At 30.6% G+C, this 54,780-nt stretch overlaps 1 protein-coding gene across 1 annotated transcript; it reads right to left on the bottom strand.

Annotated features, from left to right (window-relative positions):
* Nucleotides 1–668: 668 nt before the first annotated feature.
* LOC113392251 (uncharacterized) lies at nt 669–52,791 on the bottom strand. The gene is made up of 2 exons (XM_026628574.2): nt 52,464–52,791; nt 669–6,525 (listed from the first exon to the last, which is right to left on the bottom strand). The coding sequence occupies exon 2, from the start codon at nt 6,075–6,077 to the stop codon at nt 4,335–4,337; it is 1,743 nt and encodes a 580-aa protein (XP_026484359.1). The 5' UTR covers nt 6,078–6,525; nt 52,464–52,791; the 3' UTR covers nt 669–4,334.
* Nucleotides 52,792–54,780: the final 1,989 nt, after the last annotated feature.

The following is a 54,780-nucleotide window of genomic DNA, read 5'->3' as shown; positions in this document are numbered from 1 at the left end:
ACAAAGTAAAAAAAAAAGCATAGAAACCAAATAAATTAAGAATTCCAAATCATTTTGACGGAATTATAATTGTAGTGTTAAAATTTGTTCAAAATGCATAGTAAAAATGATCAAGATAGTGCATCTACTTTTTAAATAAGTCGGACTGCGAGTCTTTGTTATTCTAGCATTCATGTAATAATTAAGAATTATGAAGTCGGCTGAGAACTTGTGCGGTTCTTAGTTATACGTCTTTATGTGGTTTATAGCAGAGGTCTCTCGATAAATATTGTAGTTCCGTATAGCTTAAATGTCAACGTAAATCGACAATTATTCTTAGTTATTTTTACGATATATCGTTTTAATGCTGCATTTAATTCAGTTTTATTTACTTTAAAATTATTGTTTTTATTGGACTGTAAAATGTCCTACTTATATTATTATTTTACTGCTTAAAATATTTAAAAAAGGATTACTAAGAAAGTTCTTCCCGGTGAGATTTTTTTTACTGGTTTTTGAATAGAAATTGTTCTGGTGGTTTACATGCACAAGCTTTGTTTATACTTCTTGCAGTATCAGTGTCTATGTGTGAAGGTGACCAGATAATGGAGGCGAATTTGATCCTTTGGCTTCCTAAATTTTTAAAAATAGGAGGTATTGTTATTATTAAATTAAAATAAAAGATGAAGTTTATTTATATTATAAAAACATTTTATTAGCAAACTTAAGTAGGAAAGTAAAAAATATAAGAAATTTAATACAAAACTGTAAATGTGTAAAAATTATGGTAGCTACAAATTTGTTTACGTTACATATAGAGCTTATATTGATACTGATATGGATGACCAGATTTAAGCGAACAATCAAATAGACAAATGCTTTAATTTCACGTGAAACTTTTGCATTCTTTACTAGTTTAAAATATGTCATTAATCTTTTATATATAATATATGTAATAATTCGTAAAAACTGACATTCCTTATAAATAATCAATACATAAAAAATCAAACTGGATGTGTGAGATAGACGCTGAATGCAAAAGATAGACACGTACAATTAAATAAGCATTGGAAGACCATAATAATTTTGTCCAGCTTCAACTTTTAAAGCTGTATCACATCCGCTGTTGGTGGCAGCCGACCCAATGACATCTCGTTTTGTATGGAAGTACCCTAGACTGTCTCTTAAGCCAACTGTGATACGGCCAAGAGCCTTAACTTGGCGACTGTACTATTTTCACTGCATTACCTTGCAACTGACATTGTATCAATAGATATACATTAGTAAAAATCACAGCTCGGGTTAATCGAAATAAAATTAACTTTTGTATTCCCATTTTCGTCTTAACCGTAATTCTATAAATAAATAATAAAATTATTGTACAGGACGGCTTCAGTTTAACGATGAAGTGAAACGTCATAATTTAGCAATCCACGTATTGAGCAACAATGAAAATTCCAAATAAATAATAATATATTTACAAGGTGTCGGCAACTTCCTTAACAATCACTCCATTACACTTCCACGACGTCCTCGAATTTAAGTTTCTATATTAAAATTAAATTACTCTTATTTCGATCAATAATAATAGAAATCTTATGAACAAAGAATTATTAATAAAATATAATAATCAACTCAGGAACAAATGCAATAATAATCGATTAAATTGAAAAAATCCTTTTCGAATAAGTATTCAAAAACCAACATAAATTAATATATTACATGAATATATTAACAACCATTTATGCAATCGCATATTATATTAAGGTAGCCATAGTTTCTTATATCTAATTGGTAAATCTCTCAAATGTTTCTTAATTCTTATAATATAATATCTATAAATTCGCTAACATTTCAAATATCGTCTAATGAGATACAAGAGAATAATTTTTTACGTCACAAATTAGTTCCCCACTTTTTAACCTCTTGGTTAAACGTACATATATACAAATAATGAGTATTGTTAAAGGAATTCTCTAAAGTTCTTAAAACTATTTTACAATATAAAACAGACAATATATATCATGCACTAATTTCTTTTAAATTTAAATATATCCAGTGAAATATGAAAATATATAAGTATTTAGAGATTAAGTCGTATCAAGAGTATTTATTTTACACATGTTCGAAAACTTCAAGTATCTTAATTGTTTTACAAATCAACCAGTCCCATCGAACATGCTTACAAAGGCAACATTTTAGTCATCACAAACGTTCACATAAACATTACACTTCAATACAAGTCATGTAAACGACTGAGCAATAATTATAATGCTTGTGGTAAAATAGTCTTTAAGTTACATAGAAACTTTTAAAGGCAGTGTTCCGTTACTTATAAAATAAGATCATATAACTTTATCGGAATTTACTTGGCAAGAAAATAGACTGAAGTAATTACGTCTACTAATAGTAAACTATTATTTCAATAAACCATATTCTATTTTTTTTTAATATACACATGAAAAACGAGTGAGAATGTAATGAGTATTCAAAGGTTTATTTTTGTGATATAATTTTAATTAAACGTTACTTGTGCGGTCATCACTTAACATAATACTGAAATTGTGACTCTGTATCGATACAAAAGGATAAAAAATATTTATAAGCTGCACAATTTGACCACCCGGACGTCGAGTTTCTTCCGCGTCGCCACATAAAGTCTGATTATCTTAAATGTAGCCCGTGACTGGTAGTAAAACTAATATAAGTTTATGTAACAAAAAAAAAAAAAAAACAAAAACGGTACGAATAATCGACTTAGGAGTATGATTAGTTTATATTTTATTGATTTTGACATTAGAGGATTAGAAATTATTTGGATATATAAATATCCAGAACAATACCGGGAACAATGAGTTTTATGTACTATTATAGTTATTTTTTATACCATACAAATATTTAGAACAATAATAATTGAATAACATATCTAGGTAATACGATAAGGCTAGCAGTTTGACGCCGCTGCGATACACAATTACTGCAGTGTCACGACACGATAGATACCTATTATAAGAGACCCACGTTTCCTGTTAAAGAGGTCGTTCAGATTTTTATTTAATTTTTCTACATAATATGCTTCGTAATCTCTTAATAAACGAGGTGGATTATTATTTATAAAATATTCATATTTGTGATTGAGAAAGTTGTATTCTATAAAATTTGTTCGGTCAATTAAAAAGTATTTAATAAAGTTGAAATTATAAGAAGTTTATGAATTAAAGATTGTTTTAAAGAAATAAAAAACATAAACTAAATTTCTTGTTATTTATAATAGGTACTCTTATAAATAGTAGGGCGCGGTGCTGCACGAAAGGAACAAAGAAAGACCAATTTGTTAGACGAGAAAGGGAGCACCATTTTAAAGACAGCGATTGAATCACTCGTATTTGAAATTTATAGCAATCTGGGTGCAATCAGGCCTCTCTCAATATCGGGCGAGAGATTTAATTTCAGGAATGAGTTACCCTTCACCGTACTTTCCGATGTATTGTATAGCCATGTAATCGATATTTAATTTACAACAAAAGAAGATTACCGAATTGATAAATGTTGTGAATAACGCTTTATAAAATCATATAATTCATTGTAAATAAACTATGATATAAATTGGTATAAAAAATAATGTCTAGTGTAATGATAAAGAGCTACAATTCACGAGTCAGTATGAGGAAAAAATGACTAAACTGAGAGCAAGGTGGTATAGAGATACGATAGTCGAGCGGTGAAAGATAGTTGGTACTGAATGTTCGTTCTTTTACTTTGTTTTTTTTTATTATTATTTTTTAGAAAGTTTGGTCGGTCGCGCCGTCGGAGAAATTATAGTGCGGGCAGTCTATTGGTAATCCTAAATTTGCTCATCATTGTTGGTTATTTATTTGATTACTTTAAAGTATTATCAATGAAAAAAAGTACATTATAAATATATATAATCATAAACAGTTCATGGATAGTTTTATGATATCAGGAACCGAACGAGTATTGAGTGCATATAGATAGCCTATAATGTGATGATTTGCAATCTATATAATATGACTTATTTAAATGGAATGTAAAGTTTAAACAATATTGTATTTAAAAACACTTACTTGTACATGTATATAGCTAAAACTAGCTAAAGCTAAGAGTAATCGGTAACGGGCGGAATTACATACAAATTAACAAGCATGATAACGGCTGAGAATCTTTACGTAATATTCTTGCCTTAAATGTTTAAATTATTAATTTATTTAGCACCTTACCAAATTCATCTGTGATATTTCAGCCTTTACGTGTTTGATTTAAAAATACACTCGCTATCAGTCATTTAGTTCAATTGACTATAAATGTGAACGGAAACATTAATACGGGATGAGCGGTTACCGCTGTTTGGTGGGTTTGGAGGCGCCATTAGCAGCGGCGTTTTTCTGTGCAATATGAGTCTGATAATGTTTTGCGAGATGCGCCTTTTGTCGAAAGCTTTTTCCACAGAGAGAACATGTGAAAGGTTTTTCGCCTGTATGTGTCCTTACATGAACATTGACAGAGTACTTATCCTTAAAGCCTTTCGAACAAATGGAACAATAATGTAAAGATCTCTCCTTTCTGACTCCGTTCGATGTAGAGGTTGCAGGTTGAACAGCTGTCCCTGACTGCACTTGAGTCGATGGTGGAGAGGTCTTGTTTGGAGGTCTTTTACTGTATTTTTTGCCAAGAGGTTTCGTGCTCGAGACCGTTGGCGAAGCTGTAACTATTTGTAAGCGTTGAGGTAACTGGACTTCTCCCGCTGGAATCATAGTTACTAATTCGCCGTTAACGTGGTGAATGTTGTACACGCTGCGCGTCGGGTCAATTGGTTCTACAGTACAGAATGGCTGAACTGATTCACCCAGTTCTGTTGCTATCCGTTTTAACTTCTCGTAATCGTCTGGATAACTGGTATCCAATTGTGAAAGAATAATGTCGTCAACACTTTGTGTTGAAGTAGGATTCTCTCCATTAGCAACCACAGTTGCGGTTGGTTCTTCTAGCAGTATAGATATATTGACATTGCTTGGTGGACCCATTGCCATTAATAATTCTGCTTCCGTGTCTTTATTATCTTGATACATTGATGGTACATCAGCTTTATTGTTATTGTTTATAATAACCCTTTTTAGTTCTGTTTCTGCGTCAAGTTTGGTAACAGTATTTTTTTGTATTGTACTATATCTTATAAAAGCTTTTCCTTGCAAGGCACTTCGCAATAAAGATTCATTTGATTCAGTATTTTGATCAGTCAATTTCCAATCATTATTATTGTTATTGTATTCTACTTCTAACAAAGTTGGCGCACCAATAATAGTGCTGTGTGATGAATCATCTTTTTTATCATTACTTCGAAATTCACTCTCATCATAACTGAAGGGTTCCACTTTTACTAAATTCCTTGTACTTAATTCTACGTTTGGATGTTCCGAGTCACCATCTTCATAGTTAAAACTTTCTACTTTTGGTAGAATATTTGAGTTAAGTGCGTCTTGACTGAAATCGTTAGGAAATCCATTCATATTCAATATCGTTTCAAGGTCTAATGAAGAGTTTTGTTCCAAATCTGTTGGACTTGACATTGAAACGTCTTCTTCTTTTCCCCAATTATATGTACGATTCGTACTGGTTTCGTTGATGTCTTGATTAAGGACAGTTAGTGTATATATTTGCCCGTCAGTATTATTACTAATTAATTTATTTGAAATAGCTGTATCGGTGCATGTGTGTGTCCCATTCATTTCGTTATCTTGATTCCAATAAAATTTGTTGAGATCTTCCAGCATAGCAGTCTCTAAGCGATCTCTGTCTCGGTCGACATTCCATATAGAATCAAAACTTTGAAGTGGATTAGAGCTAGTTGCAGCTGTCATGCTGTTGGTTGGCGATGATTGTACGTTCGTTACACTCAACAGATTATTGTTATTTTGTTCCTTAGGCTCTTCCGACAACAAAGGGTTTGATCTTGAATCTGGTGATTCCATGAATACATTAACTGATCGCATTTGTTGCTTATATTGCGCGTCAGTTATTTCATTCGATGTCACAAAATCAAAAAAATCTGATTTTGACAATTCTGGTGCAGTGGCCGTCATGACTACCGTTTCAATAGTTTAACCGAGAGCGATGACTCGGTATAGGTTTTTATCCAATACAATTACATTAAGCAATCACTTGCTGTGTTTCTTTTATTTTTGTACTAAAATAAGTAAATCTAAGTTTAAATAAGTGAGTTATATTTAACCCGATATGACTTGTACTTTTATTGGCAGCGCTAGCGCGTCGGTAACTAACAGTGTTTATAGACTCGGCTTGGGGTGCTACTCAAAAGTGCCCAGTGGACCCAAATTAACAGGCGGACCAATGGAATGTGCAAACTTAATCCGAACGTTCCTTTTTCCCATTATTCACCCCAAACCCGTACACTGCTCGTGAAAGATTTAATTCATCACATTCACAGAACGGGTAGTAACATAATTAACAATATCCATTATCATCAGTTGATGGTGAAATCCAGCGAAGATATCCGAGATGTTTATGTATCTGAAAAGAGAGAAAATAATAAATTAGTTTATTATCAATACCAAAATTCGGATATCACGATTAAAAAATTACTTGAGTTTATGTTGACAATATTAAAATAATAATAAATCGTATCTAAATGTTTAATTAATAAACTAGTCGGTTCGTGTGTTTAGATCCTGTATGAAACCAGGGCGAGCGAGTCACGCGCGGTGCCTACCAGGCATCACGTAACGCCTTCGCCCGCGCCGCGGCTCTCGGCAAGCACTATTATGAATAAAAGAAACAAAAATATTGACCATGTGTACATATAAAGATATGTTTTGAAGTGAGAATTTTTGCGGTCCGTTATTCTGATTGTTGGCTAAGCGATTGCTACATTCTATATTTTACTTGACTTTTCCTTATTTTGAGTCGATTGATCAAATAATTTTGTAGCTTCAATAGACAATGTTTTTTCTTTTATTATTGTAAACGTGTACGTGTGTAACTATTTCTTTAACTAATTTGCCTTATAAAAATCATTTTAAGTTATATCTTTTAATTCATTAATTTTATCAAAAAATTTTGCGCATTAAAATTATAAGCGCATACATTATTACACGTAAAATGAGAAAGGTCTGTCAAACGACACGATGAATTGGAGCAAGCCCGCGAACCGAAACACGTCGTATAATATTACATCTGTTAACTGATCCAATTATACGTCGTAATTTATATATATGCGAAATATTGTAAATTTATTATTAAATCTATATGAAGCGATGCCTCACGGACTGAGTTATTCAAACGATATATACAATTACGTTTGTATAAAGAAAAAACGAATAAAGAGGAGAGCAGGCGTTAGCCCGGCCATGGGATATTAACATGTTCTACACTTACATTTAGGTACGTTAAAATAATGATACAAATATTCTTAAAATTTAGTAGCTGCCGTTCTTATATGATTAATTATAAATTAAACTTTAGATGTTATTGTAATAATAATGATCTATTGTTTGAATAGCTAATAAAGTTTAAACACATTTTAACAAGGAAGAGATATTTAAAAGACGTTTTCATATAATATCATATCGTAAGATGCCTCAACATCGTACGCCGGTGCTGAGCTTATGTTCCTATGTTATTATTTATCATTTGACCCCATGCTCTTTACTAGATGAAATTACTATCCACGGTTAATTATCACTCGTTGTCGCAACTTCAATTTACCACAAATAGTGGTTAATATATTTTTGTTATCCACTAACATTGCTACATAGTAAGAGAAGTAAATTTATATAATGAGGATCGTAAATTAATCTATATACTCGTTTACATTACATTGGGTTGAAGCTCGTAAAATTCTGAATTCAATCAGTAGTTTACGTCATTGCATCACAAAGGTATTTAAAACTAAATTGTGTACCGCGTTAGCGCGTTACGACTCTCAAGGAGCTCAGATATTTGCTCATACGAGAAATGTCATATAAAATGTATTCAGTATTAATATTATTGGCTTAAATTCATAAACAATATTAAATAAATATGGCAATACTATGAGAAAATACGATTAATACTTTAAAATATTTTTTTTGTTAAAAACTTAATATCAGTAGATATATTACATAATTTTTTATGAAGTGAATTGCGTCGCAACCTTTGACAAACATTAAACAACAAGTAAACAAAATTATTACATTCATATATGTAGTAAGTTTTATCTCGTAATCATTGTCGGTTGGGATTCTGTTCTAACAGTTATAGTTTAATGTTTAAATTAATCGACATACTAACTTTAATAGTAAAGTAGTAATTATTCCGTGACTAAAACATATTTCATTTAGTTAATGTTATAAATAAAACCATAAATAGAATCGTATACATATACTTAAATTACAAACCATGTATTGGAGGGAAAATACATTAATCTGTTTATTGAACATAAAGCTACTTTTAAGTACAGTGTACATTCATAGTCCGAGTAATATTCGTTTTACTACGATTAACAAAGGCTGTAAATGGTTAAATATATTCGATTTTACTATAATTATATCTTCTTCTTTTCGTGCATCAGGCTTATTGGTAACTAATCCGACCTGAACCAGTATTATGGATACAGTGGAGTCATTTACTCATCACAAAAGCATTATCGGGGTTTTAGTTAATTTTTTTGTGATCATTTTATTAAAGAATTATCTTGTTCTAGTATTTTTACAGTAGCAAGGGATGAGAGTTTGATGTCTACTTCAGCGCATACGGGTTAACGAGCATTGCGCCACCACTCCGCAGTCGCCACGCTGCGCCTCAAACACAAGCAATTGGATCACGACACAATCGTTTTGTTATGCCACAATCGATATGAAAATATCACCATAACGATAATGCTTCTCGTTTCCATTTTACGATTTTCGTTGATGATGATGTTAATTATTTTGTACGTTGCGAAACGGAATTAATAAAACGACTTTGTTGTGTGTCAACGGCCAACACAATATCTATATTTTTTAAAAGTGAAACTTCGCTGTATGCTTTGACCAAACCAATTCTAAGGCGATTTTGAATGCATCGGTTCTGTGTAACGACTGAAAGAAACTATTCTGGTGCGAAAGGGATTTTACTTCTGTCATTTGTAATGAGAAGCACGCGTTTAAATATAATTGTCACATATTGTAAAAAAAAAATACAACAACGTTATTACACAAAAAAAAATGTGAAAAAGTCACGACCATTATGAGTCGATACTGATTTATAAAACCAAATTGTTGAAAATATACATTATACTATCAAATGTTTTCAATATCAGTTACATAATATATCAAATGTTCAACGCACAATATTCAGAACCCATTGGTTAAAATAAAATCAAAATGCTAATAGGTAATAAAAAAACAATGTAAGGTATGCTATTGCTAATGCTATTGGTCGAAATATTGACTATTTCTATCCCAAGGAAAAATCATTGGTTAACATAGGATAATCAAAACAGTTTTATATCCAACGTTCACGCAACCATCCACGACACTTCTGATCGTTTATATTTAAATTTAAGCACCGATTATATTTTAATAGATTCGATTTAATTATATAATTTTGTGCTTTGAAAAGTTTTTACAACGACAAATATACTTCCTATTCTTCTAATCAACACAAGTAAAATTACTGATAGCAAAACAATGGAACATAGTTTACCACAAAATGTCCTCTATTTGACCTATTCAATATTACAAAAACTCAGGTATATTGACACTGACATTAAAACAAGTCAGTAATAAAAAATATAATATCGAAAGCAAATATTCAGGTCCAAATTATTAATTTAATAGCAAGTGAAATAATATTTACATTATTTTATTCATTATATGTACATGCTGTATACATTAATTGAAATTATTATTTAAGACCGATAAATTCATGATACGGTATCATTTTATCAAACATAACTTCTCAAGTGTAATCAAATCCGCAAACCAGTAACATGACTCCAATGAGCTTGTACGTAAATTTAACTATAATTTTAACAATCTAGTTTGTAATAAGTTATCTCGCAATCTCACTATAAACAAAATACTGGGCTAACTATTGGTAAATTAGGAACGCGGGGTATCTCTTATCTTAATTAACATTGAGCTGCGACCTCAATCGTAACTACAATACTCCAATTTATCTTCAAAAGTGATCGAATGATGTCTACAAATTGTATTGTATATATTTACTGCAAAAATAAGCAACAATTAATGGTATAATCTCGATGGAAGCGATAGTGTCGCCTGCGCGGCTGTGGGCTCGCTGCGGACGATGATTTCCAGCCACGATACGCTCTCAACGACAATGCGACGGTTTTAATTGGCGCTCTTACATAGACATGTCTTACATCGACTTGAGAAGCTGTTCATTTTCGAAAACGGGACATCGAAATACACGCGCAGGTGCGCCACGAAGAGCGTGATTGGCAAGTAAATTTTCAGTTGTCACTGTGATTTATGTAAGAGTCACAGTTTATCAGTATTTATTTGAGTTATTAAGCACTTATTGCGCTATAATAAATGCAATATCGTACTGAATATTTAAATGAGCGATCTCGATTAATAACATAAACTATACGTTTATTACAGATAAAATAAAGTTGGTTATTTATAAACTTAAAAAATGTGATTAATAACATAAATAGTTCCAGTGATCCATGAATAACAAGCGAGTGGAGTACTAAAATGGAACGCTGGCGCATACCAGAACGTCATCACGTCAGTCGAGATCGGCCGCACTTGAGCGTGCTGCTCACCTCTGACATTTCAATGAAGATGACCGTTTGCTTGCTAAACTTTGATCTTTCTTATACACGTGTTTCTTACGATTTTATGTCAATTGTTATGTTTTAAAGTTCAATAGCAGTAAAAGTGAAACGGTGATGATGATTTCCTTATGCGTCATTTCGATAAATGTATGACGATTTAGTATTTCGAAAGAATTTTATTTTATTTGTCATTATCTTAAATTGGCGCGAAACCCAAATAAAACTCGCATAAGAAGTTGTAAAAGCCCCATGTATAAAAACATAGCTTCTTCAAATCTTGCTGATAACCAAACAAGTTACAATGTAAATTACAATTAATGTCCTTATTGAAATGAAAATTAATTTATGCATTCAAAATACGATTTAGAAGACAATCTAGAACCAATATTCATATCGTAATGTAGGTAAAATATTATTTAGTAATTTGTATCAGTTTGTTTATCAAAGTGCGACGTAGCAATTTAAGAAACGTGATAGCATTTAAGGATTCGAATATATGGTATAATTAATTAATACAGCTAACACGGTAAATTTTAATGCTTCCACAAATATAAGAGCAGGACAGTTGGGTACGACTATGCAAGGATGTATAATCCATTTCGGTCCTTAATGTTTGTGGATTACTTATGCGATCGTTCGGTAATTGGAGTGCGTCGAATTCTGACGTAAAATATGGTTGAGTACATTTAACAGTATCGGTGCTCGAGTTTCCCACGCGGCTAGCGGCTTGTCTGCTACTGGCATTCAATGACTACACTCCTATGTATGTATCTACATAAATGAATATCATACTATGACTCGTTATATGTACTTCCTTTGATATTTACGACATTACATTATTACAAGTTATAACTTAATTTACTTAAGCTGTTTATTTCATAGTAGTTCTAAGTAATTGTTTCATATTTCTTCTAGGCATTTGTTTTATATTATATCTAAGTATTTATTGATAATACATTTGTACCTAATATATTTCTACACACAGGTTGCCAAACGTATTTTTTATTATTAAAAATTCTATAAATTTTCCTATAAATTAATGTTATTTTATAGTATTTAAGACTTCGATTTCAAACAATTTCAAACTGTGATCGGTCGCTTGTTGTTACAAGTCAGAAACGGTTCAGCTTCTTACGAAATATCTATATAGTACGATTAGACCGATAAGGATCAATCACGATGCTGTGTCGAAAAGTTAAGATTGTCCTACATTGCAGGTGCACTTACAAAAAAGAGAAACTTGCGGTGTTGGAAAGAAAATCTTATTATCGACATAAGGGGCGATATTCGAGACGGCTGCCTGCTCCAGTTACAGAAAACGCTCCCCCGATTTGGATCCGGTTTGCTCTTGTTTCGTGCGAACCTACCTTCACTCTTAGTATTTAATCACTGTTATTTGGTACCCTTACACTTATAAAATATCGATATGTAATTGGATATTGAGAGGTCATTTTATAATATTTTTGAACTTCACCAGTTACTTTATGTTTGGTTAAAGGACTATCAACAGTACGTATTATAATTTATAACGAAGTTAATCGAGAATAAAATTGTTGAGAGTTTTTTAGATCTTTCGTTTTAATTTAAATGTGTTTTAAATATTATTAACAATAATTGAGATTATTTAAAACAAGTGAAGTATTGTACTAAGCGATGAGAGGTTCGGAACTTGTATAAAACCCTACCAACAAATAACTAAGATCATAACTATCAATCAGAACATAAAAGCAGACTTGTTGGCCATAATTCCGTATGTCACTTTTGTAAAAGGTCATTTATTTAGAAATTTTATACTTATTTCTTTATCTGTTACATTGTTTTTATAGGGTCATTTTCATTTGTATTAGGGTCAGTAAGAAGTAAAAAAGTTGCACATTTTATTACAGTTTTACATGAAACATTACCTGTTGCATCAAGGACATTAGTACTTTCAACAAAAAACTCGACTCGTTTACAACTACGGCTTCTCAAAACTTCCGCGTTAATGTAACATTAATTTAAAATGCACACATGGTTCCAAAGTTATTTTTTTAATATCTGCACACCATCAAAAGCGTAGTAAGAGCAAAAACTAAGCTTGGGATTCAATTATATAAACAATTTCTTAAAAGTGATTTCTAAAATATTTTTTTCCTTATACATTTATCAGGTGAAATTTAATCGGTAATACACACATTTTAATCATGTTTAAATTCATCGAGTCAAAATATACGGATAATAAGCATTTCGACGCCGAAAAAGTTGGCAAGTAATTCTATTCAATCATACGTTTAAAAGTATTCACTATAGAAATTCACTTAACCGGTCAATTACAATCGAATGGACAAAGCGATGTAAAGACCAATCAGCACCAAAAAAAAATTATTTTCAACACATTATTTATGACTCGGCATAAATGAGCTAGGAATACGAGGCTATGACACGAACGTCAATTTATTGTGAAGATAAAAGTATTTCTAATTGCTAATTAACTTGTAATTGTGATGAGTTGTTGAGCAAATTATAAATACAGAAGCAAATTGGCATCAAGCATTGACAGGTGAGAAGATCAATCGAGGAATGCATAATGATGCGGTTAAAGATAAAACAAAAATGAAAGTATTAACGTGCAATGTGTACAACTATCTGACAAATTTTTAATTACTTCAGTTATCTTAAAGATGATTACGTTACTTAAAATTTCATAGCTGGTAACCGTTTCTTGTTTTAATGAGACGATAACGATTTAAATTTAATTATTGAATTTTTAAGCGGAATGACCATTTAGGAATTAATATGAATTTAACAGTGTATTTTGTTATTTTAATACACTTAATATGCTCCTTTATTGAAACCAATGAATGTATAATCCTACTAAAATCATTTTGTGTCTTGCTTTTATCCGATTTCAAACACTAAGAATTGGATTCATGACGGACATGTTAAGTAAGTATAAAATATTAAACATATAAACTTTAAGTAATAATTACAGATACAAATCTAAAGATTTAACTTTACAGATGTTTAGCATGGCATATTACAAGTATCCATTTGACACGCTGTATTTTAGAATAATATATATTTACTAAAACAATAAATATCTGAACATGTTGAACGTTTTATATGAAGACACTCATTTAATATGCACATCTTCAACACGACCCTGTATGATTATCGCAAATAAAAATTAAAAGTGGTTCTTGTATATTCGAAATTTTACTGTTTTATACCTGTATATATGTTTGCGATGAGATTTTATTAATCTGATACCTTCAAATCGGCTTATTCAGATTATCCAGATTAATGTTAATATGCAAAGTGTGTAATCTATGCGCAGATAATAATGGATAATATTATGTTTTCAAAGTCTAGTTTCATTATTATTTAATGTGTTTTGTTTCGTTATATGAGTAATTGTATTCAAATTGTTTTTATTTAATATTATTTTAAAGCTATTTGTGTTAACATTGTCCTTTTGTAATAGAAAACGGATGTACAGTCAAATTACGTTGCTAGTTCAAAATCATATGATAGATATTTATTTAATTTAATGAATAAGAATTAGATTATTTTAGTAATATGCAAAAAATATTGTTAATATGCTAAAAATATCTCCACACTCTTATAGCTCTATAAGAAACGTTTTTCTATAATCCAGATTTTACTTATCAAGATTAACTTAAAGAAAGATCGAGATAAGCTAAAAAATAAATTATAATGACAGACGATGTATTTGAAAAATATTTTAAAATATAGAAACTTCATTACATGCATACTCTGTAAATGAGGAATACAGAAGATAAACATAAACTACTTACAATAAAAAAACATTTCAAAACAAAGATATTAAATAGACATACCAAGACATACACGTATTAAGTTTATATTTCCAAACGGTAAAATTCGCATGAAACAGTTTATTATTTCTAATTATTATCTGATATTAGCATATTTATTGTTAATTAATTATATAGCGGGTTAATTATAACGTTGTAATGTAAATGTATTAATAGTCACACAAGTCAAACGAATCAACAAACCCACTGAAATAAGTGATACCGACTATGACTTATTTTAAAAACTGTCGAAGTATTTAGACAATTCAACTTCAAGGTAATAGTTTATTTTAATACAAAACATGTTATTATTCATCATCAGTATTTGTGAATAATTCTAAGTTTACACAAAGGCAAGCTTTATTATTATATACGACCATAATAACTAATCAAATACAGTACTTTTGTTAAGAAAATTGCTTCGCCTAATAATTTTCAAGTCGTGATCTCACACCATCAGCTTATTTCGCCATTAAGAGTTTGTCCTTATTTATAGGTATTATCTCGTCTATCGGTCGGTGATATTTCGTAACACAGCAGTTTAGTACCATTTGCATATTCCGTGATGGTGTCGATGTTGTGCCGGCCTTATAGGAACTTACTGTATACCCCATCAACAAATTGAAGTTTTAATGCTGCAATAGATTGCAAGTGACACCCACAGAATGTTTAAATCGAAACTATTAAATAAATTGTGTTACTTTGTTCAGATGTAACATAAAACACAGTTAAGTAAATATTATTGAAAGTATAGCTATTTTTGAACACGTAAAATGAAGAAACTTAACATACGTTTAACTTTTAACAACTTTTTGCAATAATAATATGGACATTTGAAGATTGCGTTCGATTTTGCGATTCAATAATTTTCATAGCTTTGGATGCTGGGATGATCCAGATTCATGTATCCTTTCACTGAGAACCTTGAGATGGCAAACAGCTCGACGGCTGACCATTACCGATGCACCGCTTTTAATGTCTCAGCAAACGATTAACATAGATCGGTACCGAAAGATATACTGCATTCAGCCGCTAACATCTCGTGTTCTAATTGTATTTTATTCGCTTATGTTTACATTCTATTTCTAAATAACGGTAAATGTTATAATTCGTTCCATTTACGTAAATGTAATAATAAACTATAGCAGAGTCCATTGTTCCCTAAACATACTACTACTCTTGTACGTAATGAATTATGTGGCATATTTACGGATTACATTAATTAAGATTTGTGCGCGCTTGGATATTCGTACCTAAATATTCCATTTTATACATACATTTATCAAAATTGGAACCTATTAAATATTAAAAATGGATTACATTCAGTTTATCGTGAAGTGGAAACATAGCAATGTAAGTTTAAATTGCAAATATAATACGCATAAAATGAGAGGGTTATGATTTTTTAATGTTTAATCTTATCATGTAATGCAACGGCTGTAAGAACGGTAAATCATTGTAGTGTTTTTTTTTTTTAAACCTTTGGTTTGCATGTTAAAAAGTTTTAAAACTATAAGTATGTTCTGTAGGTTTAATTAACCTAACACTATTTATGTTTCCTTGATCTTCATAATATATCGGTATACCCATTGAAAATTAATAATGTCTTAAGGCACTTTCCATAGGGAAATCTATAGAACCATTAAGTTCAGTTATTCATAATTCATCCTTGGAAAATCCAACGTCCGTCAGTTTGACTCTTTCTTTATTTATTTTTTAATGCGGGTTTTTCGAGTCTGTGATAAAATCCCCAACCATTATTCGTAGTGCCATTAAAATATTAAAAAAAAAAAAATTATTATAATTTAGGAAAGGTATCTGAAAACAATGTATCACATGTAATTAGTAGATACATTACAATTAATTCTTTGTGCTCTTATTAAATACTCTTTCGAAACATTTCCGGTTAAAAACATATAAACCTCTTACCGAGAGCATGTTATATGGATAATTATTTGGTTATGTCCTTGTTTATTAACTTCAAGATAAAACAAATATAAGCTAAGAGATTATAAACATTTTTTGTGCACGTCTAACCGTGATTTTCGTAACTATTAAGTACTTATAAAAAAAACATATATTTAACGTGCATATATTATTTAACGATATTCGGTTTGAAGTTTCATGCTCTAGGGCAATATAAAATGACAGATCATCGCCACGTTGAGCAATGAATTCTGTAGTAACGATGCGCCTACCAAATCCGGTATTACCCAGCGCCTGTTCGCAATTTAAATCAATAAACAAGATCATTATTCTCATCGACAATGGTCCTTTTAATTGCCTTCTGTTTTTCTCATACAGATTAATAAGTAGGTTGTAACGAATGATAATAATAAATATTCTCTTTATATGCACTAAAGCAATTTGTTGACCTCTGACGTAAAACAATTCTCATTTTTTTGTGAATCAAGTAGAGAGCATTTAATCTTTTTGTAACAAGCTACTTATAAAAGTTTTCTTTTAAATTATAACAAAGAATTATTAAAAAGAATAGGCTTATTAGCGTTCAAAATAACTAATAACCAAAAATTATATTATAACAAACTTTTTAAATATATGAAATATATTTTTTCTTTAATTAGATTTTCTCGAAGACAATACTATTATTATACCAATATAGATTTAATATATAAATACGTCTTATATTATATATTAAAATCGCAATGTTTATATAATATATACGTATTGATAAAAAAAAAATTAATGTCTATTTAAAACACATATTTATCAATTTCAAAATGAATTAACATTGTACGATATAGTTAAATATAATGAGATATAAATTACCATAACATTATATATTTTGTTTGAATTTAATGCTAAAAGTGATTATCTTAAAATAGTGTATTTAAATAAATTAACATACTAGTTCAGATTAAAAATCATATTACAATAAGCAAAGAGGTCGAAGAGAATGAGATCTAGAATGGAATATTATTATTATTACAAATGTAACAAATTTTTAATATTATAGGTAAATTAAATGAATATTATATTTTTTTTTTATAATAAACTAAAATATTATGTAATTAATGTAATAAATATTCAAGCAATAATTAAAATTAATGTAGATTATCAGATATAAAATAATTTAATGGTGCTAAAATCAAAATTCCGTCACCTAAGACATAATATATTTTGATCAGAGTAATAATAAAATAAAAAAGTAGATTCGTAATTCGAATTATATACCGTACCGTGTATTTACATAATAATGCAACACATATCTGGCTTTATCGAAACAGGAGAGCATATAAGCATATGCAGCATAGATATAATTTAAATATATATTACAGATGGAAACAACGTTTAACTTTTTTTGTAAATATATATAACAAATGCACAATATCTAACTGCTACTAACTTTTTTAATATTAATTAAATCTTATGTTTAAGAGCTCCCGTTTATTGCAGGACAGAATGTCAATTGTCATTTGTCTGTAACACTTAAAATCGTGTTCAGTAATATAGTCAAATTACAATTAATACAAGACCGTTGGTATTGAGAAACCGGTATGTCATATAAATCGAAGGTTTAAAACTTTTTTGAAGGTAATTACACCAAGCATAAAGTGAAAACATTGTATTTATAAACTTTCCTTTGAGTGCTCCAAATATTGATATTTAATTTTAACTGGTGCAAACCGAGACCGACGGCTCAGTATTAAGTGTTTCGAACGATCAAGATTATACGTGAAAACTATATGAGTGGGTGAACTTAATATGCTTGTCAGGCAACGTGTAAGATCGCGCTCGGTAGCTGTCTGTTTGTTTGTTATTCGTTAAAAGTAAACGTAGGCTAAATATTCACATACACGTTAGCGGTGTATGATGGTTTAAGGTGACCAGGAAGGTCATTCGTGACATTTGAAACTAAACACCGATATTGCATTATTAAATTGGTTATACAACGTTGTAAAGCTTTTTATTGACTATAATACTGGCAAAATCGTAAAATGTTTCTTTTTCACCTTTATAAGCATGACTTTGATTAATTTATCACTTTCGTCTTTAGCCTAGTTCTCATATTTTCATGCATTTTTAGTTTTAATTTCACAACCAAACGAATACTGCACTAGCCTCATATCATGTTTGTTTTTTTTTTTAATTACATTTACTTCTTTCAATGTGGTATAATTTAACACGACGAGAAATTATTCTTGAAATAATGAATTTCTAATGCATCTTTAAGCGTTTTAGCAACACCGTAGATTATGATAATTCCGTGTATAATAACGATGCTTTCCCTGGAAATCAAGTTGATACGATGCGTGCGAGGTCGAAGCGTTGTGTACGACACGTCCATTACTAACGCTTCGATATTAACATTTGCAACCTCGAGTTAATATATCTCATGATTTATGGTATCCTAGTAATATAATTGCTGGAGCTGCGTTGTTTAATAACGAACACTAATAAATAGATAAATTCACCATGAAATTATCTATATGAGAGTTACTGTACGCTATTAAAAGTTTATGATCAAAGGGCGGTAGATTGAAAGTTAATTCTTTGGAAATAATTCGTTTCATTTGAATTTATACTCTGTTAATATGTTCGTTATACTAAAAAAAAATATTATAATGACAGATAATTCGTTGTTGCATTTACGTTTAAAACATACGTGAAGTTTATCTCAAAAGAAATGTAGGTTTAACATAAACTTCACGTCGGTTCACAAATAATTTTGAACGGGCACACAGTTCAGTCATAGTTACGTTGATGCATTACGATAAATTAGATACGGCTGGAACCAATCTCGACCCATAATCGGTTTTACGAAACACATCGCGTCTCCCCGAGTCGTTACAACGTCAGACTGCGCCAAATATGTTTGCACGGCCCCACATCAATGTTGCCGTCGTGTTAGTTATGTGAAAGTTATAATCACATGCTTAAACAGTAAATTGCTTTGGTGTAATTAGTCGGGCACTGATTTCGTTTCTCCAAAGATTCTTCCAATAACAAACTACATAAAAGTGATTATATAAATGGATCCGTAATAGTCGTGTTTTAGTGAGAATACAGAGGGCCCTTACTTTCATATTTTAACTGTCAATAACGATCAACATTGAGATACAAGTTGCTCTTTATTTGAAAAGCTCGTTATTTCGCCAATTATATGTTATTTGGTACAAGCTCTTAGATATATTTTTTATAATCATTTTATATTCAATTAGCACTGATAGTCGAATTTCAACGTACATATAATAAAAATTATTCGTTATTTTGTTCTTCAACACCTTTTCTTTATCTGCCATTGAGTCCCTTCTTAAGTTGGTACCATTACTTATAAACTTTGAGTAATGATTCCAACTTAGGAATCCATTTCTCGATATTCATTCAGTAATTTCCTTAATAGAAGGGTTCCGGCCAATACCACTTGAGTTCCATGATTTGGTTGACATTATATGACCATTCGTTCCTGTTTGAATCAATTCGCCGTTTCCTAGTGGGTCACAAAATTTAATTTATAAATTGATTACAAATGATATCCTTGTAGTAAATAGTAATAAGTAGTAGACAACGTGCGAATTAGATACATATGTTAAGTACGTTGTTAAAACACGTGAATCTTTACTTTGGTACTTTATTCCATGCTCGACAATGTGTCAACATGTGTCGTATGAAATTCTGCTGCTTTTGGAAAAAGCTCTAATTTTTCGCCGCAAGAGGAGAGAAAGCTCCTGACTTCAGCAGTGGGATATTTACAGGCAGTTACTAAATATATCCTAAAGTAAATCAGCTTCATTTAGCGATCGCTCCGTCTTTTAGTATGAAGTGTTATTTTATACCACAGACAGATATTTTTTAATATATTATTCCTATTTTTATACTTAAACATACACAGTCAAATTTACTTTAAATAGATATTATATATCTATTTACATAAAAGATATTTCGATGGTAAAAATATGTTAAAAATGTTTTAGGTACTGTGTTCTTTTGTTTTTATTCGACTATTCGTTTTTATTAGGGCTTAAATTTAACTATGAGTTCTTCGAGAAGACTAAAAAGGTAGTTGTTTTTTTTACCAGTACCTCAAATAAAAAATGGGTACTCCTTATAATGTTATTATTAATTATTAAAATAGAAACACGTGAAAATAAACCGAATATACATTACATCTAAAGGCATCAAGAAAAAATAATATAATTTTAAATCCTTAAAAAGTGCCACTTCGAAAACAGTTACTAGGTATATTTAAAAAATATTTAGAAGCTAATTAGGTAATATGTTAACAAATACAGTATTGACAATTCTATTCATTTACGTAAGTAATATTTACATTTAGACAAACGCATACTTGCCAAAATTTCACACGGTCATTATTTAAACAGTAGCTATTCTTAATATTGATCTATATATATTTAATTAAGTTTTAAATAGTTAAACCTTACGCAAAAAAGCGAATAAGCGATTTGTTTTTTTCTTCATACACATACAAGCCCATACTTATACAGACTCCACGATAAGTAAGTTGTGGTTAGTGATCGACGACCAACAAATGATAGATTGCGAGACATGACAAGATCTCTTATCTGAGTTTAAGTGAACCTCGTAAAAATAAGTTCCCTGCCGGTATTTCACTTATGATTTATTTTTAAGACCAATACGAAGATTGAACGTTGTGTTACCGACTATGATATATCTCTTATAGCTCTCTGTTATTATAAAGTTCAACATCTGGTTAGATATTAGTTACGGTAATTATTGAACTCTTTCAGCGACCAACTCGAAATTCGTAATGTTATCTTATAAATACTTATCGACCAACTTTAAGACTAAGATATTATATTAAGTACTTTTATAGTTTTTATTTAGTTGTAATTTTATTTTTATAATAACCGTCGTTTTTGGTGTATATGCCGATACACAAAAAACGACAATGTTAGGCTACAACAGTGTAGTAAACCAATATATACAAAAACACAATTAACAATGACACAACATTGAAACTAAATTAATTAAGGTAGAAAGAAAAAAGACAAGTCAAATATAACACACAAAACAATAAAAATGACGTATGATTGAAATGTGTATTTATATTCAACGGGAGAGAAGAAAATATAATCAATAATAAATAATTGCTAATAGCATTGATTTTATTTGACTGTATTATTGATTTTTTTGTCGCGTTCAGGAATAGATAGATAACAAATATGCAAAAATTACTCACAACATTAATAAAATCACTAATGAAGCTAGTTTTTGAATGACTCAAAGGTCATATAGTCTCATATAAATATTTATATTCCATCGAGCGTTTTATTAAAATGTTAGCTATAAATATTCGATTAACATTATCACGACATTTCATATTAAAATAATGTTTAGTTGATTTTGGGGGCTATCGAAATGAATTCTATTGACTCGAGCACGCGTGGGGGAATCCGTATTCCGTAAGCCGATCGCTTAACTGGAAAATCGATCTCAATCGCTTTTTCAACGTTACACGAAATCGGTTGTCATAAAAACTTTTAAGGTCACTTAATCGGTATATATGTAGTTTGTGCAAAAAGTTGAACAGGATTTCATAGTAAATCCGCATAACAAAGACATAGAGACGTGGTTCAAAGTCAAATCGGCTTGCAAAAAAATGTCGTGTCGTTGTCATTGACATCTCGCTGGCTCGTCCGGTGTAAAGGTGATATGATAACTTAAACAGATCAACCTTGCTATAATATATTATTTTGAATACTAATAAGGAACGATTTAATATCCGTTACTTTCTTGTACAGATTACTTTAAAATAACTAGAATGTTTTCTATGCTCACAAAAAGAAACGAACGAAACCAGGGCTTGAGTTGATCAATGACCTACATATTTTAGTTTTTTTTTTCTTTCAAAGTTCAATATTTTTTTACCAATAGCTCTTATACAATGTTTAATGTTCCAATTAAGAAAGAAAGTAAACTTGAGATAATTTTGAGTTTATATGACGCGGATTTGGACACAATATGCTAAACTTAATTATTTATAAACAAAAAACAATAATAGAAAATTATGTTTATAACAAAATAAAAGTTGTAAATATACACCGTTGTTGCATTCATTCAAAAAATATGAAGGCGATTCGGCTACATATCGTGATCCAGTGCAGTACGCGGAAACCTCTGTATTAACAATGGAACCGGGCAGCGCGTTGAAGTCTTTGTGTTCTTGAAGCACGACGTCGATACGATAAGAAATTTTACAACATTAAGCACAAAGGTTGTATTGCTACAAACATGTGCAAAATGTCTTCTATTGAATACTTTAGGTACTATAGAATTTCAAACGATATCTTTAGGTTAAAATAAAAAAAAATACTTAATTTAAATAGTCAAACTGCAAACAAACCAAATAAACCATTATCATTGGTGCTCCAGTTAAGTGATCGAACAAATTAATTATACTGATAATACCTGGAAACACGCATGAATCGAAGGTAGTTCCGTGTCGGTTGACGTCCGGCAAACCTTCGATATTTCCGAGCAAAACAGTTGAATCTAGCGGTCGCGGGGTAAGGGGACGAGAGGTGGCCAGAGGGGAGTAGGGGGGAGGTCCGCAGCGTGCTCGCACGCCGCGAGGTCGCTGTCTTTTTACTCGCATTACCTCCTGACATTCGATCTTAATGGAGTTGCCTTATTGAAATTTAAGCGCAACAAGTACCGACGTAATGGAATAAAATTAGGTTATCGTACCAAGAAAACGGTCCTCGAGTGGCCATCTTTAAACTCACGACGGCCCAATAAGAATCCGAAACATTCCACGTTTAGTCGGCGCTTTGAAAAATATATTCGTCTCGCTCGCGGCGTCAAGTATTTCAGCTGCGAGAGAGAAGTAGATATAGGAATGTACACCTATCGACGAATAGTCATTGTTCTTGGTCGTAATGGAACAAAATAAAGACAGAGCAGCGGTATTCGTGATTGCGAGACAAAACTATCGATATAGAGGTGTATGAACGAGACAGAAACTAAGGTTTTTGGGTCGATGTCCGGACGAAGGAACTTAAAATTGGATTTTCTGAAGAATAACGTTTTATTTAACACATGTCAATCATAATTGACCGATGTTTTGGTAGCTCTTTGTGGAAAGATAAGCGGAATTACCTTTATATAATTCTCTACATTCCATATATATGCTATAAGGTTGCAGGTATTAATTTAATAACGCAATTTTATAAAAGTAAGAATACTAATTCAATTACCGTACTTGCTGTGTAATAAAGTTTCTCATCAACTTATATATTATATATATCCTTGTAAATTATTATAAGGTAATTCAAGTTATAAATGTTTAAACCTAGGGCAACATTGTTTTTCTAATATAATTTATACGTACATAGAGCTTAAGTTAACATTTACCAGTATACATATGAATATTTATTATTTTATATACATAAACATTTAATTACTGTCGTTGTCTGTAGGTTTTATAATATTCAATGTTTTGTGAAATGTACAAACGATTATGATGATGTTTTTGTTGAAAGGGTCAACGTTCTTAAGGACTTTTTTTTTTCGTTCCGAATTTTGAACCTCGATTCCCGTAATAAAGCTGAGTCCACACTTTATCAACGATCGTTTAATATTCATTTATGCTTGCGATTCTAGATTGTTTTTTCTAATAATTAACGTTTTATGGCAGTGGAAAAAAATATATAATAAAACAGATATTAACTACTGGTTAGTGACTCATGTTAAAGGTTATGGTTGAACAAGATAAATGTATAAATATTATTATTACACAAATGTTTGAGATATATAAAGTATTTTTCATTTCAATATGTTTATAATCCAGGATATGGTTTATAGTCGAGAATTTATTTTAACAATTATTATTTTATTATTATGCATGATTATGATCTCAGCTAAAAGGTTTAACTATTTTAGATACAATTTATTTTTCTCTAAATAATGTATCCTTAATTAAATGTATTTATTAATGATTTTGAACATTCTATTATTGTCATAAACACTATATAATATTCTTTATATACAAAAAGCTTAAAAAATGTTTGTACATACGTATGAGTGAGGCCTAATGTCCACTAATTGCCACTAATGTAGCGGGACGTCTTCCTCCCAGAAGGCGCGTCCCGTTACGCGGGCGTCCTTGGCTGAGTTCTCTCGGCTTGCCGCAGCAGGTCGCTCTCAACCCGTTCTGTGCTATTGTTGCACTGTACACGTGTGTAGTACTAATACATAACAGGGTTGGGTATTCCGCCTGTTTATATTTACTAATATATATCCGTTTACTATGTTTACTGATGTAATAGTACTCCCTCTTTTCCTGGAAGGTAGGTGACCCGTTACGCGTCCTTGGCTGAGTTCTTTCTCAGCTGGCGGCAGGTTCTCAACCCGTTTTGCGCTGTTACCGCCTCCGTACACGTGTGTTAAGGTATTGGTGATATATGTTAGGGCTGACTATTAATAGAGGCGTCATTTAATTCATATTTTGGTCCGTTTGTTTCATTGATAAATAATATTGGAGAATTTTGTTATATGAATACTAATAAAGATGTCTTTTTACTCATTTAAAAATGCAGTTTTAAAGTACTTTTCATTTGTTTGTCATCTTTTCCCAATTGTACAAAAACGTACAGTTAATTTTTTTTTTAATACCTTACAATATCACGTCAGAGAAATGTTTTGATAACCCTACCTATGTGTTTATGTGTGCGTCACACTCACGCCATCGCAAGCCTCGTGTGCGTGCATTGAATTAGTCCTAACGGATATTACGGAATTTTGTTAGATAAATGCCGCAAATATAGACTAGCGTGAAATACACCGGCCGTGTATTGAATATCTTACTCTTTACTTTGCTTACCAGCTGCTATGATGCTATTAACTTTTGATCGTATAAACTCTTTTTTATTTGTATTTTAAATACAGAATATCGTGTAGTTTATCCATGTGTATAGTGTACACACAACACATTACTGATTTGTAACTGACATAGCTACAGGTAATCAATATTCGTTAGTATCAAGATATCTTGTTTCGCATATACCGTGTTTGAATTAACAAATGTGATAATTATCATAAAATGCAAATTGTATAGAAATATTAATTAAATATTATTAAAACCATTCAAATAAAATGATGAAATTCTTTCTTTCCATGTCGAAGACATTTATATAATTCTATTATTGCACCCATTAATTGAAATCTTGAAAAAAGTTATACTAATTTGTACGTGAAAGTTTAATAAGTACATTATATATATCGTTATTGTATTACGTATGTTTATTTTAAATAACACATAAAATAGTTAATTATTCACAATCATAACAAGCCAACTATAAATTAAACAACTATGTAAAGTAACACAAATTAATATAAATATCACATTATAATAAATTGTAGAAGAAATCATATATTTTTTTAATTGAATTTCAAAGCAAGAACGAAGGAATTTCGGATGAATTATTATCTCAATAACATTTTGTTATTGAATTCGCTTATTACACTTTATTGAGGCTGTAATGACATTTGTTACAATACTCGACCTTGTGACTTAGATCTTTGTTAACAATTGGTTCACGTGTTCAACGTATAGCAATTACGAAATTGTATCATTGAGGTCAGGCAAAAAATCAGCGCCACAGATAATGAAAAAAATGTATCCTTAATTATTTGACAACCGATACGGTAGACTAAAATACAAAGACTGATATCTAATATTAGTGTTTAAAGTTTGTTTTGTAAACGATACTATCGGTGAAGAAAAACATCGTACGGAAATCTGCATAGGAAGCCATTCTGTTCTACGCATAGTCTCTACCTAACAGTAGGACATTAACAGTTCGCTACTTTCACTTTTTAACGAGTTGTCGTACTTTTTGGTTGTTTTTATTATTTTAAAGCTCTTAATACGATGCGTATTAGCGGTGCATTATCGGTTTCGCAAGCGGCAAGGACGTCGATCGACTCGTGATTGCAGCAATCGCTCGAATAGGAGCTTATTTTACTAGCGGTCTATTCGACTCTGTCCACGACATAAATAAAAAATACTCGAACTTGTTACGATAAGTTTTCAATAATATGTTAGATTCTAGTGTCTAGTATATATTTTATTTATCGTCATTTAATAGTTTACTATTATTTTTAATGATTTAATAATAATTTTATCTGTAACCTGCCGACTAATAAAATATTATAAAATACTCGCAGAACTTGTAAAGCAAGGATAGAGAACACAATTTGTAATCAAGTTAACAACGCACGTGTTAAACGCATTATAATATGAGTCGTATTAATTAATAACATATTTTTTATAAAGTGATAAAAGATAATATATGTATAAAATGTATTCAATCCCAAATATCTTGCCTAACCCAAAGAACGTGTATACAAGCCGTGAATCAGATTAATCTACCTCAGTAGTAATAGGCTTGCTTGTGTTGTGTACGTAGACAGGGACAGCGATGTGGACAAGGGTACGAGTGTTAGTGCGGATCGTAGTGTGCGTTTACACACACCTTGCTACGAGGTTCAACGTACCAGTTGCCACTCCACGAGTTCCTTGTTCCACTTTACAAACACTGTGTTATTAACAAAGTTTCCGAATTAGAAAAAAAATCCAGTAATGATCCCTTAGTACTCATAGATAATTAATCATTGCAATATTTTAAAATAAACCAATATTATTGTATGATTTCACCCTAGCTGGGTGTTACGGGAATAAGCATCAATAATTTTAATTACAATGCTTTGTCTAATTTGGCAAAACGTAAAATAGAAGATAAATACAAAATAAAGGTTGTCAGTTATCATATTTAATTTCATGGCTGTTCTATTATCATATTATAAGTAATATTTAATTAGTTATTCTTTGTAATTTATTATTGGATATATAAAAGCGCTAGCTAAACTCTTAGTGTGTGTTCGAAATTTTATGAAATAACAATTTACAAGATGTAAATATAGTTAATAGAAATAATTTCGGACTAATTCGTTATTCCTCACATATTATCACAGATTAAATACGATTAAACAACATTACGTACTATTATTATTGGAGGTTTAATTTTATGCGATTTCATAAAACACAGACACTAAAAAATATATTATTTATATAAAATATTAGTATTAAATAAATTGGTACAGTGTCAGAGTTAATTTAAATAGCGTTAAAAATAGTATTATTTCGACATGAATGTCAATCGTTGCCTTCACAGTACAAAAGACATCAACGAGCCGACTTTATTTCATATTCACCGATATAATACTGATCACACGTGATAGTAGGTGCTATGGCATAATTAACCAATTGCATTATGTATGCTATAAATATTTTTAACAAATTTTTTACAATTTTTTTTTTAATTTAACTAAACTTCTCATCAAAAAGTATCACGAAAAAAAAAACAGAATTGTTAACTGCAACAACTATAGCTAATCTGTCATTTATTTAATTTCAATATAAAGTATACGTCGAAATAAAAATAAAACAAGAAAATACTAAATTAAATTTGATTTAAAAGTAATTTAATTATTTTAAATCAAATTGCATTTTAAACATTCTTTTCTCATTAGCAAATGTACACAATTGTGATTCAATTGAACGATGGCCTCGTTACAAATGTAGTAGTAAATTGATTTTATAATCTGTAATTATATCTTATAGTATTAATTAACAGTACTTCCTTTATTAAAAAAAGCTGATATGACATTTTAAGTATAAAAAAAAACATAAAATAATACAGATGTTTTCACAACATTTAGTTCTTTAGGTTCTTAAAATATCATTTTCAAAATTACGATATTGTGTATTTTTTGCTAAACGCTATATAAATAAATTTCCAATTAGAACGTTAAGAAAAATATTTGATAGAAATAAGATAATTAACGTTGAAGACATTTTAATGTTATAAATAAAAAAAAACTGAAATAATATTTAAATTACCGTTAAACGTACATGATTCTTTGACATAGTATTAATCAATATCATCCTATAATTCTTTTTTTCAACATTTGTATCACAACGTCATTAAATATTAAAATAAAGACTGTTTACATAACATAGGGAATGTTGATACATCATATTTTTGCTTTAAACATAGGTCGAAATTATATTTTAAAATCAATTCATATTTAACAAATGTATTACTAGCTTAAAAGATTAGGATTTAGGACTGAACCTGCCGCTCAGGTCGCCATTTAAATTGTATATTGTTTCGCTACTGAATATTTTTCTGATAATGATTATTAAATATTACAAATTATTCTTCGTATTACCAAATGTAGATTTCACAAAACTGAACTCGATATTAGTTGGCAATTTTTTTTCGGATCGAAGTTATATTTAACCTAAGCTGGCATATATTTTGAATAGTATACGATATATTCCTCTTCTCTTGTAAGAAAGTCTTCATGGGTAACTGTAATTAATCATAAATACAAATAATACGGAGTCATTAAAAATAAACATACAGTACAAAAAAGGAAACTCAAAATTACTCGGATATGTGAGTTTGTGGAGATTCATATAAACAAACACATTGAAATAGAAAAAAAAAATGTACAACAATATTCGTTGTTCAATTGTATTTATTATATAAATAATATTTAGAAAATTAGTAAAAATAAATTAAATATTAATAAAAAATATATTCTACATAATATGAGAGATCAATTAATTGATAGTTGAACTCTAACGTTAATTATAATATTTCACACTTTTACCGATAATTGCATTCATAATTTACAACTTGCCCTTAAACGGATAGAAATGCAATAAATGCTGCCGTTCATTTATCGTTATTATATATTATCACTTAAATTGATACAACATTACGGATCATCATTGCGGAAATCACAATGAAATTGACTTTCTATTTATTACTCAATCATTTTACTAATACGCATTACGCCGACTGTCAAAATCTCACGCTTTAATGCCGGATGTCCTACAACTGTCATGTATGATTATTTATTAAGGGCTTTACTAGTTTTTAAATATTTGTTGTCAGAATGATGTGCCGATAAAAGTTGTATACCTAATGAAGCCATTTTTAAGTTTGTCAATTGTTGTAATAAAAAATGTATTTTATTATCAATGGCGATTTTACCGGTTTGATTAATTGTATGACCTATCATTGACCAGTATTTTAAATTTTATCTTTTTTTAGTACAATCCGCTATTAATTGTTCCGTTATTTACCCTTTAAATGATTAAATATTTATTAATTAAATAAAGATAAGGTGATTTGATGTATTTCTCTGTATTATTGGGAGCAAACCGATAAAAATCAAATAAAGTCTTTCCAATGTGGTTAAGTCGTGACCCCCCCAGCTTGACACGGAATTTCGGCGCCAATAATGCACATTAAAAAACCAACATCTTATTCAGAACATCGTGGGTGTCAATGCAGTAAAAACGCATTTCACAAATTTTGAAGAAATAATAAAATGCAAAAATTTAAAAAATACATTTCGAACACAGATCTGTGTTTTTGAAACAACATAAATACTGTCTGTAAGTTATGACATAAAAGTGCAATTAAATGACTTGTCACATAAAATAAACATGTTAGACATGTCGGGTTTTATTTTATAACCTCTTAACTAGTGTGTGCAAGGCCTAAAAGTTAGTGGGTGTAGTGCAATGTGACACGGAAGTGTTGCGAACCAGTTTCTCAGCAGAATTCGACTGGTAATTTATGAATACAAAGAACTATCGATGAATATATATTTTTAAACATTTATTTTTTAAACATAATTAGCACAAAAATATGTATTAATTCGACATTTATCAAATTAATGATATCACTATTAACACAAAATAAGCGAAACTAAACTTAATAACTAGTTTATCGACATCGGTGTCATAGGCGTATCGTATGAATATCGAATATTTACTTAGAGTATCTACCATAATTATTATTACATCTGAGTTTATTCGTTATATTACATTTATCATTATTAATAAAAATCCATTTAAAATTATGCAAGCAATTCGGTATCGATTAAATTTATTATAATAATACAAAAGGAAACAGCGTGCCATGCGAATATTTCGATATCGATGTAATTGCTAACTAAACTTGATCTAACCTTTCCAACTATTAGATAGACGTTGATGACTATAGCAAACCGCTAGATGCCCTTGGCTTCCAAGTATCCAAGATTGGAATCACGGTCGGTGCATAGCTTAAATATTAAAATTATAAAAATAACTTCATACTTTTTGTAGCCTAGCTCTATGACATTAATACGACTTGTGCATTTTTTTCTCTTATAAATATGTTTGTAATAAGATCACTGCCTTAATTTATTAAATACATTATATATTTTAAAATTTGGAAACAATTTCCATACTTAAAAACTTCTAAAACTGGTGGTTTCAATTTAGATAAGCCAAAAGTTATATAAAGAAAAAAATATTGATATCAATAAGCCTTTAGAAAAGCAATTAGTACCAATGTGCCTAGATTTCGAACGGCTTATTAGAAATTTATTCTAATAAGCCATTCGAAATTGGAGACAACCAGCCTAAAAATCAAATTATCCCACTTTAAAAGCTATGATTGAAAATCGTCATTTTTCATAATTGTTTTTTTGAGAATGTAAACATTAATAGAATGTATAGTGCAAATTCATAAAATGCAAAAAAACATGTGAATCACGATATATAAATAAAAAGAAAAGAAAATAATTCAAATTATTTTTAGAAAGCGTTAATGGACGTCTACTTCAAATGGTATACTTTTTTTACATAAGCAGATGATTTGATTCTATTCGTGTAGTCTATACAGCCATGGGTGGCCTACACGCCTTGTCGACGTGTCAATCAAGAAAAGCAACGAAACGGTCAAGTTACTTTATCTGTTTGTTTATATAACATGTTATTTGCTTGATTCATCTAAATGAACTTTCAACACACATATATCGTAACAAATTGTTATTTTTTAGTTTTAGTCTCCGATTTATTTGCAGCTGTTGTAAATATACAATTTACGATAGAAGTTAGTAGAGTCAATTTATTTCTTATTTAATGTTGATTCATACTAAACAAAATATTTGATTTATTAACAATATTCACTTCCTTTTACTATTTCTAGTTAGCTGTATACCTAATGTCAGAAACAAATATACATTTTGAGTCTAATCACAAAAGGATGTACATTACTTACGTATGTTTAACGTTTAATAATTTTCTACGTACGGATACGGTATGTATAAATGTAAACTACATATTCGATAATTAAGGATAACTTCCAACATTGCAAGCAGAAATTTTAATGATCACTTTCGTACATGGACGTGATCGCCACGATGCGGACGAAGCGACGTCAGTTCACGGATAATGACTACAAATAGTAGACGCAGCATTGCAGGTGATGCATTCGCTAATCCATTAACATAGGGAAATGAAGAACAGCAGGAAGATATTTTAATTGATTTTATTAGAATTACGATACTCATTTCACATACATTCAGAGCATATCGTATGTAGATGATTTATTACTAAATAGTTAACTTAAAATTGTTAATATGTACTTTACAGATTACACGGCTACCGTTTAACTTGCAAATTTATGTGTTGGGTAAATATCTAAATGTTAAGAAGGCTATTCGCGCACTTGATGGAAACTGGTGCAAAGCGAAGTGGTGCAAACCGCAGAACCAGTCCTGCGACAGGAAGCGGCCTCGACACCCGCCGCCCTCCGCGCACCTACCGCCTCACTTGCACTACTCTCCCCACTCCACTCGGCCCCTCGGCCCCCTCGCCCCTCTACTACCAGCCGCCGCGGGGCCACCTGATCCAGACAAAGCGTGTCCTTCGTGTCATTCTCGTGACGCATACAAGTGCATTGCACTAATAATAAGTCCGTTCCATGTCCGGTAACAAATATAGTACTATTCTGTTAAAAGTAAAGACAAATTTCTCAAAGACAATTCAGATTTGTATCGCAGTAATGCTACATCCATTACCAGTTATATGGGCTATCCGTATGCACGTTAATCAAGTTCTGAGGCCGTATCATCATCAATCAGCACTCCATAAGGAACTAATGCTTAGACATTTACAACTTTGCTTATTTACTGTGGTCATTTATATTGCAGGTTAAATTTTATTCGATTTAGACCTTTTCGACTTTATTTTTAACGATTAAATGCCAATTAGCAATGTTGGCGTATATATCTTAACTATAAAGATATATGGGAGAAATAATACTTTAGTATTGATAAGCTTATATCTTATACAGTTCCGTAATAAAACCTATTTGCAAGCTTAAGTCTACAGTTAGTACGATTAGTGTGTATCAACCTTTATTAAATGGTATTTCTTACAATAAAATCGTGACTAAACAATATCTAGATAGAAACGTAAAGCGAATTGTTATATAGAGAGTAAAAGAACAATGTTGGCAAAGAGCACGCGGTCGGGAAGCACGATAGCGAACGACAATCGAACAAAGCAGGACTGCGTCACAGGCGAGCTTGCGAGTCTCATCGGGCCGCCCAAAGAAACGATATCATAGAAAGTAGAGCAACTCATTTATTTATTCAGTGCAGCAACGGGTGCGAGCGAGACGGAGTCGCGAAACTGGCTCATTAAAATAAAAATCCGATTTAAGAGTGCAACTCGCGCGGAGCGAAATAAAAGTTTCCGACGAAATTTGCTCGAGTTATTCCAAAAAAGGTGCACGAAACGCCTCCGCTACGAGATGTCGAGATACAAGTGCGAAGAGAAACCGACCGCAATAGCCTCAACTACATGCGCAGCCTCACGACCGAGTGCTTTCGGTCGTGGACATGTTACACTATAATGCTTTACGGCTATAATTACCGATCCTACGCGCAAGCGCATTGGCGCATATGTCGATAATTTCTAGAGACGCACTCTCGTATCAGAAAACACTAACGCCTCTAATGTTAGAGCAGGTTCTTTCTTTTCCGCATTAATCTCTACTTCTGTTTTCACTGTACGAAGCGAGCCATTGTCTGAACATTACGCAGCCACAGCATTGCATTATCGGCACGATAAAAGGCAACTCTATAATCATCGTCGCGAGTCACGAGATCCGCACGCGCATTTGCTATGTAAATAACACCACACAACATTCCACAGTCACCGTTGTCTATTTTAATGGAAGTCGTTTAGAAAAATAACATTCAATAAACTATTATTTAAAGAGAATTAACTATAAATAAAAAAAATGATTAATCGTTAGTTGCTGTCTTGATTCTTGTTACATATTATGTATTGTCCTTCATTACTTGTGGGTTTTTAGTACGTAGCTATTAATTACAAAATGTAATGACCGCGCGCTCGATATTTTCAGAGTAATACACGTCAATTATTTAACTCGTGAAATTAACCAAAATCAAAAAGCGTCGCTGCCTTTCACCTCGCGGGTCCTTTCTAGCGTTTAATGTCTGAATAAATTTTATGATTTACCGACTTACGAGAGCAATACAACGTAATGGTCCATAAAAATGATTTCCAACAGAAATTTATTCACCTCAATTATATTTGGGAATTACTTTTTATTTATAATTTTATAGTAGGCCGTAAACTGTTGTATTTAAAACAATCAATGATACTCTTATTTGCCATTCACATGACCTAGATTAAGGTGATCAACAATTTGAATTAATTGTGTATACACAATTACGGGTCACTGATTTTAATCTAAAATCGTCTGTATCTCCTTATAATTACTAATATTATTTTTATTATTCCATCGTATAATTTTTGTTGATTGTATAACATCATTATAAATGTAGCTATTTATAATATTATAGTTTTATATAATCACAATCGATAAAATCATGATTATTGTTAAAGAGGATATAATTTAAGTATTACACAATTTTAAATTGAAAAGATGCAGAACGGATTCTTTTGAAGATAATATCTAGAATTGAGTTCACACAGATTGGAACGATAAGAACGTTCTAATTTGGATATAAAAGAAGTGCAATTGAGTATTAGAAAGTGATAATGAATCGTGACCCCACTATACGGTAAAACAATAATGCTGTCTCGTTGGTAAAGTGGATAACGTATTATGATTCAAACGCCGAGGTCTAGGGTTCAAAACCCAGATCAGTCAATGAGCGAATACTGTGTTAGGAAGTTGGCAGTGTTACACTTTCGTGCCTTGGAAAACACAGAAACAATTAATGCCTTTCTTCCATTCATTTTTGTCAACTCCTTATTAACAAAAGCTCATCAGAAATGAGTTACAGTTGTATTTCTTTACATTTTGTTAAGAAAATAATCCATTAATATTTATCTAACTAGCTTAGCGGTTAAAGTCAAAGACTAGTGAAAAGTTAAATCGAGTCGTCATGTTCATCATGTAGAGAAACGATGCACTGACCATTGAGATCACTTTTTATTTATTAATTTGTATAAGAAAGTGATACATAAATAAAGTTTCAACCCACACTTGTGTAGACACTACAGTATAATAAGAAGCAAGAGCGTTCTCATCATCGTCTATATAAACACAATAAATAATAAATGTTATTTTCAAAAAATAAAAATAGTTACAGTACCCAATTAAGAGAAAAATATTTACTTCTCTGTATGAAATTATACAATTATACCCAAGGATAACAAAGGAAAATATTTAAAATAAAGACTAGCTATTCCGCTATATGTTTATAATTATAAAAAAATCCAATCGTATTTTGTCATGGATCCAATTTAACCCGTTTAGAAGATTGCGAACTTAAATGCGGGAATGCTTAGTTTGTGGTTTTAACATGTATCGGATAAAACTTTACTAGGTGTATATCCACAAAGTCGCGCTGGATATGCCCGGTACTTTAACTTCTAAATGGTTCTCCTTAATGAGACGAATCCCTTTGCCCAATAGGACATTTTCGGATTTTTTGATGAATAAATAGAATTCTTAGTGTAGTTCGGTACCATGATAATATCGTATTTCAGATCGGAAAAAGTATGTACAGCACAAAATATGTATTTCTTAAACAGGGATAGGAGCAAATAACGCGACCTCATCGTTAAGGAGGTGACCAAGATCACCAGTAACACGGCACTTTTATGTTTCATTATTGGAATCAATTAATAGTATTAATTGTAATTAAAATAATTAATATAAAAATCAACTTCCCTGTCTTAATAATATGCGACGCTGTTTATTATTATATTAAATAGTACCGTTTTATTATTTCTTATTCTGAAAAATAATTTGTTTTTATTCTACTTGTTTTTCTGTAATACACCAAGTTATTTCCAAAAAAAGCAAATCGAATATTCGTAAATAAATTTGCAAACAACATATTTTTTCATACAATGTTTTTAGCGGTTATTCGCAAATATATTTAACTTCTTACGTAGCAGAAGCTTAATAATAATTTTGTAATTCGTATTTGCATACATCAATTTACTGTTTTGTCAGTTACATTTAATAATAAAAAAGATCACAAAACAAATACTCCAAAATAAAAGCCTGTTTTTTCTTTTACATCATTAAATTATAATATTTATGTCAATATAAATTATATATGTTCGGAAAAATTAGAAGAGATGTCAAATATTTCACAAAGGGCCAGCGAAACTCCAACCACACCCTTGCACGGCACAAGTTTCTATTCAAGTTTAAATCAAATGTCACTGTTAATGCTATATGCTTATATTCAAGTGTTTGGATGACTCACGCTCGCACTGCAAACTGTTTTTGTAACTTCTTTAAAAAGATTTTTAAGTCAGATTGAAGTGTTTCTCTAACCGAAAGTACCTTTTCTATAAGTCTAGACTGCAGGTATTTCGATAGAAGTGAAACTCAGTAGTTTAACGTTTTGTCCGTGTGTGTTGTATGTGTCTGTGTGTGTATCTGTGTTGCAAATTCTTTGCAAGAAATAAGTCTCAATAGATAAATTATATATGAGAATCTAAACAAAACGTTATTATGGGTGAATATTATATTGATAGACACGAATGCATCTTGTAAATATTTAAATGTTGTTAATGTATTCGTTTTTGGGATACATCCTTTAAACAAACAAAAAGCACATAAATCCACAACGACAAAGATCCGATTTAAAATGTATGAAGACCGAGATAATGCTGCGAGCATCAAGTGGAATGAGAACTAGATCTGGTCACGGAGCTCGTGCGGTATAAATATTATTAACATTGTCCTGGGTCCGGCTCGTTGCATAATCGCTACCGGTACCTGTCATTACATAGTATTTCTTGGTACTACAGTGACTTTAATTATATAGAATTATTCATTTATATTACTATTATACGCAAAAACTATTTTGATATACATTTTAAAACCATTTTGTGATAGAAACATGTTTACCCGGGTAACTGACAAGTTATAAGGAATTCTAACTATGGCGTATTATTTAGTTTTTATGAAGTTAATTTTAGCTGATATATATTATACATTCTTACATTTATAACAAGCGCGTTTCCAGTAAATATAATTAAATAATTAATCACTTCTTTAATGAAAACGGTGGACGTATTTGGCTGAGTTATACCAGTTTTTTGTCTCGATATAAGATTATAAATTCATTTATTAGACCACAACTTATTCTACCATGTCTCCAATTTATAACTCGTGATTTTAGTTAAATCCAAAAATGGAATTAATTTATGTGCATTATTGTGATATCGAATTAAATTTCCTAACAATTAATCAGTAAATCAGTATACTTACATTTCAGCACATCTTATATTTAGACATAATTATATAAGTCTATAAAAAATACCACTAGCAGTAATACTGTTGAAAGATGATAAATTAATTTGCTTTAATTATGTACAATATTATGTAACAGCTACCTAAATAATAATTTATTGTGTACCTGAGAAATACTTCCTGATTTCAAGCGACATGCAAGCAATATTAACTCTGGTTTGCTCTTTGGCATCATAACTTATATCTCGAGGCAGTTTATAACACCACATTCCAACTAAATGGCCAATGCTGCAATTAATACATGTAATCACAGTGTAAACGTTGGCGTTGCAGTAGAAAACTAGCTAACTATATTGCTATTCACGTGAAAAAACAGTGTACCAACTCACAACTACAAATTAAGGTTTTTTGCAGCCTACTCGTATTTATAATTTAGCAGAGAGAAGTATTTTTACTAAAAACCTTATGTTGCCCGAATGAAAAACAATTAAAATTTAGATCTAAACATAGTCGTTCAAGTTATTGTATTTTAAGTCTTATTACAAATCGCATAAAATTATCAAAGGCTTATAACATTAAAAACATATGTTCTACTCTATTATTTTACAATAACATAAATTGAAAAAAAAAAATGTACCAAAATTTTAGAAGCGGAGGTTTGCACACAAACCGCAACCGGATGTCCCTCGCCAGATGTACAATCACACTAACACAAACTCTCACGAATTTTTCTCCCAACGCTTTCACATCTTCCACTAATTATTATCCACTTTATCGGGCATCTTCAATTTGATTTACGTCTAGCTCTTACACAGCTCAATCGGTACACTTTTTCTTTTCGGCGAGGTAATTTACGTTGATGTTGTCAGTACTATACGCCAGTACGCACCGTCGACCTGCTTACGGCGACTTATTACTGAATCTAGAAATGGCAGTCACTAATTAGGAACCGACAGACAGACAGACGCTGTCTACCATCTCGTTATTTAATTAACGTTTAAACTAATGACATTTTTAGGTTTAAATGCAGTATTTAATAGAAATAGACTCATCGCTCGTTAAGTAATATTTCACACTTAGAAAGTTAACCTTTAAGCTGATACTTAAAAGATAAGTTATCCATAAACTGTTGTGTATTACAAAATAAATTAATACCAAGTAGAAATGCTGGAGTCATAAGTGTCTATGTCAGATTTAAATATGTATAGAATCTCCAAAAGCTCTCTTTTGTTCAAATTGTTAAATATTGTAATACTTAAAAAAATCTGCAAGAAATAATTCATAAAATGCAATCGGCAGATTTCTAAACAAAACAATAACCAGACATGATGTACGAATATATTTAATTACATTTATTGATATCTACTCGTATGTAACTGCAGATACAAAATAAAAAAAATACTTTTCAACCTCGAATTTTATGCTACACTTTTAACAACCGTAAAGTAAGGGCACGCCGATTTCGATTCTGAGAATACTCGAATATTATGATCAAGATGTGAAATCTTAAACCGTTAAGTATTTTAAATGAAAATTAACGCAACTTTTAATTACTCGATTACGGATATTGAAAGGTAATATTTTAATTTTCAATAATATTAGGGCACAATTTTGTATAGATTGTGTTTCTGATTACGGGCGCGGCTAATGGAATGATGCACCGATAATGTGAGTCGTGAGCGGCGTCGATGAAAGTAGTTTTGCACGTCGCTATGGCCGCTGACCCAAAGCTTCCTGCACCGCCTTGAGCATCACAACCAGCAACGCAGGCTTTGATTTTTTATACCACAAGAAAAAGATTTATTTCATTTCTAGCGAGAATCTTCTCGCTTAATGATAGCTCTGAGTTAATTTTCTGCACCGCCCATAAAGTCCGAGGATGTTAGCTAAACGCTCATTACGTTGCATTATATTAATTATATATATGTATGTATTCTATTTCATACATATTATCCTAATCAACAAAAATACTTCAACGATGATTATTTTAATCAAATATTATTTGTGTTTAAGTGTTTTTTTTTTATAATCAACAATTAAATATTTATAAATATTTTAAAGTTTTGAGAGATATGATGTATATATAAAATTGATTAATAGCAATGTCATAAACATCGATAATATATATTTAGTCATTGGTTTATTGATGACTTCTTTGACTATCAAATTGAATAGCAAACTAATTATGATTAACACCCGTCTAAGCCGAAAACAAGTTGCATGAACAAGTGTAAATAACATTTTATTCATTATCTCCGTCACAATAAGCACAGCAAACAAATTATGACTCGAGGTCAAATGGTCAATCAATAATGATGATGCATTGACAGGCGACGGCAACGGCTAAAGAAAGTGTGCACAAATCAGCGCGCGTTTAATTGACATACCGAAAATGAAATGTACGAACATATTATATTCAATTTGAAAAATAAGAGTGGTCAATTTAATCGACCACTTTAATTGGTCTGACTCGAGTTCATTGTTACGCGGGCTCATGATTTTATCTGTTGTTCTTTACTCGGGTTCGAGATGCGTGTGATGCAAACGAACAGTAACCGTAATACGGCGTTGATGGCACGCCACCGCTGCGCCACGCAGCCTCGCTCTGAGTCACGAGAGTTGGCTCGACGCGAGAGTCACGTCAAACGATCGTGATGTGTCTAGATAATAGCACAAGTACTGCTCCATTTGCATGATCTATGGGCAATCATGTTGATTTGTCATGTGTGTATTCAGACTTTCCATTTCTGTGACATCGTTTTATAAGCCCATAAAATAAAGTAAAGATTCCCTTTAATGTTTACAAGAAAAGACATTTGCCCAACATTGTTTTAACCGTATTACCACATTACTGTAAACCAGATAATCTCACTCCGCATATTTGGTATAGTTATGCGGCATTAAAGAACAGAACACCGTAATAATACTAAAGATTCAAAAAAAAAAAAGCGTAATTTATGCAAACTATGTGTGTTATCTTATTAAATGGACTAAAATATAATATTTAATATTCATCGACTGTAAGCTTAAAGCAAAATGAGACAAAATCGAGTCTTAAAATTTTTAGCAGGTAATATTTTATTTGAAGAAAAACAAAAACTTCACATCTTGTCCCAAAACAGTTAGTCACATAAAATAAAAAAATAAAACGACTCATGCCAGAAATATAATGTTGGCTAAGATATAATACTATTTCGAAACGAAGGTATCTCAGGTACATTAAGACTGACCCAATAAAATCACTTATTTTAGTTTATAACTGTTTGATCGAAGAAATCATCGCAGCAAATAGGCACTTGACCAACATTTTTTAAAATATCAAATCAGATACCTGCATATATAATCAATGATGAAACCAAACACTTTGCCATCAACGCGTAACTGCACATCACTCTTGGAGTAGCTTCACTTTGACTAAGACAAATGTTATTGACACAAAAAGAAATGTGACTTCTTAAAAAAACATTTCGTTATATATATATATTTATTTTATATTATATTATAAAATATAAAGTATTTAGTATATATACTAAATTAATAATTAATAAATTCTAAAAGCTTCTTTTGTCGTTGTCAAGTACTTTAAGCAGAAATATTTGCTGACAATAACAATATCAAATGGTTCTTTAGATCTTTTGACTACTCCTATCGTAAGAAAAATGTCTCTCTAAATACAAGTCAATATAAAACAAAAGCGAGCGTTTAATTGTAATGTACCGGTTGATCGTTATAGTGCGATAATATAGTAAGTCAGCCGTGGGTGCTGCCTCCGAACACCGAACCGGATCTAAATCTGAGATAAATCATGTCCGGACCGAAACGAGCTCACCGATCGGACACCGCTACACCTTTCCTGTATTACTCGAGATACTACAAGATCTAATGTCTTAGAACACTGGCATAAACTCTGAAAACAAACTTTGCTGACTCATTGAAGTAACTGATTTTGATAATGGCTCGTTTAATAGATAATTCTTTATCCGTATGCAAAGTGGAGCAGCTTAAACTTTGCAATAATACAGTTTATAGGTTTTCATTAATAAAATGAACATGTATATATACTAATTATTATACAATATAGATTAATGAATTCTTATAAAGTAGTTTATTTGAAGTATTGAATTGATTTTAGAATTAGGAAATATTCAATAGATGCTTTATAAGGTTTTGGTTTTCAATTTCCTTTAATATACAAAATAAGTAGGAATATCGGCACGCTATAAAGCAAAGCCGCTTACCGAAACCGACACAATTTATATTCTCAAATTTGGTTATCTAAATTGTCTGTTACTTATTATTACGTGCGTGGCCCAGTCACGTTACCTTTTGTTGTCCTGTTAAGTTATACGATTCAAAGTGAATACGAATCTTGTCGTTATCATCCATGTTGGATGATTCATCCAACATGAATATCAAAAATATTGTTATTTTTTTTTAGTAATAAAATTTAGAATTCAAATTAATTCCACACTATAACAAATATACTAAAAAAACATACTAGCATCTATATACATAGAGTCATGGATTTTGTTCGGGAGAAGTTTCATTTACATATTATTCAATTTCTAAAACAAAAGGTGTAGGAGTTAAATATGAATATATTATAAAAGCCATTTAATAATCAATTTCGTTTATGCTTCGATCAATACTGAGTTAATAGCATATTTGAAATACATAGTGTGAAATCCAATGTATTAATATTCTATTCATAATTGTAGCTTGGCGAGTCAGGTTATGTTAACGAATCGTGAGCAACACTAAAGATTGCATTTCAATCTTTTGGCGTTTTCTCGTCGTATAGAAACTAAATGAATGAAAAAGGACTCGTACAATGACGCCGTAGTCCACAGATGTACAGTTAAAAATTACGTAACTTTCTTCGCGAAGTATTGTAAGTATAGACTAAAGCGTAGTTTTAAATAGGTAAGTGACCCTCACGGTACACAACGTGCAGAGCAATGTAGCCGTCACGCGGTTCGACGGCGGTGCGTCGCGACCGCCGCGTCGTCGCCGCCGCGAACGCGGAGCGGCCACTGCACTCGCTTCGATTTCACTTTTATTAGCAATCTACTTAATTGGATACCACTGTTGCGGTTTTATTCATTCTGCAGATTCATCTCAGAAATATTTGGGCAGAGTACAATGCAAGTAAAGTCATCTGTACGTTGTGGTGTAGATAATTAGTTTTTACTATTACAAAATAATAAAACAGCAGTTACATTTTTCTTCGTTATTACTTTACTCTTGCTGTTTTTATAATCCTTTTATTTCTGTTTTAGTTAAGTACAGTTTTTAAAATTTATCCCAGATATTAAAGAAAACATTCCATTAGGAGATATATTATGTATCATCGTCTCTGCTGGTACAGGATTGATCTGTATAATTAAATAAAAGACAATTTCTTGATTGACAGCTTAATCTAAAAGATACTAATTTGTAATAGATATTTATTAATCTTTTATTCGAATAATCAAAGTATAGAAATAAAATTTGTTGTCAAAGTTATTATTAAATTAATTATACGTTAAAAATGATATTTTTACATCTGTGACTATAAAATTACGACTATAAAATAATAGGCTATAAATAATAATAAGGAAATTAATATAAAATAAATCCATATCAGTACTTACAACGAGCAAATATTTATATGAATAAGTCTCCGTGACAAATGTTCCGGCTCTACGCTAAATGTTGAAGGTCAGTCGAACAACTGGAAAAGTACACGTTGAATAAAGTTTATACCTAAATCTGCGATCGTAATCCCACGCTCGAGAGACCGATTAAAGAAATAATCAAGTTTTTATTAAACCCCAGTAAACATTGTACACCGCACAATGCGTTTGTATCAATCGCTAATATAACATTGCTGCTACATATTGCCTTTATTGGTATATTTTTAATTTCTATTTTAAACTATATGTTTCAAAATTAGATTTATTTTCTTATTTGGTTTGGGATTTTTAACATGGTAAATCTAATTGCCATTTATTATCCTGAGGACTATAAGAAGACATGAACAAATCGACTGTTTGATAAATGCAATCATTCCGTTTAAGATTATAATTGCATTGTTATATCGATAATAGCCGTTTTTAATAACAATTTATGTCCAGGAAAAATGATTAAAGCTTCACAAAATTAGAAGCCAAAACTTTTATATTGTTCCACTTACGTACTTACTTTTATTTAACTGTGAAAAATATGAAATCACACTGTACTCGCGAACTTAAACTTGCTTGAGATTGTCAATGTCAATGAGATGTCAATGAGATTTGTCAATAAAAATAAAATAAAGTTAATCATTAAAAAAAATATCGCAATGATTAAATATTGTTGCCATAGGTTAACCTACTCATCAAAAATGTTATCTGTATTCGAAATGAACACAGCGTTGAACGCTACCGATCAAATAAAAAAACAAATGTCATGATCGTTTCATTGAATGGCTAACATTATCCAAAATAACAATTAATATACAATTTATGTTGTAGTTTTGTAAACTACTACAGCAACAAAAAAAATTGTTAACAATAATCGACATCGCGTGCTATATTTGATAAATAATCGTAATTATATGTAAACTATATACTGAACACGTGTAAATTATTCAAGATTGTAATATATTAAAAATCTAATGATATCTTTCAACTCTATGACACGATTTTCGCGAGTATTGTACATTTTATCGATCAATTTCCGCATCGAAGTGTCGTTGAAGGACGCCTGATTGTTAGAAACTAATTTTATCGCTTCAAATTATATTGTGGTTTTTATTTAATGGATTTAATAGCTATATTATCATTGTAGGTTCAGACATGGTAGGGCTTTTTTAAGCAGGCTCACCGTGGTAGGTACAATCCACTAGTTATCACACAATGGGTTTTCTGGTGTTAAACTTCAATACGTACGTAAGGTAAAACTAACTTGCTCAACAAAACGGTAATAGCTCTTGCAAACAATTAATACGATTGCCAAAAAACGTATGTTATTTAATATTTCTGTTATTATGAGACCATATATTATCGTATTAAAGTTGTCCTATAATTATAATCTGTAAGAAAGAAATAAATGAATATTGGGTATGGCTATATTTTGATTTGAAGGTTTAAAGAGACAGATAAAGGGTGTTTAAAGCCGATTTAAAGTGATTATGATAATTTATACTATAATCATTGTTAATGCCTATAAGCGAAGTTACTTAAAAGCGGGTGGGCCATTTGTTTGACTAGTTTTCTATAATAAATTTAAAAAAAGATGTGATTCAAAGTTAATAAGTGAGAGTAATAAAAGTATTTAAGTATATTAATTTCTCCAGCAGATATCAATGGAGGCTAACTAACAGATATAACAAACGGAACTATTTTTAAATGTATGTTCATAAAGCTTTCACTTACACTCAATCACTGAATATTTCGACAAGAAACCAGTTCTTAATTCGACTAGTTAGGATATCTGCCATGGTTCTTAAAATTTTCAAACCGTATAAATTTATTATATACATAAACTTATCGGGTAGTAGTCAAATATTTATGAAAAAAATATTTAAATTTACATAAAATCAATTATATGTACGTCATTGAATAGAAATGATTCATGAAAACTCGTATTAATAATAATAATAAAATAGAAACCGAATATTGAAATATTTTACGTCATGAGTAGCGATAAGTCACCGAAATTAATTTTTATATTTCTTGAATTTTATTTTAGCTTTCAAATTCAGTGAAATAAAATATGCTTTGCATAAAATGCATTGACAACTAATATTTATTTGTTAATCATAACTATCACACTAATAGCTAAGTTTATTGATTGCACAACTCTTTCTGGTAGCCAATTTAGAAGTGCTGCATAATTTCTGATTAATTATTAAGTATTAGTAATCACCTATAATGTATTTTTTCACATGACTATAATCACATAACAAAACTGGCAAAATTTTCAATTAATTTTCAATTTGTTGGTTTGCATATTTCATTAATGCAGATTTTGTTGTTTTATAAATATATTTTATTAGTATAATTTACATTATATTTTTTTCGTTTATATCACTTGCATTACATATGGAATGGCATATTTATGACGTCCAACTACACAAACATTTATATAAGACATAAGTATTTTAGGCAAATTGCTAAATTCCACACTATTATACAGATAATTTAGTTTAAATATTTTGTGTTCGTGTACATTGTAATGATTCGACGAAAAATCAAACTGATAAAAACTCGGATGTGAAAATCATAGAAATGGAAATAATATTAATTAAATGTTGTTTAATTAAAAATGTTATGTAATTTGTAAGCCATATATTTATCGATTACTATAAGATACATAAAATATTGTTATGGAGACTTCACTTTTTAATATGGAGAGAACATTACGTACTAAATTTGGGTTTAAGCTTAGCACTGCCCCAATGTTGAATATTGACTGATCATAAATTTAATAGACAAACTGCAAGTGCATGGTACCTGTTTCAAGGCAGCAGGCAAAATTAATCAAACTCAGGAGTTTTGAACTAAGTTGGAATTTGAAATAAGGCAGGTCAATAACTTTTCTCTGCAAAGCACAAAATTCTGTCAATTTTTATATAAAGTGGTTTGAATTCCATGCCTCCAAAACAAATAAACTTAGCAATAAACACAAAAAGGGCGTTGTATTTGTGTGTTTATCATAATGATATTGTAGCCTTCTGATTAGCTTAGATAGTCTAAATTGAACTTGTGGATTAAACTTCACTTTGCTATTGCGAAATAATAAAAATAAAAACTTCATAATCATTTCAAAGAAGCTACAATTAATTCCGACTGTACTATACAAGACTTAGTATTAGTTCCATGTCTAATTTTTATTTACAAGTCTTAATCAAAATTGATTTTGTCATTAGTGCAGCACAGACAGGCTTTTGTAAAAATTAATCAAAGAAGTAATTTGTTTTTCATATTTTGAAATGCTGGCCATCAGACCATCATAATTTGTACAAATGTAATTTGTAATTTGATTGTGTTATGTGCGTATGTATGGTAAGCTCATTCTAAAGAAAACTTTTTTATTAATAATAGATATGTATATCGAAAAAGTTATTATACCATAACGCTATTGAATTGTTAGACACATACACTCTTTTTTTTTCACGATTTATTTATTTGTTTCCTCACGATGTTTTCCTTCACCGCCGAGCACGAGATGAATTATAAATACAAATTTAGCACATGAAAATTCAGTGGTGCCAGCCTGGGTTTGAACCCGAAATCATCGGTTAAGATGTACGCGTTCTAATCACTGGGCCATCTCGGCTCAGCTCGGGTATGTAAAATAAACATATATTTTTTTTAAAGTATATACGCCATTGGACATGTTCACACTATCACCTCACTCTCAAGAGAGTCAGGAATACAGCAAAGGCGCGACCAGCTTCCTAACTTTGGGTTGCTAGCTAAACTAACTTCTAATAAGCCTTAAAAGTCAGAATTCAAATCATACATTATGATATGTACGTACAAACTGACCATCAGACTAATGAGGTTGGTAAGTTTGAACATTATAAAGAAACAAAACCAGATGTAATTCAAATAAAATGTTTATGAGTTTGATTTTTCATTTATTTATCAATTTCATATGTTATGCTAGATGTTTATTGAACGCAGCATATATTATCTTTAGCTAGGGGTAAGGTAAAGTTCGCATTAAGTAAGTATTTCTGTTAACATTATATCCTTAATTATTTTAATTTTACTTTATATAGGCCATGCCATTAAGGCAATAGAACACAAGCGTTAGAAAGCGTTTCATAAGCGCTTCCAAACAAGTATCTAGTAAAAAACAATTATCCTATAGATACTAAGTATAAAATGTAGTTGTACCGAATACATGTTAATTTGTTGCGGAATCCGAGAGCAATAACCGACTGCGGTGCTAGCGGTATTCGGCGGTTTCTTTGCCTCTAATATTCGATAAAAACAGCCGAGCTGTATGTATGGGTGCGTATGCATAGCCAAAAAATGTTTGCATGTTGTTTTAAGCATATTTCGAAATATTAAAGCTTAATGTGGATATTAGTCACGCCTGTGACCAGACCCGCAATATTTTTACGAACATGAGATTGTATGTTTCACTTTAAATATATCTATTATTCTATTTTAATGATCACATTATCAGCAATATGTACTTATAATTGTTTAATCAAAGTACGTTTTACGTAAGTAAAACTTACTGTACCAGTAACCTACCAGTTATTTGGCGCCAAGCTAAAGCATACTTTAATTTATCGCGACAGATAAAATCAAAAATTAAAGTTATTAAGATTGGGATTTACAAATAAATTTCTCTTACGAAGAGAAAAGAGGACGGAAACAATTTGGTCGTATGTGATTTAAAGGAAGTTAAATGTAGACCATATTTCCTATTCAAAAATTTAAGACAGGATATCGTTAAGGCAATTCGTCTCGCTTCTTGCTATCAAATGTCAATATGTCATTATTCATTTAAGTGTATCTAATGGTTTCATAAACATGAAACGTGTGTGAATATCTCTTTGAAGCAAAAGAGATAAATTTTTAATTACATAACTGGTATCATAATGAATGGGTTTCAAGTAATCAATCATAAATCAATTTATCCATAATAATTTAATGGATACTCTTCAAAAGATGTGCCGTTTTCACTCAGGGTCAAAGTTTAAGCATTGTGCTGTTACAAGGACGAACAATTTCTACGCAGGAGTACGTCGCGGTCGGGTGCGCACCAACCTTCCGCCTAGCGTCTGCGCCCGCAAGGGTCAAGGCGGCCGGTCATTTCACTCCGATTTAACTTATCCACATCAATTACAGTTTTTAGTGATCTGACTTTTGTTGTCATCTTAAAAAATGTAGGTAAATTAAACGTTATTAAACGTAAACCGAGTACGATATTAGCTTCAGTAAAAAAAATGTTTGTGCCATTATGACTTGTCTACGATAATATTGGAGACAAGTGACCAACACATAAACACTTTTTCGAACATCCAGGTTAAATTTTATATTAACGAATAAAATATTCTACATAATTTAAATTAATTGAACCTAAGACATTATAGAACATTATGAAGAGTCCCTAATCAATTTTTTTTCTGATAACTTTATATTTGTAAGTTTTATAATTTAATAATTTTTCCACTACTTAATCCACCCACGTCACATATATTTTTGGCATAACTTATACATCTATGATCTTATCCCCAAGTTGCATGTTTAACCTGTCAAATTTGATTACAATCGGTTCAGTGGTCTCGCCGATAAGGTTACGGACTGACTTTCGCATTAATAATACTACTCTGATATTAAAAATAAAAAAATAAAAATAGTTGCGGCAATTAAGTATGAGACATCTCTTATCTATTTAATAGCAATACTTTGAGATTCTCAACGAGCCGCAGCAGGACCGTGGGACAAACGCGAGCCTTTGTATGGAGCACTGTTACGTAAAGCGAGCATGGTTCCACCGCATCGGCTCATGCTCATAGGGTAATAGATATTATTGCACGCCACGAGTTCGAACAATGCAAGTTACGCCCCTACCGCGCCCGCCGACTTTAATGGCATCTCTCTACTGCCATAGGCGAATTCTTGGTAATGTTGCTGAAATGCAAACTACAATATTGTACGCAGCTAAGTTAGATAAGCAGTCATATGTCACGATTGGATTTGTGTTTTCATCGGGCCTTAATATAAATTGATTAATTTTATTGGATATTGATATTGCTATTCTTGTGTATTTTATCTTATTAATAAATTGCAATTTTTTACAATATTAAAATAAAATAAAAGTAAATTATGTTAACGTTAAAACATCTGAATTGTATCAGTACTATTATAGTAAGTTATTACCAATAATTTATATAAATAATACGTAAAATTGTTAATGTTTTTTTTTAAACACAAAATTATTTCATAAGAGTTTATGCAATCATAGACCGAACGCGGCACGCGTTGAAGTCTTTGTCTTCACAAATACAATTTTTATCTTACTGAAAATTTAAATTGATTATATCTAATCGAGTTGCACTAGGCGACGGCAATGAACACAATTAGTGCACGATTACAGGATATTATGATAAAAGTCGTTAATACCTCTTACAAATATCACCAAACAATAAATGTACCTACATATATAGCGGTGACGCAGCGTGGATATATAAATCATTGATATTAAGTGCTTTATTACTTCCATATAGCATTATTGCATTTATTATAATAAAAATGCTTGTATGAACTGATGTTGAACGTATTAAAAAACATAAATATGCAACAGTTACCTACTCAGTTAATAGCTAACTTCACGTCATCGAGGCATTTAAGTCCTACGCCTACAGGACATATCTCCACGGAGAATTGAATCAGAAATGTTAATATCATAGCAGTTAAATCTTCGATATAATAATGAATAAAATATGCATATTAAATATTAATTTATTCGCATGATTGAAAATTCTAAATGAATACAAATAATATTTCACAATTTTGCGTAATATATTATTGCATACAATGAGATATTCATTTTTAGTTAAAAAAACATTGGAAAGTTAATGAAGCAAATCGATTAAAACAAATGCAAAAATAACCAAAAAAATTACTTCCATTTGAGCGCAACTCTAATTTACCTGGCTTCAACTGTTATAGTTCTTTTTTACATGGTAGTTAATTTATTATAAATATATTTACTTAATGAAATCATAAACGATATCAATTTAAAATAGACCGAAATTGTGATTGCAGGCACTCAAAAAGTTATTATCTACAGGGTCAATATAATTAATATAATGAAAAAATTACTTCTTATGTGAACGAAACTTTTTTTTGCGGAAAATATTCATACTTTTCATTACACGTTTTTTCTTAAGTTATGTGAGATTTTTTATTTTTGTATAGAATAGATTTTCAAGAAAAACTAATAAAAAGTGAGACTTCTATATTAGAAACAATATTCTATTTATATTTTGTTAAAGGTTGTATCAACACTTAATTCTTTTTTATAATTATTTAACCATTTTGAATGTCCTTAATGTTCCTGATAAGTTATGTTATGTTTTTTCATAAGGTTATTTTCTGCTACTGTGTTTTTATCGAGTAATCTTTATAGTACCTGTCTGATGTTACATTGGCAGAATCATTGCTGTCCATGTGATCATCATCAAGCCTTACAGCGCATAGCTTGAAAACTACTTGCTCAGAGCGCGAAATATCATTATTTTCATTATATAACTACACTTTGAACGAGAAACTTCTGTTTATAAAACAAAAATTGGAAATTATGACTAGTTATTAAATAAAAAATATATTATAGTTAAACGTTTACTTGGTTAAAAACAAAGTAATAGTATGTATAATACAATATATGTCTAATACAGCTTTCGCAAATTTCAAATATTTTTTTAACGAAGTAAATTGAATTTACACCTTAAATGTATCTTTCCTTCGTCTCTCTACGCCCTGCAATATAACGCCTTAAACAAATTTACAGATTTTATTACTTATATAAATAATAGATTATTTATTTAAAAAAAAAAACACAATTTTTTACACTGATTCGGGAACAGTTAGTAGTTTTAATTTAGTTAAAATAGTTTTTTTTAATTGTATCAAAAAATATACATGAACATTTCCTTTTATAATTTAACTTTAGAATTTGTTAATACAAAATTAAGCTTTTTAGTTAGATCATAATTAAGTTAGATGTGTTATTATTTTACTACGAGCAGCAGCCTTAATACATGTTAGATTTGTAAGAATTAAGATCACGAAATGTTTTAATTGACCAGTATTTTTTACATTAACCCAATAAAATATATAAATCGTCATATATAAATCTATAAATCTGGAAATATGTAAATCGTATAAAGCAAATATTATAATTATAAGCTAATTATAGCGATTGTATTAGCATTACAAATTTTATATAAATCAATCCGATATAATTTCTACTTGCGTTGTGTTCGCAAGCGCACAATAAATAGAGCATATTTTTTATTTGTAAAAGAAATAATGAAGTAGTAAGAATGAACAAAAAAGTTTCTATGAAACGTTAATTTCCCCGTTCGAGTTAAAAACAAATAAGGCAATTATCAACCTGAAATAGGCATGAATCATTTCCTTGATGTCTTGTTTCGATGAAGGAATCATAATTAAGTAAGAAAATTCTAAACTTGATAGTGCTAAATTTGTTTAACACAATTTGTATTTTCATAAATGTTTACATAGGAATTTTTATGTGCTTAAAAAATGATTTTGCCATTTTGTACCTCATTTTTATAAGACTGATATTTCATTTTATTGAACTGGCTCAATTGTCTGTCATTATGAAATTTCCCATCTACAAAAATTTCCATTTAAAAAACCTACAAATAAGTAATGTTAGAATTTATATGGTAACAATCAAATCCCTGGCTATTTATTCAGTCGATGACTTTTCTCGGTATCGATATGTAAGTATGAGGTTATGATTGTACATAGAATACCAATAGGCAACTAAACATTATCCCTTCCATAAATTACAAAATTAACAAATAAATGCAAAATAAGTTAGTATAGCATTAAGTTATTACAAAAATGTTAAAATAATTCAAATACATACACAATTATATGTGTGTTAGAATGTCAAAATCATTGCCGAAAACGCGGAAAGAATGATTGCCAAACGTGCGTTGCAACTTATTTAATAGCTGTATAAAATTCCAATGTGTAGAGATAATATAGCCACATGGCATAAAGTAAAACAAGTTTTTGTTCTACTAAACGTATTTATTATCTCTAAGTTTTAATAACTAGTTTCGTACTGTGGTTTTGTAGACGACGAAATTTATAAAGTTAAGCACTACTTTTTATATAATATGATAAACTTGTAATTTAAAAAAAAAGAAAACATACATATCGATATGAAGGCTTATATGTATAAATACAAAAGTTGTAGAAAAAATTTACCAAAATTTTCACAATGTAGAGATTAAAAATCTCATAGTTATTTTAAGTAAATAATTTTTGGATTTTTGGACTTTAAAATGTTTATGCATTGATAATTGTCGATAAGTTACCTGTTAACAATTATTGTTTTTATTACAATATTATCATGCAGATACATTACTATTGAGATTAGTCACGACTAACTCTATTAAGTTATGTGCGAGCGACAGGTTTATTAATACAATTACTGTGAAATGTACGAGTATAAAGTAATATTTAACGAAAAACTTACCTTCGACGATATAAAGGCGATCCAATAAAGAACCAGAATTGGGATTAGCACTTCAGTGTAATAAGCACGAGTAGTAGCACTTCGTCTCTAAGTTAGAGAACAAGACATGTAGTTATTAGTCCATAAACACCCCTTGGAGTACACAAAGCTTGAAATAATAAAGTCCTGGGTAAAGTCCAGGAAGGCGAGGGTGGTGGTGGCTTGGAAGTTGCGAAGGCCGGGCTACGGGGTGCCGGCGGCGCGCGGGTGACGGTCGAGCGTCCGGCCGCACAACGCGCCTTGCAACGGTAAACTAGCAGGCCGCGCCAACACAGCCTCTCCCTCGCTTGTATGAGTGCCTCCAACCTCCCTCCAAACAAATAGTACCGTACGCCGCACTTCTGTCTTGGTAACTTTTATTATACTTTTATTAGTGTTGCCGTCTGCGCCTGTGTGTTCTATTACACGAACACATACGTAGTCGCGACCCGATAAAGTCGTGTGGGTGTCGGAGTTGGTAAAGTACCTATGCGTGCTTTGATCTTACGATTCGGTATGCACGGCCGCGCTGCCGCACGTAGTACCGAGGCTTTATTTTACTTCTATAATATCTAGTCAATAATTTAAGTTTGGTGCTTGTGCAATAACACACGTCTCAGCGCGATCTACAACTAGGCCAGAACCGGTCTAGACTTAGCTCTAACTACGTATCTTCACTATAATTTTTAGGCTATTATTTTGTCTCGTATGCCTTGTTCATTGTTTAAACCAACCTTTTGTTTAACAACCTTCACCTACCGAAATTAGATCACGTACACAGATAGTCCAATAAGGTCATGAATCATGATATAACATTCTGATGAACCACGTCTATTCACCGCTATTATACTAGCCTATTGACAACTAAGGTTATCCTAGAGATCCAGATAATTGCAAGTCATGTTTTGCAACTTTAAAGCTTGTGGTAGTAACCCACGATTTTTTAATTTCTTAACATTCGAATATAAAATTTTGTAAAATTAACTACTAACGTTGATAACGCTCATATCATTGAGTATTTTTTAATATCTACCGGTATTAATTAGTTTCTCAAAAGTCAGATTCCTAAAATAGTTATAAAATACTCTTAATCAAAAACATATTATTATTTAGGCCGAGGTAATTAGAAATACTCAGTTTTATCCGTAGTCAATCGAATTAAGCTAAAGAATAGTTATTGGTTCGTTCAATTATTAGTTGGAAGTAAGTAATTATTTGTTGTATATGACCCTAATTACTAGATAACTTGGCACAAACGTCTCTCAATTTTATTATTTTAATATTCAGAGAGTTTAGTACAAACATTTTTGAATCGACAATTAACAAGATTAAATTCAATGAGAAACTACCAAGTAATTCGATTAAATTCTACCGAGTAGAAACGGTAAAAAACACGATAAGTTACTCGTTTACATCCATCAAATTACAAATATAAAATATGTATATATAAAATTATTTATACCTATATCCTGCATGGAAATCACTCCAACAACTCCATACTTTTTATCATACACTAATAAAATAATTATTCGCGCCGACTTCATACGGGTTTAGACGCTGTTTAATAAAGTGGCTAGACGTTTCATTAAATTACTAATTTTAAATAGTTGGTTGCGACAAACATACAATAGATTTGAGATCGTTGTACCTTTTTAATGTTTCGGAAAACTTTAATATAATTATAGAGGAACTAAGCCTTTGAAAGATTAGTTATGAATGAAAATATATATATTTTAATTATAATTTAACACATTGGAAGACCACCTCCTTACATATTGCAGTTGTAGTATGAAGGTTAAGTTACCCACTTTAGAAGGTTATAGCTCTCTGGTGGACATAAAAATGTATCTACAAATGTAAACCATAATTTTATTACAAGTAAAACAAGTCAAATTTTATAACGTCATAAATACGAAAAATTATTTATCGTTTTTATTTTATTTACTAATCAAAGTAGCAACAAACATTACAAAGTTTACTATGCTATTTAGATCACCAATTCAGGTTAAACTAAGTTATTGCACTTATAAATGTAATACTCTAATTAAATAAATACTTATAGGCATATTATTATGCGTCAATTATCAGTTAAAATATGTACGAGTTAATATGTATTTAAAACAATATGATTTATGGTTTTTATATTATTTTGATTAAATTAAAGGCTTACGTAATACGATACATAATATGATAGGTTTGATAACGATAAACATATTTTAATAATAATATATAAAAGAATGATGACAGTGTCATATAATGCACAGGGCCTAATAAACCATGTCGGGGCCCCTAGGCAATA

Source organism: Vanessa tameamea, chromosome 5 (assembly GCF_037043105.1).
Source record: "Vanessa tameamea isolate UH-Manoa-2023 chromosome 5, ilVanTame1 primary haplotype, whole genome shotgun sequence".
In the NCBI taxonomy this organism is placed as follows: Eukaryota; Metazoa; Arthropoda; class Insecta; order Lepidoptera; family Nymphalidae; genus Vanessa; species Vanessa tameamea.
This window is presented reverse-complemented; position numbering and strand designations above follow the sequence as displayed.

Excerpts from the sequence above, each read along its gene's own strand:
- LOC113392251 (XM_026628574.2), bottom strand. The coding sequence starts at position 6,077 with ATGACGGCCACTGCACCAGAATTGTCAAAATCAGATTTTTTTGATTTT.